The 72,089-nt window shown below is 37.3% G+C and overlaps 1 protein-coding gene across 1 annotated transcript; it reads left to right on the top strand.

The window, feature by feature from the left end:
• The first annotated feature begins 15,578 nt into the window (after nucleotides 1-15,578).
• On the top strand, nucleotides 15,579-54,321 carry LOC579762 (protein-tyrosine sulfotransferase 1). The gene is made up of 3 exons (XM_011681034.2): nucleotides 15,579-15,786; nucleotides 39,506-41,470; nucleotides 51,918-54,321. Exons 2-3 carry the CDS (start codon nucleotides 40,617-40,619, stop codon nucleotides 52,363-52,365), a joined length of 1,302 nt encoding a protein of 433 aa, XP_011679336.1. The 5' UTR covers nucleotides 15,579-15,786; nucleotides 39,506-40,616; the 3' UTR covers nucleotides 52,366-54,321.
• The last annotated feature ends 17,768 nt before the right edge of the window (nucleotides 54,322-72,089 follow it).

Here is a 72,089-nt window from a genome sequence, read left to right on the forward strand (position 1 = left end):
GGAAACCACCTACTAATTCATATATTTGGTAAATTTGTTCCTCTCATGGTCTGTGAGAGATATAGGGTAGTCCCATATACATCTTTCTGTGTATAGTGCTTGTAACTTTACGAAGAATGGGCCAAATTTCTTATCATTTTGATGATTCCAGAACCTTGCAGATGCTAGATGCTAGATGATCAACCTTTTCTGATCGATTCCCCAACTTTTCTTTCACAATGCAATCGTATGACCATAACTGGTCTTTACCTTTAATACAGGCCACCTGGTTTCAGTAGGCAATGGGTTAAGAGGCTATCAGTCTACACCTTTGGACTTTTGCCTATTTAAGGAATTTGTTTTTCTCCAACATGTGCTTATTTTTGTGTGATTGCAGACATGGTTTTTACTCTCTTTTTTTGGGGGGGGGGGGGGGGAGGGGGTAGTTTTATTGCCTGTGTGTGTTTGTCTAGAAAACTCTTATTTCTCTACTTATGTTAGTACATTTTCTGATTTCTGATGATCAATTTCGTTTAATCTGACTGCCTAGAAAGCAAGTGTAGGCTTTAAATAGCAACCAAGGGGATGTTGAGTCCCATTTGAGACACTTTGTAGTGAGGACTGATGCCTTACATAAGAGCATGGGTCCTTTGAAATGGTTTTGAACCCAGAACCTTCCAGTTAAAAGACCACTTTGCTTTCACACCTCATTATTATGATACATTATTTATTTTACTATGTATTTATTCTACACACCACTTCCACTGTCCTGCCTTCCGTGATGCGATCCCTTTAAACCTGCAATATCAAAACCCCAGACTGGATTTGATAGAGAAGAAGAAAAATGTCCAGCTTCGGGGAAAGAACATCATGATAATAGTTTGACCTTTGGATGCCGGAGAGCGAGAGAGAGTTCACAGGGATCACAATTTGCACTTTGGAATTGAAACAGAGGGAAAGTGGAATACAATGCGTCACCGATGCGAGCTCACTCAGGGAGCTCCGAAAAAATAGTGACATTTGGTGGAAATTTGATTTTGGTTATTTTCTTATGCGCCCCGGGATTGTGCTAGCCTGTGACGTCTGTGAAAGCATGAATGTGCAATAAAGGCTCGCTCTATCAGGCCCTCGGGTGAGGTTAAGTGTAGGGGTGCATAATGAGGTAGAAAGGGGCGTGGGTGGGCAGGGATATGGGGAGGAGTATTAATTTTTCAATTTTTGTTAGGTTTTGTATTGATCAATTCGGAATGGCTGGAGATTCAAGATTTTTTATCATTTAGTTTGGATAGTTGTCAATGTTTGACCAACATTTTAAATTAAAAAGAATGTTAACATGCCTAAATGAAAGTGACATTTAAAGAATTAATTTGTCTGTGTACTTTATAGGTGCAGTGGGTATAGATTGGCATTTGTTTTTCTTGTGGGTGTGTAGTAAGGGGTAATGTTTTGAAGGTTTATTTATACACTCTTCCTTCCTGCATGCAACAAGTAATTTATAGACTTTTTTGTAGAATTTAATTTAGGGTTTAAATTATTGTTCAGGCATTTTGGGGTGAGGGAAGATTTTAATATCACTAACAAACATCAGAAGATTGTGTTGAAATCAGTCATGCAAAAATTAACCTCTACCCAGATTAAATATTTAATTTTACAAGTGATAGTTGAATTTTAAAGGTCAAAGGCCCCTCCCCCCCCCCATGATATCCACAATCTCAATGCCTTATTCAGTTGCAATCTGTAGATACCATCAATATTGATTATGCCCCAACCTTCACCTTACAGACTTTCAGTTTTCATTAGGCCCATTTACACAGCCCAACACCGTTTTGAAAAATAATTGATTTTGGGGACTGCCATTCACACTACTAAAAAAAAACCTATTAAAAGATTTTGGTGAATGCTCATTCCGAGTTTTGGGTAAGTTGTGCATATGTGCTACTTGTCGCTGCTCTGCATGCAATCGCACAGAAGCGTACCAAGATTTTGAGAGCAGTGATTTACACTGCAAAAATCTGTAAAATTTCGGCAAGCGTTTAAAAAAACCACATTCCAGAGGTGCAACTATACTGATGAAACACAGGAACATGAGAAAATCTTTCGTTTTTGCTTGCAGTGTAAATGCAGTACTGTCAGAGATGTTGAACCAAAAATAGATTGCAATGTTATTACATGGAAGGGGGTCAAAGAAAAACTGGTATCAATGCAGCTCTACGAACATAATACTGTAGTAATATAAATTTATTTGATCATATCTGTGTGAGCTACGGCAATGTTGAACTCAAAGGTAGCTAGAGAAATGTAGTGTTTGATGTACATTATTTTTGGTTTTTTGCTGTATTCTGTATCATAGACTGGAGCACAAAGGTTGAAAGAAGAATTTAACAAGTTTTTACATATTTGGCAGAAAACGTATTTTAATTGCTTATCAACTTGTAGTGAGGTGAAAAATGTTTTGTGTTTTGTTATACTTCTAATCATAAATATAAGAATTATATTCATGCAGAGTTGATACGTGAAAATAACTCTGAGGTCATACATATCACAACTGCAAAAATAAATGAATGAACAAAAAAATGAATAAACTAGAAAATGAACCATGTAATCTAGCTTCCCATCACCTTTATAAACTAATGTATCAACTTGTATTTTGAATGTAAATGTTAAGCACATGTAATGTTTTTATCCACAGATATAATCAGTAAACGTGTTTCTTTACAATCACGTCCTTAAGCATCATCCACTTGTTTAAAGCAATCTTTTGCTTGCACTATATATCTCTTTCTTCTACTATATATCTTTTTCTACAAGTATTAGGCCTGATCATGAGTTGAATTAGTCATTATCGTTCAGCTGTTGTGAAGAGTCTTACTTGCTTCTCAACAAATATCATAATCTCCCATCTTCTCCTTCTTGTCTCCATTCTTCCAAAATGTACTTGGATAACTAATTGAGCTCCTGTAATCTTTGAAAAGAACTATTGCGTTAAGTTTAAATCAAGATTGAATCAAGCACTTCAAGGATACAATCAGTACTTACAGGAAAATGACATTTTGAGAGACTGTCATTCGAGGTTAATTTGTTTTGAAAAGCTGATTATGGAGTAAAATTGATTATATTTTTGAGTAGCTAATAAAGGCTTATTAAGGTCACATATGATGTGAAAAACTACAATATTTCTTTTAAAATCCTGGTACATTTTAATGAATGACAAATGGATTGAGAAAAAAAGGGTCAGTGTTTTTCTTCTTCTTCATTTTTTCAGCTTAGTGCCTCATATGGGAACAAGCTAGGCTTGTATTTCTTATCATGTAGTTGTGAATCCAGGATTTGAAAAAAGCATGGGAGGGGAAGGTTGCCCCCTTTTGGTGCCTTAAACATGCATGCTTTTAAAGGGAGTTGGTCTTATCCCCTTCCAAGCCATGGGCTGCAAGTCCCTTCTATATTTGTTGAAGTATTATATATAAGAAGGTCTAATTTGCTTTTTCCAGAAACACAAACAGTTAATCTCTGTTATGAAGTTTAATATTCATGGAAATATTTCATGTCCATCTTCTCAATCTAACCAAGCATTTTAAGTCCAAATTCCATTCTATTTATTTTATATAAGATAAGAATCCAGAAGTATCGTGGTGGTCCAGGATGCATTAATATATTATATGCACACTAACGTTGGAGTCATCCCCATATAGAAAGAGCCATGCCTTCTGTGTGCCCATCCCCCCTCTGGATTTGCCTGTGACACTTACTTCTTGTATCATGGTTCAATTCCGTTCAAAGTAGATATTTCCCTTTCTTGTGAAAACAGTGCTTTGCCCCTGAAAACGGGGCCCTTGAGGAAAAGGAAGACAAGGAGTGCGGAAAGTTGAAAATCTTGCCGATTCTTATTAGATTATTAATGGCAATGAACATGAACCTCGAAACAGACTTAAGAGAACATGACTTCAGAAGCTATGTTTACATGGCTAGTTCAACATGACTTCAGAAGCTGTGTTCAATGGTACTGTCAACATAACTTCAGAAGCTATGTTCACGTGGCACTGTCAACATGACTTCAGAAGCTATGTTCACATGGCACTGTCAACATGACTTTAGAAGATATGTTTACACGGCACTGCCCTAGTTTTAAACATTAAGCCAGGGAAACATTGCAGTTTCTAACAATGCCCCGTTAACAATGACACATTAACAGTGACACAGGTTCACATGACACATAAATAACAACTGCTTGAGGAGTTGGGAAAGTAGTCTCTTGCCTCTACAAGCTGGCAAAACCTGGAAGTTGATTAATTGTGTTCTCACGTCTCATAACTTTGAGTGAGGAGCCCACAGCTGTTAGTTGTTGTGCTTTAATACCATGAGATTGCTTGTGGTTTCAAGCTTCAAGTTTTCATAACTTTGAGTGCATCAGCACTGTCCTGAACTAAAACATAACCTCAACTTTTTAAACCATGAGCTTAATTTAACTTAAAGTTTAGGGCCTGTCGTGTAAACCTAGCTAGGGATTTTTATATAGTAAGTGATAGGAGCATTAAGACACACTCTGTCATCAGATGTTCATTGCAGTAGTGTTTAGACAGCCAGATTAAGTAGGGATGCAAGCGTGATTAGAGGTCCTGACTGGTTAGAATCATTCTAATAACAACATGTAAGAAACTTGTTTTCTCTTTACCTGTATTCTTTTATAATCAGTGTTGGGATTGATCTATACGATAATCTGTCAGAAAATACACTATTGCCCATAGAGTTGGAATAATTGTTTCTTACGTCATTTTATAAATAATTATGACATTTATGATTATGATTAGATAAAGTCAATATCTTCTCAGAAATATATTCATCGATATTTATTGACCAATCTTTAGTGATCAATAAGGTTCTGAGAAGATATAAACTTTATATATCAAGAATAAATCTTATTGCCACAATCTTTTCATGTAAAGGGGTAAGAAAATATTATTCCAATTGCATGGGACTATGGGCAATGGTGTACTTTATTTACATGTAATAACACACAACACTCTATATAAAGGAAAATAGAATATGAACTGATTTATTCATTTTTTTTTAAACATATGGAAATACAATTAATGAACAGATGAATATTGATTATCATGTATTTATATCATTCTGTGGAGTGAATAAGAAAACGTTGAAGTTGTCAAATTTATAATCATACACATGGAAATTATCTCAGTATATTTAATTAGAACATTGAATCAAAATTGATTGGTAATAATTTGAAACAAGCCATTTTAATGCAATTGCCTCCAACGAACTGTCATTGCACCTATAAAAGGAATGGCTACAGCAACACCACATGATCGGTATAATGCTCTCACACTGAATTTCAATTACCTTGCGAACCATGTGATCAGCAACGCATCTACCAATTTGATGTTAAAGTGCATTGACATTTCGGAGCATGTCCCTGCTTTTCTTGGGATTTGCTTTTTTCTCTCTCGGTGTTGAAAGATGATTTACTCAGGTAGGATCTACGAAATCCTGTGGAAGATCATTTTTTGTTTGAAGATAACTGAAGTGCTTGCGGGGAAATTGCATTTGGGGAGGAAAGTGAGGTGGTATGAGCAAGTATAATGAATGGAGTTCTTGGGAATCCAGGTTGTTAACCCATTACCAACTAGAGATTTTGTTTAAAAAATGGCTGACTACTCACTGGAAGATGTTGCAATATTGCTCTCATTTAGACATTGTTCTGAACAATAGAAAACATGCGCCATTCACTATGCAGCATCCTACTGTAGACATCGTAAGGATTACGCATGTTTAACATTATCACGGTAGACCCTAGAACGGATGCTATAGCGCGTTGAAAACAGATGAAAACGGACAGTGGTTTCAGGCAGTTTAGTAAGTAAAAGGAGGGGCTGTTTCGGGAAGTTTAGTTGCTTAATGGATAAAAAGAACCAGTAGTAATGAGCTCACATACAAAGATATGTCCAAGAATGTATGGCTCATTGGAAAAGAAAGAAAGGAATATATATCTAGATTCAATGTATATTATTTCTAGGATTTGGGAAACCTATACTTCACATTTCTTTGTGCAACCATGATGTTTTGCACATGTATGCATCATTAGAAGATTTAAGAAAGATCACAAAGTGAATGACAAACTCATATACTTGTGGCATTAGAGTACTTGGAGTATCTTTTAAACTGTCATTATTGTGAGCAGAATGCAATTAAGGAGAGTTGCTGGTATTTTGTAACAAAATGTATTAGTTCAGTCAACTGCTCTCTTACTTTGGGAGATAAAGAACAGAATTTCTGTCATAAACTCATCTCAATGAAGATTATTCCTTACATAATGTGTTAAGAACCATAATGGCATTAACATATATATATATACTTTCACACAGAGTTCACGCCCTTTTGGCTTTCATCAGATGACATATTGCATACCAGAACAAAAATGTTTTTCACAGTGCTCAAAAATATTATGATTCACCAAATTTTTTCCAGCACACAATTTTCCCACCCCTGCTTTGCATGAAGGAAACTACATGTAGGTGCCATTTCATAATCATATTCACACAAAATTATGATTTAAATTATGATTCAATGTAGAGTATATGCTGCCTGACTGCCTCAAAGTGCTCAAGCATATCTCTAGACGTTACCACTTGAAATCTAGGTCATAAGATTTCCCCCCAAATCAAAATCTTCACTTTGTTCGGAAGCAGATACTGATGGTTGTTATGTGTCATGAATACTTGAAAGGAAGGCAAGTTTTCATATTTTATACTCTACTTCATCTCAAATTTAATAAGAGAAAGATGTGGGGAATTCAAATTTGGGGTTGGGGACGTATATTTGCCTACAAATTTGTTGCAAGTTTATGTAAGGGTATAACATGATTTTTAGGGTCACTTTTGAAGAAGAATTTTTTTTTGTTGGATTACCTAGTGATAATCAGTGAAGTTGTTTTAGTGATGGGAGACATTGCATACTGCAATCATTTAATTTGATTTTATTTGATTTTATTTGTTTTGGTTCGATTTTATTAAATTTGATGGGTTTTATTGAGAGGCATGTTTGAGATTGATAATCATTATAAATGTATATCATATCAAAGGATTGCAAAAAAATATAGATACATTTATTTCAAATTTGGTAAGAATTTCATGCAGTTTTTAATTTCTCAATAAAAATCAATTGAAAAATACAGTTGGATATGGGAAGAAATGGGTGCTAGCCAGAATTACCTGGAATGACATTCTTTGTACATGTATGTTTCATCATGGTGTGAATTGGCTCGTCTGCTTCAGGTACTACAGCGGAAGATATCAGAGATGAAATCAAAAGGGCTTATATCCTGCTCGTGCTACAATAACTGGAATAACACTTAGCTCCCTAGAATGGAAACTTGCTATGTATTACGATATCCGCTCTCACGCTTCAACCACAATTCTTTGCCGAATGGTGTCATACTTTCACATATGATTCTTAACCATTTGAAGCCATGTCATTTTATCAGGGATGCCAGTTTTCAGGCAAAAGCATGAATTCAGGCTCTAGCGAGTTAGTTTCAGACTATAATTTAGGCTTTTTTGTGTACAAAATAGCTCATTCTAGGTGATTTTCAGGCCCTCTGATCAATTCTTACTGGCATCCCTGTTTTATTTGTCTTGCATTTCCAATGGATCTTCCATTTGACTAGAGTACCGTCAGGGAGTTGTTCTGGGACCGGTTTAATTCCATGCATAGTAAAGGCTCAGTGACACGAGGTAAACATCAGCTTTTTATTTATAGGTGTAAATGAATGGCCACCGCCAGAGGGATGAGAAACAGTGTCTGAATGCAACAACGGTTCTCTGAGTACTCACTTAAAGATGAAGTTGAGTTCTGGTCGTGCGATTGCATTGTGAAAGAAACGGTGTGTAATCAACCAGTAAAGGTTGATCATCTAGCATATAAGAATTTGTGTGTATTGCAAAGTTCTGGAATCATCAAAATGATAATAAATTTGGCCAAGTCTTGGTAAAGTTACAAACACTGTACACAGAAATATGTATATGGGACTACACGAACACGTGGCGTAAAAATCCTACCCCGATTTTTACGATGTTACATGACATATTTAGAATATGAAGGCATTTGAAGAGCCATGCTTTTCAAGGAACATGTCTTATCTGATGTTCTTCCACACTTGCATAATAAGAATGATAACGCTCACAAATTATTTTTCACCTCTTCCCAGAACTCAACCTTCTCTTTAACTGTGTGAACAGAAATGTGAATTGAAATGTGAAGGATAGTACCCTTATTTCAATTATGTTTGCTGTGATGCTCTACCACAGCATGTGGAAAGAGTCTTTAACGATACGTGTAACATTTTAAAGTTCAAGGTATAGATCAGTTCTGGTCATGTGAAGGCATTGTAAAATAAACGTTTTGGAATCGATCAGAAAAGGTTGATCATCTAGCATATAAGTATTGGTGTGTACTGCAAGGTTCTGGAATCATCAAAATGATAAGAAATTTGGCCCAGTCTTGGTAAAGTTACAAGGACTGTACACAGAAAGATGTATATGGGACTACCCTGTATCTATCTGTCTAGGCCGGATAGATATGATAATTTACCAAATACATCAATTAGTAGGCGGTTTCCGGAATTTTTTTGTTTCATCACATATTAGTAAAAAAAAATATCCTTTCACAATATCGGTAATAAGAGCTTACATTTCATTTTTTGAGAGGGGGCGTTTCCAAAACTGGTCTATACCTTTAAAGTACAGTGGCAACTGATTATTTACTGCTATACAACATACCTACTTACCTATCATCTACGTCTATAAAAGTACCTATAAACACTATCTACCTACACAAGTATAAAACTTCCTCCACATACCTATGTTATATAAGATTGTATAAGACTAGGAGGTGGTTCATCCTGCTTGAGAGAATCACTCCTGATTATCATGATGAGCGAGATATAACCAGTTCTTCCAAAGAAGGTCAAGTTGGGATAAAAATAGACGATAAAAGGGTTACAAAGTGGGCTTTTAAATCCTTTGTCATTGTGTCACTTTGGAAGATTATCGTAGTGTAATGTCTCCTGAAAGGGATTGCTCTTCATGCATATGCCCTCATATTCAAAATGATGTGCTTAGATTTACATTTATTTGAAAAGATCTGCTTTCAGTTTTGATTTAAAGATATTTACAGATGGTGATTTCCTGACTTCTAATGGTAAGTTATTCCATAGTTTTGGGGCTGTACAAGGAAATTTTTGTTTTGATAGATGGGATCTGCAGCAACAAAGTATCTTGGAAACTGCGCAAGTTGCGATTGTGTTGATTAAGTTTAAGATTTAACAGTTCTTTGATATAAGTGGGAGCTTGACCGAGAAGTGCTTTATATACAATCAGCAAGATTTTGAATGTTATTCTCTGGCATACTCGTAACCAATGTAGAATTCTTATAATTGGGGGGATCCATGTGAATTTGGAACAACCACATCAGTTCTGACTTCTGAATGATACATAAAGCTGTGTGTCATCTGCATAGCAGTGGCCTGGTACCTCAGGAAATTTGTTTTAACATTTGAAATGAGATTAGCAGTGTACAGAGTAAAAAGGAAAGAACCCAGCGAAGAACCTTGTGGAACTCCATTCCCAATTGCTTTAAGATGTATCATGATGTAATTTCATGAACCTTCAACTCAACTTTATCTCTAACTTGTTATTGAATGAATTCATATGTACACATACATGTAAAGTAACACAAACAGGTGGCAGTAATTGAAAGTTTAATATAGAATTTAACTATAAGGATTAATGAAATGGCAGTCATTTGATTTATTTGATAAATTTAAATCAAGTGTTGCTCCTGCAGCCAAGTCAGAGGTGTATAAATAATCCTTTTTTACCCTCGCACGATCAAAGCTTGGAACAGCTTGCAACCTTCGATAGATTCTCAACCGGATGCAACTAAATTTAAAGCAGCTCTTCTCAAAAGTCCCTTTTCTCCCTTAAGTCAAATCCTAAGTTAAAATTCTGCAAGGAGTATTTTGGCGGATGACCAACATGTACCAAGTACCAAATAACTGAAAATCAGAAGCTTCAATCGTTAAAGCTAGTATACTCTTTGTCGTCTGGCCATATGACATTAATGTTTTAGTTTGTTTGCCTTCATGTCACTATTTCTTTAAAAATCAAACACAACCGGGCAATCAAGTAGCAATTTGTTTACACTTGTGAAGGAATGGCTGTTGTTACGTATTAGTAACGGTAGCATGAAACGTCCTCACGTTCTCACTGCCCTGATTTTATCGCACATATATCGTTCTGATGAGCACAGTTCATACATTGAGGTAATTCCATACATGTGTGGTAACATCGATACAAAGCGTTTATCAAACATTTGCATGACGGGGGTACATGTATATCATCTGTTCGGAGCCAGAGGGGCATTAACTCTGTGTTAAACTACCGTATATGAGCTCTGGCTCCAAGCAGAAGATATATTCAGCTCTGACTGATTCATAATATAACCAGTTTAGGGTGAGATGATACACTTGCTTTCATATTTCATATAAAATTTTTCACAAGGAAGGTTCAAACAGCAAAATAATGTATTTTTAAACAGATTCCCTCTGCGTCGTGTATTAAAATGATGATAAATGATTGAAATATTTTCAAATGTGTAAAATTTCAGCCAAAGGGGTAATTGAAAATCATGAGGAAGACAATTTGTTCCTATTTTCACGAAGTGACGGTAGTGAGGAAAATCTGCATGCAAATTGTATGCGATTTTCATTCATTACCGTCACTTCGTGAAAATAGGGATGAACTGTTCCTCCAAAATTAAGATTCATTTAAGTTTAAATCAATACTTGTACTAATAACACAATCCCAAATACTTTCGTTTAAAAAAACAGGCAATTTCGATGATCTTGTACAACACCTTTTGAAATGTGTGAACATTGCAATGACATTCTTCTTCTAGCGGACATACAATAGTACATTGAAATTCCCTTGAGTTGATTTTTCTAAAGTAGCTGCAATCATTTTTTTATAAATTTTGAGCAAATATGGAAATGCCCATTCATTCTCAACTTTGCCACGACTCCACCAACCAACCATTGCATTGTATATTTGAAAGCAGTGGAAACAAGCCACTAGTACGAGACTGTTTTTGGCATTGACCTTTTCAGCATGTCTAAGGATTACGGTTTACGATATATACACACATATTTTCATGGAAATAATCAGCAAAAATCAACAGCTGTTAAAGACCCTGTGGAGCTTGAGTGAGGCCTCTTAAAGCATTGTCAGATGAGGCAGACATCTTTGAGTTTGGTCGATGAATAGCAAAGTTAGATTCTCAGGAGTTAATTGTGGTTTAGTGGTTTATGCACTGGACTCTCAGTCTCAGGGTTGAGGGTTCTAATCCCAGCCTAGCAGTAACAATTTCTGATAAATCCTCGATCCACATTTACTACTCTCCAACCAGGTGTAATTATTAGTATTAGTAGTATCAATAAGAGAATTAGTATCAGTAGAGCTCAGCAGTAGCAGTATAATTATCTCAAACTACAGTAATAGCTATCTTCAATTTCAAGACAGAGGAGAGGAGAGTCGGCTGAGCGAAAGATGGGTCTAGATAGATTTGCACATGTAAGAATTAAAAAGTGTACCAAAAAGACTATTTCACAAATTTTATCACTAATTAATAAACATCTTTAATGAGCATTGCACTTAGATCACTTGTTTGTGCTATCCATGACACATTCTGAATTCCAGTTTACTGATTCCTGCAGAAGCCTATTAAATGCTTTTTTTCTTTCTTCATCTTTTCATATATATTTTTGTTAATTAGCCAGCACTTTGTCAATTTTAGGAGAGATACCTTGTAAATACTTAGTATTAGCAAGAAATCAAGGTGAATACAGAATATTGCCACTTCACCTTTTTATCAATAATTTACAACCATAATATCAACCTGCTCTCTGTCATTAGCAATTGATGAGAAGTGGAAATGCATCTGACATTGATTACACACTAATGGCTATTTAGTCATCTCAATTTCTTATGAGTTGCCATTAAACAAATTGGAGAGAAAATGGAATAGTGACATGGGACAGATTTTGCTCAGCAAAAGAATTGAAGACAAAAAAAGCTTTAAATCTGCAAATGAGAAAGTAATTTCGAATATGTGAAACATTGTGGAAAGTCTTTTTTTCTTCTTCAAATGATAACTAAAATATTGTGGAAAACTCAATAAGATATTTCAATTATTGATTACCGGTATCTGCTTTTTAGGGGATGTAAGAGATGCCAGCTTTTGAAAACAAGAATAGGCTTATTTTAAATTATGTCATCTGGGTTTCAGCTTGAGATCGTAATAAAGCACCTTATCCTTTTTTTAGTCATTGCCATATTGGACTTCCCTGCAATATGCATCCATAGACTTGATTGATGTCACAAATTCCAGACTTGTAAATTAGGAGTAACGAGCCTAATAAAACCTTGTCAGAATGACCCTACCTGGCACATTCGCACTTCCGAACATCCCCTCTCCCCTCTCTCCCGGCTGAGATCTATCTTCTTGAAAAATTAACCCATCCTCTCAAATTGTAATTTGTCTGAAGGGCATTACCTTGAAAGGCCTGTCCTCATCAGCCGGAGTTGGCCAAATAGCCCGCCATTTCTGATCCGGGCAATTAGCCAGATCACGAAATAGCGTGCTATTCGGCAGGTGAAGACGCAAATAGCAGGCCATTTCAGCCATTTCAGGCTATTTGCTCTGGAAATCTTTCCAAGATATCTTGGGCTAGTTTGCAAAATAGCCCGCTATTTGTTGTTCGTCTTCATTAGCCTGAAGACTCAGGAAGATTTTTTGATCTCGGCATGCATGACGATATCCTACTGTTTCTGGTTTCCAACGATATTTTTGAAATGCACGAATGTTTCACGTGCGATCAGCTGTTAGCTAAAAATATGTGTGTATAAGTGTTCATCTTGTACTATGCTCGAAAACTGAGCTAATTTCTTGAGCTCGAGTTTTTAGCTGATGAAGACACGAAAAGACACGAAAAGACACAATTTGTAACTTCAGGCTAATTTCCTGGATCACAGATTAGCGGTCATTTACACTGCAAGCAAACGTGTGTTCCTTTTTTGTCATTCTTACTTTTCTTTACTGTGTACTCTGCACATGTCTCTTCTCCATCCTGATAGCTTGTTGGAGGGGGGAGCAGTAATGTGTTTTGCTGCAATATGCTGGATGTGTTTTGGACGGATGCAAGATATTTGATGGAAAGGACAGACGATGATCGGAGTGTTTGTGATGGCGTTTCCTGTCGTACTGGTCAGGCTCTCAATTTTGTCGAGCGCATCTCACTTCTCAATTTATTTGATCTGTCAATATCTGCAAACTTGATAGCTGTTGGTTAATACACTTCTGAAGATGTGTATTTGCTTGATGGAAGATAATTATTTTGTATGAAGTACTAAGTTATTTATTAGTGCATGCTCAGTTCATATTTACACTTTAAACTTTTATTGTGGTTAATTTGTGTGAATAACCCCTAGTTTCTTAATGCCAATAAGGTCTTATACAAATAAATCATGTTTGCGAATGCATTAGTGAATGTGCACCACAATCATGTTAATTCACAGTTGGATGATGAACGAGTGCATAGTCCCTGATGTACTCTCAAACATGAATTTTTTGTTTTTATTTAAAACGAATCTACATTATGATCATAAAGTCAAGAAATAAGTAACAAACCTGATCAAATCATAAAGATTCACACAGTTATGGAGGCAGCCCTTTCCTTTAATTGCATGACTCCACATAAACACAGTCAAATGGTAAGATGCAGGTCTCAGTGGGCGCATTAATGTATTTGCCATTCGAAAATGCTTGCATTTCATCGCATCTTAATTATGTATGCGCCAATTTGTTTTTGGGACATGGCCATCATCTTTTTCCCTTTTGAAGCATTTTCTAGAAATTGCATGTGTGAACCCAAGTTTATAGAACTTGTTGAGAATGGTCGTGAAAATATGATGGTTTTAACAAGTTAACATCTACCGTAGACAGGTTAATAATAATAAAAATAGCTCACATTTATAATGCGCCTAATACTAGTATATTATTACCCCGGTCATCGGATTTAGGCTTACCTGCAACACAATGTATGCACATTTTCCACTCCCTGGGGAGCATTCCAGCAGTCGTCATTTTACAAGGTTGTCAGCATCGCTGTATTACTCTATCTGATGGATATTATTCACCAACTGTTTTTCAGTACTTACAAAAATGGAAGATTCAGATGGGGATATGAATTTGAAAAGGTTAATGAAAACGATCGCTGACGTATACTCAAGGCAATTATATAATTGCCATTTTCACTCTTTGCTCTTGAACATCTGAATGTTAATTTGATAGAAATCCAAATGCATTTTCAAATCGCTGTTTAACGCACAGGCTAGACTTTTTAAACATATATATTAGCTTCATGGACCCCTGTAAAGGAATAACATTCGTGCTGATCAGGGTTTTTTCATCTCACAAATCAAGAATAAATGAATAATAAAAGAAAAACAAAAAAAATATATGTGTTCTAATCAAATATGGTTCTTGATGCATTGACAATGACAAGAGTACAGGGCAAGAGTCTGAGCACTCAATCAATACTTAGTCCTAAATTGTTCTTGTTTATTTAAGTTGAAAATGTTGAATGATACCAAAAGTGCTTTGCTCTGCTCAATGTGACTGGTAGCTCTTTGGCCTTTGTTGGTGGGAGCGATGCTCTGGGATCTTGATAGTTGGAGCGAGATAAGCTGGTCCAGATTGGGGATTTGAAGACATTTTTTATCCTCTTATTAGATAGTATTAAATGGGTTAAACTCATTACATTGGTCCCATGACAGGGGGATTATATTTATAACCTAATTTTTGTCTTTTTTCTCCACCCCCCCCCCCCCCTCCCCTCCGCTGCGTCTCTGTCAGTATGATGCTCGCTTTGTCTCATTTTTTCTCATTCCCTCTCCTGTCTCCCTGTCTGCCTCTTTCTTTTTGAAAGTTTCTATATCTAAGAAGGATATGTCCATTTCACCCTCTCTCTCATCTCTCTCTCTCTCTCTCTCTCTCTCTCTCTAATCTGTCTCTCTCTCCATCTCTCTCCCTTCCCCCTCTCTCTCTCTTATATCTTTTCTATTTGACCATATTACTGTAGGTATTATACAATGCTGAGAACTGTGAGAAATACATTCTTCTTTTGATATTTGAATTTGAATTATTATTTTTAAAATGATCAGTTTATCTCTTTCCTATCTCACAATTCATGTTGTTTTCTCTCTCTGTCTGTTAGTTTATTTACAATATAAAAGAAAAACAATCATAACTCACTGACATCAGAATTTTTACAGTACAAGTTTTTCCACAACTATCTAAACCCTTTTGAAAAATCATACAAAAAAAAAACTTTGTTTTTGTTGAAATGGAACAAAATTAAGTATTCTTGAACTTCTTATTTTTTTTAATCAAATCGATAGAATTTCATTTTCAGTCTTAAATTATTGTAATTATAACACTTGTATCAAAATCTATGCATATATTTTCTAGATTTTACATCCAAGCTGGCTGTTGCAAAGCTTTTTGAAAGAGCCTTTCTGTTGATAAAATTGTGTTTGCTTTCAATGCAAAATTCTCTTTCATGACTGGAAAATTTTATTTTGAAATATTTGTTTCTCTTCCCATTTACAGGTGGACGCACTGTACACAAGGGATTGTTGGTACTACACAGACTCACTCAAATTGGCAACAATTGAAAAGGTAAATTGATGTGGAAGTAGAAGAGGAATTTTTGAGATTTGAAAACATAAATTTTCCTTTATTCAGTGAGATTTTTTCTGGCTATATTTAATATTTCCTTAATCATATTCTGTAAAAAAAAAAAAGTACCGGTACTGCTTTCATTCCATAAGTAAACCAGCAACACCTAGTGAGTTTGAATAAAAATTCAGAAAGTTAGATGTAACAAGAGTTTTTTTTAAAAATTCAATAATATTTTATGCATGTCACTTGAACCCCCCCCCCCCCTCAAGTTAGTATGAAACTTACGCTTTTCATATAAATTAAAAATAGAACTTTTACCGCAAATCATGCCATCCATAGCCCGGTGACGTATCCACTACACCATGACGCCTTAAGTGCACGATTACAACACGCACACACAAAGTCCTGGATCTGCCATCCCGATAGAAACGTTTGAGTGATATTCACAGGTTGCTCATAAAGTGGAGTAGATACGCTACTTCTCTGGGTTGATTAATTGTCTTTCTCAGAGGAGATTGTTTTTGTAATAGTCCATTCTCATGAGCTTCAGATGTTCGCATCATTCTCAAATAACAGGCCTGTTCTCACATGATGGAAAATCATTAAAAAAAGAAGCATTTAAAGAAAAAAAAGCTTATTGCATAATGATTTCATTTGATTATTCTGGAAGCAGGTTATTTACGGGAATTTATATCCTGGCCTGGATGTGAATTATATTTCACCTTTCATTCATGTAATACATTCTTTACATGTCACTGAAGAGAAGAAGAAAACGAATTTGAACAGCAGCTTAAACCTCAGTCACATCACCAGTCTGACTCAACACTGACTCCAAACCGACCAAATCTTGATCATTTGGGGTATAAATGTAATCGTTTATCAAGTCTGTTGTCAGTCTGATGTCAGTCTCGTCCATCTGACTTGGTTCTTAGTACCTTGATATTGGTTACTGGTAAATAAAAATCTTTAAAACGGTGAACTTTTTTGAGGGAAAGGGGTAGAGCATGCACCAAAATTCTAACTTAGATTTAAAAATTATATGATTGTAAAAAAAAAATATCTTGGGAGTGCATCTGATGAAAGAAGAAACTTCTAATAAGCTCTCAAATGGACTAGAGAGATCGCGCTTCCAGGGGTGAACAGATATGCTTGCAATCCTTGCATTCAGGCAGGCACAAGATCTAAAACCTTTTAGTAGGATGTCAGAGCAGTAATGGATCTTAACAAACATTGGATTGAAAGAACAATAAGCGCCCAGCAATATCCTCGGTAGGCTGAACAAATTACAATAATATATACAAAAAGATGAGAAAGTATGTCGCTCCAGTTTTGCCAGGCGTAAAAATAGCCCCATCTTGTAGAGTTCACATTTCATAGCCATTATCTTTCTGGCATGTGTCGCGTTTGATTAAGGCCTTGGCCAAGAATCGTATGAGAAACAGTTCCACGATCGAGTGTCTGTGATGAAGAGAATAAATTTTGGAGCCTGTGTGGTAATGGTATCTGGCATCGGAGAGGGCACTATGTCAAGGGCCTACCTTTTAGTATGGTACACTGCAGGCGTTGATCCGACATTTGCTTTGGTGACATTTCTCCGGTGACATTTGTTTTAGGCTTTATGCTCTCAAAGATATAGGGTAAGGGTTGTGATTAAGTTACATGAGGCCTGTCCTCATCAGCTCAATTTTGCCAAATAACCTGTTGTTGTAACTATCCCAATCACAAATTAACCAGTTAACTTGCATCTTCATCAGCCTGGAGTTGCAATTAGCGGGATATTTGGTCGAGTAAATTTCCTGAGAAATCTTGGTCTTGTTTCCAAAATGTTTCGCTTTTTGGGAAATAGCAGGCTAATTTGCGCCCGTCCTAACTAGTGATGAGTGTATCGGTCTGTGGAAGACGCAATTTAGAGCTTCAGGATAATATCCCAAATCTGAAAATAGTGGGTTATTTGGCAAACTCGCGCTGATGAATACAGGCCTATGGTTTGTTGAGTGTTAGGGTTAGATTAAGTAGTGTTGGGTCCAAGGTAAAAGTTAAAAACCCACCAGTGAAAGAACTTGATGGCTGAACAAGTCTTATTTCTTAGCTGGCTTAAAAAATATGCATATAGCATGATAAATTTGGACAGGACCTATGCAACGTAGCTCTGTTCCATTTCTCAAACATCTTCAAAACGAAATGAGAAAAGAGATTCAAACAATTACATTTCTACAGGGTTGCTTGTAACTATTCTTACTGCTTTACTGGTTTCAAAAGTGTACATACATGTAGCTTAGTGACAGTTTTGACCTATATATCAAACTATCTCTTTTCTAAGTCTCAAAAATGTTACAAAAGGACTTCGGAAGAAGAAAAAAAAAACGATCTGACAAATTTTACATCGGCCACACTTTCAGGATTGCCTGCAAGATAATGTGACTGGCCTGGGACTCATTGGCTCAAGCAGTCAGCCCTAAAATGAATTCTGTTTGCTCAGATGTGTCATTAGGCGCCTTTTGCCAGATATATATGGTCATTGTTCGTCTTTCTGTCCGACAATGTTGACTCTCCAGTCTCCCCCGATGGGAAAGGAAACATCTGTAGGACATGAAGGTATAATGTAGTTTGGAATGCAAAGTCCTTAACCCTCAAACTATCGGATTCTTTCAGCCATACAGCTTAATGCAGGAAACATGATTTCAAAGACTTCAAAGATTTCAAAGTTTCAAAATCAACCAAATGCAATTTCATTAATCTCATCCATCATCTATCCAAATGTGTGAAGATCACAATGACATAATTAAGTAATCGGAATATAATAATAATAGTCAGCTTTTATTTAGCGCTTAATACATCTCTGACGTCTCTAAGCGCTTTACAGATATACGATTTCTGTTGGATATACAATAGGTTATTAGAATTTCTCCTAAGCTGATTTGTTGAAAGCCTTTGCAATTGTGTCAGGTACCATTTTTTCATGCTCACTGGTTTGCTAAAAATAATGTTTCTTTTATACCCCTGTGTATAGATTAAGTGCATCTTTAAGAAATTGTTTTTCCATAATGAATAAGGAGATATAATAGCATGTCATTACCAGGTCCCTCGGAGAGGATCTAAAGCCGTTGGTCCTCTGGTTGCGTATTAACAAGCATTGATGCTTTCTTAGCAGTCAGGTAAAATAAAACATATTTGTGAAATATTATAAAAAGGGGCCAGAAGACTTTGAATAGATTATTTTAAAATCATAAAACAAAGACACCGATTTTTAATTAATGGAAGTTCTGGGTATGAACAAAAACAAATTATGGGAAATCGTTAAAATTCTCATATTGTTTCATGTTTATCTATAAAGATACACATGTTGTTCATTCTATTCTGTCCATGATTTCCAAAGAAAATAACAACACTTGTAGGCCATCACTCATTTCTTTGTATATATCTGCCTGACTTCACTTCTACCCTGCATTCAATGTACATTATTATAAAGAAATAGATACTTCATAAATTTTCAAGGCTTCCATCCACTACTTTCTTTAGAATGATTTTCTTCTCTAGTTACACAATTGATGAGTCCTTCGGGATTTGCACAGTGTCGTACAGAATTTGGAACAAAAAGTCTCCCTCTATTTTGGATGTTTATAGAATCTTTTTCGTGTCAAAACAGTTCCTCGTTTCAAAAACACTTGATGCTGCCTGCCGCCGCCGGAGGAAAACGTAACGGCTTAAGTTTACTTTGAACAGATGAAAGAATAGCAAGTGTTGACTTTAGACGCCGCCGTGCAGCTTTTTTCCACATGCTCCAAATTTAATTTTGAAGGCATCTTTAAGCATCGGCCTCTTCAGGTTGGAGATTGATTGATGATGCATCTGCGAGAGTGACCCCTCCCCCCCCCCCCCCCCCCCCCCCGCCGAAATGATGGAAATTAAAACGTTATGCCTCCTTAATTTTATTTTCTCCTGTTCCATACCTGACGAAGTTGTTTGCATAGTGTATCTTTCAGCTCAAGCTCCCCTCCAATTTGCACGCTGGCTCGCTAAAAATACGACCCTCGCCTCGTTACGATGTCGTTCATCATCAGGGATTGCGACAGTTATGTCTTACGAGGCGGCAACCCATCTGCAGGCACAGTGTCTACATGTGTAGTGTCTATTGCAGATGTCAGCACAAACATTGCAATGTCGACAAGAAAACTATGGATTTTGTTGATTTTGTGGCAGGAACTTTGTAAGGAGGGGATATAGATTTTGCTTCCTTTTCACACAAATCAAATTTAGGTGCAGTCTTTTGTTGCAAGATCGATGTTACGCACAATTTTTCTTCAAGTTTTGCCACCATTTTTCTTTTTCAGAAAATGTTTTTTAGTGGTTAGCTCATGCGCTTGTTTCATTTTTTTGTTAGAACGTATCCCTCTTTAATCTCTTTATTTTAACCACTAATGTGCAAATGTTCTTCCATCTGAAAGATTAATTTTTAGCATTTCTACAATTTTTTTTTTTTACTTTTGGTTTCTTGGTTTTTATTTTGTTCGCTTTCAAATTAGTTTCCTCTATTTTTTTTTCTGAAAAAAATGCAATGTATATGCTTTTGTAATTTGCTTCTGTTTCTCTCAGTATCTCTTTCTTCTCAGTCGTTTTCTTTACTGGCTTCTTCGCTTTCTTGGGGGCTGCCTTGGCTGTCTTTCTTCTTCTCAACCTTTTTTCCCTCTTTTTTCCCTTTTTTCCCCTTTTTCCGGTGAATGTATTCCTTTTCTACCTATGGTGACAATTAATGTGCGAATGTTCTTCTACTTGGTAGTTTGGCTACTTGTGTTTCATCACTGATATCTTCTTGCTCTCGAAGGGGTTTTCCCCTTTTCTTTCTGAAGGAAGTTAGCATATCCTTTTCATATTTTCCCTTTCTCTCTCTTCATCTCCATCATATCTTCTCTCAGAAACATTATGTTTCCATTTTTTTTCTTGTATGTCTTCATCTATGTCGACAGTAAATTCTTGTAATTTTTGCTTTATTAAAAAACCTATCAACACAAATTTGGGTCATAATATACAAAATGAAATAAATATGCAATATGAAAATAACCAATATTGATCTTGCATTTAGTTACAGCAAGCAATCAACACAGATGTTGGTTACCCTCTGAGAATGCTACATATGGTCAATGTTTTTCAAAAAGTTGCATCTTTATTTTCTTTTTACTTGACATATACCCATTGGAAAAAAAATAGTAATCAAATTTGGGAAGACAAATTATCTTCAAAACAGGGACCCTAAGGAAGAGAAGATCCAGAGTTGTGAATATGTCTGTCCACATAATTTCTCTGTAACCTTTCAAAGTTTGTAATGTATAGAGAGGGGGTTTTCACACCACCTCAAAATGTTATGAAATGTAACTATGATGGATATACCTCTCTCTAAAAATAGGGGATGGGGGGGGGGGGGGGCGGGGGTAAAGAATATTATTGATAATGCATCCTATTGCTTTGGTGTAGGATTGTGTTAACTTAAAAAGGGCTTACTATTCATAAAAGCTCTAAAGTGAAAGCAAGAACTTTTTTGCAACAATATGTTTGCTTTTGTATTTTTAATTAACTAGAGTTATTTTTTCTCCCCACATTTTCATAGTTTTCCAGAGCTATACCACTCACTGCCCCCATGTACTCCCCACTTGTGTTAAGTGACATCAATAAGTATGAATTAAAGTTAGATATTGAATATGTTTCTACAAATTAATCTTTCATGAAAAAAACCTATATTTTGAAAATTGTGTTAGGTACCCTTTTTTGACTGATTCAAAGATGATCAGGTGATATCATTAAAACTTTATTTATTTATTTGATTTCAATAAGATCTCAAGGTTCATGAAAATTGCCATTGCTAATCATGTTGTGTCATGTTAGAAAATAATTTGACATAACTCTGCTGATCTCCTACAAGATTTTGTAATCAATCTGTCTCGCAAGAGTCGACCACAAAATGTTTGGACTTCTGAGATCTTTTGAATGACTCTGTGATAGTATAAAATCTCCCGGAATGGTATAAGATGTTTCGAGTTGGGTTCCTATCACTGGGGTAAGCGTACTCCCCATTTGCCTAAAGGGTGATCACTCCTCAACCGCATGTTTGATCTAAAGCAAGGAAGAGGAAGGTTGGTCTTTCGATAACGAGCGTGTGAATGACAGCGCGTGCCGCGGTAGGTTACAGAATGTAGTCGGTTTTAATTCAATTACCGTTTGCATTTGTTGCAAAGGTGCAGTTTCTTGTGGAATAGCTTTGAGGCTTCTGGATGAATCTTTGACTTTGTACTTGCTCGCATAGTTTGACATTACAGACAAAACAGAGTTTTATTTTGCAAGAAAAGTTACACAAGAGCAGTGAGCTATTAACCTCAAAAAAACCTATCCAACCCATTCAGAACAGGGATTTATTTTTTAAGGCTAACTTGATCACGTATTGTTTTTTTAAATAGGCAAAAATTATGTTTCTTTTAATGCTACATAGTTGTAATATATTATAAATATTTTTTTTAAAGTTGAAAAATACGAACTTTAATTAAAAAACTGATTTTGAACCGCTCAACATGGTACCAATTTAAGGATTTTTATGTTATTTTTTATTTGTGTATCACTGTATTATTGAATCAGTTGTATTTCAATTGTTTACTCTAAAATTGTAAATTTAATTTGTTTCAGCCTTATGGCTACTATTTAGGACCGTATAACAATATCAAATCATATTCTAAAGCTTATAATCCTACAGTGTGGGCTTGCAACAAAATGGTTGAAAATGTGCGTGAATTTTAGCCACTTCTTTTCATGTGTTTGGTGCATTCTTAGGGCTCTGAATTTAAAATTACTAAGTTAAACCAAACCACAAATTGTTAAATGTTTGTCTTGTATGGAGCAAAAAGCTGTGGGGAAAAATACATTGGAGCAGTGAATAATTTAGCTCAGGCAAGTTTCAAAAGAGATGTGATACAAAACAGTAAAGTTTATACAAATAGCTGGTACAGTGAAGTTTCTCTGTATTTCAATATAGATAATTATCCAAAAGAGCCACACTTGTGCAATCCATTATCTACGATAGTAAAAACATGGCATTAAATTACATGAATCGTTTGTGCATTTTTGCATAGTTAAACATACAGAAAAGGGTGCCTCACAGACATGGGGCATCTTGTTGTACAATCACATAACACCTTTAGTATTGCTTATTGTATCTTTGCATACGGCAGAGTATGAGAAAATCAAAATGTTGAAATGGTCTTTTACTCTGTTAATTTTTCAGAAAAAACAATAAAAACAGAAAGAAAGAAAAAAAAAAAAAAAAATTTGAGCTAAGTCAAAAAAAAAAAAAAAAAAAAAAAAAAAAAAAAAAAAGTTGAAATTGTTTTCTGGTTTTATCGCTATGAGCTTGTCCTTTCCCACACTTGTTATTTGTAAGAACCAATATTTTAAAGAATCCCTTTCGTTACTTATCCTTCATTAATATATCAAGCCTTTCTAGGAATTACCAATAAAATGTAGTGAAGGGTTATACACTAATGAAAGTTTTTACAATTGACTGAGGCAGCTTGTATCAAAATTTGCAAATATTTGATCAAGGAATTATATAAGACACGATTGACTAAACAAGTCATTTAATACCAATTTATATTCATTCATGCAATTTTTCTCATCAGAAGAGACTTTCGATAGCATCCTAACTTATATTTGTTAATGTTTCGGGGTTAAGAGGTGACTAGGGAGCTAAATTGATGTCATCACTTCTTGCTACCAGAGCAATTTCTTTAAGTGGGGAAAGCGTTTACGAGGGAAAATGGCCCAAAGCGGTATTTAAGTAATTTGTTATCCCATAAACTATAGGGAGTTGAATTGTGGTGAGTTATAGCTTTACTTAGTGGATATTTTGGGATAATGGTTTTGTTCCATCTTTAAGGTTTGTTTTATTTCTTGTTGTCCCCCTCTCTATCCCCCTTCTCTGTCTGCCTGCCTGTCTCTCTCTCTCTCTCTCTCTCTTTCTCTCTCTCTCTGTCTCTCCCCCTTTCTGTCTGTCTGTCTCTTTATTTCTCTCTGTTTCTCTCTCAATATGTCTTTATCTTTGCCATCCATAGACATGTTCTCTTTCTCTTTCACTTCACTCTCTGTCCCACTCCTCCCTCTCACCATTTTCTGTCTTTTTCTTTGTCTTTCTCATCAATGATCTCTCACTTTCACTTCACTCTCTGTCCTACTCTCTCTCTCTCTCTCTTATTTATTTATTTGGTTCTCTCTCTCTCTGTGTCTCTGTGTCTCTCTCTCTCTCTGTCTCTCTCTCTTTCTCTCTCTCACTCTCTCTCTCTCTCTCTCCCTATCTCTCTCTTGCCCTCTTTTCCTCCCTCGACTCTTTCTTGTAACAACTTAATACTGCGGAGATCAATCGAAATGAAATTACAAATGATTTATTGAAAGGAGAAAGTGTCAACATTCTGGATAATTCAATTCATATGTTCAATCATTCAGTTTTTTCTTCTTTTTAAGGCCTCACACAGAAAGAAAATACTCAATTCAACATCAACAACAAAAAGGGAAATTGTAGCAATTTGCATTGAAGATACTACATTTGTCATTTTCTGTCTCATTCCATAATTGTAAATTGCTTTTTCATCATGCCTGCGTGATGTTAAATGTGGTATTTTCATTTTTGGATATCTTTCTTTTCTTTTCTTTTCTTTTCTTTTCTTTTCTTTTCTTTCTTTCTTCATTTTTAGTTGTTTATTTTTTTTAAAACTTGTATTTCATTTTATTTGGCGTTCAAAGTATCATCATTAAAAAAAAATCATGCTTGTATTGTATAAGTACCTCAACCCTTTCCACCTGTGAATTTGGTGTATGTTAGTTTTACACATATACATACATACACTTACATATTTTCAATTATTAAGGCATAGAATTTATACAAGCGCTTAATTACATCTTATGACAAATGTTTAAATGGGACACAGCAAAAATGTAAAAAGAAACAAAAGAGGGGAATGCTAAGAGAGAGAGAGAGGGGGGGGGGTGACAGATCTATAGAAGCAACGAAAGTGGATGTATGTGTAAAATATAAACAGAAAAGCAAACTGTCAGAGGGGTAAAAATAGAAAGAAACAGATGTAATGAGAGGTGCCTCACTGTCTCTAACGACTCGTCTCCTCATTGATAGTTGATAGGCATATTTGTGTTTTCCAGTTAATATTGATTCTCTCAACAAAGGTCCTAATGTGCAATCATCAAGAAAGTTTGATAAAGTCGCATTAAGATTTGATGTCTTGACCTTCCACATGTTGCTCTATTATTCCAAGTGATAGGCATATTCTTGTTTTCGGAGGGTTATTAAGATCAATAGTTGTGATAAATGTCCTAGTTCACTTTCATCATGTATGATAAAGGTCAATTTGTAAGAGCGATCATCAATCGGTCATTGAGAAAAAGGAAAACAAATTGACGTCATCATGGAATTGCAAATAGAGTGAGAGAATGAGACAGAGACAGGGGTGGGGGCACAAAGAGGGCGTGTGTGTTTGTGTAAGGTGGTTGTATGTGTGTGTGAGAGTGAGAGAGAGATAGAGAGGTGAGAATTTAGGAGAAAAGAGAAGGGAGAGTTTATTTTATTTCATATGTTTTATTGTAATTAAAATGCACATTCTCTGTGCTACATGGATATTTAAAATGAGAGTTTGAGAAAATGAGGGAATGGAGATTGATTTGTTCATGACATTCAATTTACCCTCCTCCCCAACTAATGGTTGTTGCTTGTTGTATAACATAGTGAGGGATATAAATAGAGGGGGGTGATTAAGTGAGAGAGTGAGAGAGAGAGAGAGAGAGAGAGAGAGAGAGAGAGAGAAAGAGAGAGAGAGGGAGAGAAAGAGAGACAGAGTGTGTGTATGTGTGTGTGTGTGAGAGAGAGATAGAGAGAAGAGGGTGTGGGACGAGAGTGTAAGAGACAAAGGAAGAGTGGGGGAGCGAGTGAGAGAGTAAGAGAGAGAGAGAGAGAGAGAGAGAGAATAGAAGAATAAGGAGAGAGAGAGAGAGAGAGAGAGAGAGAGAGAAAGAAAATAGAAGAATAAGGAGAGAGAAGAGATGTATATTTTAGACAGAGAGGGATGCAAAGCATGTCTAAGATCGAGAGGAGAGGAGAGAAAGAAAGGAGAGAGAGAGAGAGAGAGTGAGAGAGAGAAAGAGAGAGAGAGAGAGAGAGAGAGAGAGAGAGAGGGGTGAAGTTGCATTATAAAAGGGAGATAAATGAAGGGGAAAAGGGAGGATAACCAAAGAGAAAAGAGGGAAATCAAAAGAAAGGAAGAAAATGGAGGAAGAGAAAGTCAAAGACAGCAATGTAATTGATCACATGATCATTTGATTGAAATTTGAGAGGAGTAAACCAATTTACATGTCTGATGTATTTCCCCCGCTGTTTAATGTTCATCTATTTCCTTCTCGAAAATCGAGAGTGAATTATAGCATCATTCGATACATGGAGAAACTCGAGTGTTTTATCATTGCACCTCTAATACATTCAGGCCCCTCCCGTAGACCAACTGTTTTTCAGGCTGAAACTAGTGGGGATTTTTTTGCTTCTGTTGGCAAGGAGTAAATTTGTTTTAAGAATATACAAAGGCTACTAGCAGAAGTTGAAAATGGAGCTACAAAGCTTGGAGTCTCAAAACACCTTCATGAAAAGGGGTTGTCCGATTTTGAAATGCATTATTCTCAAGATAAATAAAAGGAAATCTTGAGTGAGACCATCCTATAGAAGTGTCAGACTATTTGATAGTTAGATGCTACTTGTAAGTGTCGGCTTGCATGGTGATGTAGATATACATACTTTTCAGGACTCCTCAACCCTCTCTCTCTCTCTCTCTCTCTCTCTCTTTCTCACATGGTGCACCCGCAAACCTACTGTATATTTGATAGTTGTCACGAAGAAAGTAGACTTGCTCAAATTCTGCTTGCACATGTTCTGTTTGTACAGTATATATCATTACATATGAGTCTTGATGCCTTTCAAGGTTCATTCACACATGGTGTGGGAAACCACAATGATTTTTGTTCCATCGTTTGTTTGTTCTTTTATGTGTAAATGTCATGCCATTCTCATGCTGTCTTGATAAACGGCTGCCTTTCAGATTTTGTGCCACTTACATGCGGAGTTCCGCAAGGCTCTGTGGGCGGGCCCACGCTGTTTTCATTATATTTAACGGGTTTGAAGAATATTTTTCATCACCATTCTCTCTGTTATCATGTTTATGCTGATGATATTCAAATATATACTTCTTTCAAACCCAATCAGAGCAATGCAGCCAGCGCTATCCATAACATTGAGACTTGAGTATAAGATGTTCATAATTGGTTAAACTCACATTCACTTAAATTAAATCTCGCCAAATGCGAATTTATAATGTATGGTTCCAAGACTCAGAGAAGATTTACATCACTTCAATTACTCTTGCTGGACATGAAATTACCCTATATGTCGCAACCTTGGTGTGTTTCTCGACTCAAACATGACAATGTCTACACAAATTCAATATGTCTCAAAATCAGTACGTTATCAGTTATGCAATTTGGGTTTTATTCGTAAATATCTTAACCGTAGTGCCAATGAGAAAATTACTCATGCTTTAATTTCTTCTCGCTTGGATTTTGGTAATGGCCTTTTGTTTAGTTCGCCTCACAACCTACTCGCAAAATTACAAAGATTACAGAATGCTGCTGCAACAAGTCCAACAAGTACAGTCACATTACACCAGTCCTCAAATCACTCCATTGGTTGCCCGTAGAAAAACGTGTTATTTTCAAGATTATTTTGCTATTATTTCACTGTATACATGGCTCTGCTCCGCAGTATACCATCGGCTTGATTAAGCATCACTTTCCTTCTAGACAGCTACGTTCTCAAAACTCTGGCTTACTTGTTACTCCTAGGGTTAAAACAAAGTGGGGAGCGAACCTTCGCTCATGCTGGGCCTTCATTATGGTATACTCTCCCTCAATGGATTAAGAATAGCAGTTCTGCTGAAGTGTTAAAAAACAATCTTAAAGGCCCACTGCACTACTTGTAGCTACTTGCGCCCTCTATATAACAAACAATGCATAATCGGTGACCATCGGTCCCCCATGATCCTCTTTTTCTTATGTTAACTGAGAGCTGAGTTGATGAGATAACCACCTGTCCAGTGACCTTGCAGGTCGGTATAATCCCTCCTGTAAACTATGGCAGATAAGCTTTAAGAAATATCTGTTTAATTTAGCTTATAATTGATTACCATAACCTTTCATGTCTGTACCTTTCCTATCCCACTTTGTATAAATGTATCATGTATGTATTTCATCTCTTGCACAAGCTGCGCCTTGAGCATTTGACTGTCAAGTGGATTTGGCGCCTTATAAATCATATTATTATTATGAAAGTGGGGATTTAAAGAAATGAAAAAGGAGCTGCATGCAACCAAATTGCCACGCATACTCATTTATCTGCTTGTATAATATAAGATATGCTAGGGTGAAGCACATTAAGTTTGTGTCATCATTTTGTTTAAAAAAAGTGGCGTTTAAAAAAAAAAAATTTAATTGGTTTGGTTTATTGTAAAAACACATCTAACAAGCAGCTCGGAAGCTGAAAATGTTCAATTTACAAACAAATTTTGAATATAGAAAGATAAAAACATATACACAACTAAAATACATGTTTTAAGTCAACTTTTGCAGAAATCTTGTAGCATTGGTAAGATGAAATCGAAATTGCAAAACAAAGTTATTTGTTTATTAAATGTAGTAATACACTTTTATATTGAAAGACCAAGAGGATAAAATGGGGAGAATGGAGAAGAAGAAAAAAAAGGAAATTGTTTGAGCGAAAGAGTTCAGAAAGACTTTAACAATAGCTATAAAAACATTTCTATTACAAAAATTGAAATTATGCATAAGATTATGTATTGGAAGAGAGGAAATTAAACCATGCATCATGTGGACAAGCCCTAATGCTCCCAGCAGCAGTAAGGATATGTTTTCTCCCCAAATCTTCCCCTTCTTATCTACCGGTACCTGTTTTTGTTGCTGCTCCAAATCGCCTCTATTTTGCTTACACTTGCGTCATGTGGAGTGCCAAACGAGGCATTATCCTTCTGAAATGTGGGTTTTTAGGATAGGGTTTCTGGAATGAGTGCCGACGTCGAGTGTTTTGCCACTGCTTGTTGAAAGGAGAGTGGGTGTGACAGAATGGTGATCCCTCCCACTCATTTTGGCTCCATAGTCACTACACACCTGCCGGATCTTTATGTTTTCAAAACTCTAGTTCTGCTCGTTCTTCCAAAACTTAATACAGAGTGAGGGGAGAGAGCCTTTGCTTGTGCCAGCCATCACTCTGTTGCTGCTTGAAGAAAGGGGGTGGGTGTGACAGAATGGTGATCCCTCCCACTCGTTTTGGCTCCATAGTCACTACACACCTGCCGGATTCTTAGTTTTGCTTGTTCTTCCAAAACTTAATACTGAGTGAGGGGAGAGAGCCTTTGCTCATGCTGGGCCATCACTCTGGAATTGTTTACCCTGAGGGATCAGAGATATTCCTTCTGTAGATTCTTTCAAAAGCAACCTTAAAACTTATCTTTTCCGGTTTGCTTTTAGTTGATCTGATTTTTCTTCTTTTTGAGTTATATTGTATTTTTGTATAAGTATGTTTATTTTTCTCATTTTCCACACTAGTGCGCCTTGAGCATTTAATTTTTAAAAGGATTTGGCACCTTATAAATCCTATATATTATTATCAGTATTGTTATCATAAATCTACAACCTTTTCAAATATAAATGGCCATTTTCTTCAATTTTTGTAATACTTTGTTGAATTAAATGTCAAACTTTCCCATTAGTGATGTGCCTGAAACAAAAGGGGTGGGGGGTGTCAAAAAAGGATATAGGCATGCAGAACATGAGCACAAAAACTTGTAAGGGATCAACTCAACCCTATTGTATATTTATAGAAATCATCTTCAGATTATATTATTCATCATTTTATTATGTTTGCACATTTCAATAGGTAATACACAAGCCTATGATTTTTTTAAAGTGTTTGCGATTGTGTTATACCAGTAAGTGCTTTCTTAAAAGCTTTCAAAACTTTGATGCACTCTTATTCAAAGCTGACTCATTATAGATGTGTAAGAGAAAACCATTTGGTTATCATTAGCAAAAACGGGTGACTTATTCATTTCTGTGTCCTTTTATGTTGGTATTTATATGTGTTCCAATTAAGAAATTGAATCAAGGATTTTCGCACAAGGCATCATAATTTGAAAACTAGTTCATGCATTGTGAAGAAAGATATCGTTGAATAAGAATTGGAGCAAAGAACTTATTAACTCGTTCCCTTCAAAATTCTGATATTCCCATAGACTTTGTACACAGAGCACCTGGTTCCCGTAGGCTAAGGGTTAACAGAGGAAGTGTAATCTAAATGACGGTTCCAAAAGAGTCCAATATATTTGCTTTTATCAAATGTGGGGATATAGAAATAGAAAATGTTTCATATAATTGTTTTTTTTAAAAGAGAAAAAAGTTCCCAGGAAGAGATGGCATTATTAAGGTTTTGGGAATGTGAATTTTAATGGAGAAAATTGACTGCCCATAGAGACGAGTAAAAGCTCTTAGCTGTTTGAGAGGATTTCATGGTATGAATGATTAAGCATGTCCAAGGAAGCAATGAAATTAGTTAAGTGATTTTTGTTTGTTCGTTCCTTATGCTTTCTTTCTTTCGTTCCTTCTTTCTGCTTTTTTCAAGTTTCAGCATGTCCAAGGCAGCAATGAAATTACTTAAGTGATTTTTGTATATTCGTTCTTTCTGTCTTTCTTCCTTTTGCTCCTTCCTTATGCTTTTTTTTGTTTGTTCTTTCTGTCTTTCTTTCTTTCATTCCTTCTTTCTGCTTTTTGAAGTTTCAGCATGTCCAAGGCAGCAATGAAATTACTCAAGTGATTTTTGTTGGATAGTTCTTTCTGTCTTTATTTCTTTCATTCCTTCTGCCTTTATTTCTTTCGTTCTTTCTTTCTGCGTTTGAAGTTTCAGCATAAAGTGCTGATCAGATGTGTAGTTACAATGAAATAAGATGGGATATCTGATCTTAGCATTTCATGATGATTTTTTTGTGTGCTAATTTGCACTTAACTATATTTCATCAATCCTGTGGTTGGTTTTATGTAGTGTAATATTTACTTCTAGCAATGTGAACTGATTTAAATTGTCAAGAAAAAAAAACGTATTGCCTAAAAAAATTGCAATGAGATACTGGTGTAAACTTATGGTGGATTTCGTTATCACACAGCAGATGGGTTGTTTGGATTAGTAAAATATGAATGAATTAACAATGTCAGGGAAGATTACACGCAATAACACGCAATAACTAACATTTCTGCATATTTATGAGAATTCATGTTACAGATTAAAACTAAGATATTGACAGTATGCATTGAGGAATGGATGTGTGTGTGAATTATACAGCCATGTGTTATCTACTGTAGATTTGAAAACACTTTTTTTTTTTAAAGTTTGGACATTAGAATTTTTGTTGTTGGAAAGCACAAGTGAGTGGTAGGCTATTACTAAAAGGATGTCTTAAATGTCTTAATTCTACATTCTTAATTTACCCATTCCTTAACTTTGTCTAAATTATGTTCTTAATCTGATAAAATAACCCAAATGAATTTATAACCCCTGTTAGGAGTGGTGGTTTACTTGTGTTTTTCAAGTAAATTTTTTAAGTTTACCCAGCTATTTAAACCTTAGTCACACCAATGAGACTGACATCTAACCTACAATAGACCAAGGAACACATTGCACTACTGCTAATGGCCAAGACGTTGTCAATTTGCAGTCAATTTGCCGATGTGACTGGGGTATTAGCTTATGTGAACAAACCCAGTTTATGCTAATCCCAGATTATTTCAATTATAATAATGTACAAGATTTATAAGGCACCGTAACCATTGAAATAAAATGCTCAAGAGGCACTTTGATACCCCAAAAAAGAAGAAAAATTAGATTATCCTTTTCATGTTTCTTACTCTTCATTTCACTAGCAGGAATGGCGAACATTTAGTAGATTTTAAAATGGTTTGCCAGTGTGCTTGGGTTATTCACCAGTGTGAACATCCCCCCCCCCCCCCTTTTATGCTAATCCTGGATTATACTTCCCAAGGACCTACCCCCTCTAATCCATCAGAAGGGTCTTACTCCCTAATCCCCTCAGAGGATGACTTTTTACTCATTGAGGCTCTGGCTCCTCTTCGGAAAATGCAGGAAAGTGCGAAAGGAATAATGTGATGGGATCTTACAAAGTCGCTAGAGACGCTAGAGACTTGCATCTCGTAATCGGGCTCATAAAATTCTCCTCCATTCGTATTTTATTCCTGAATATTTAGTCCTGAAAGTTCTCGCAACCCATAAAGGATGGAATTGCCTTGTGAGCTTCCTATCTTTTCATGTTTTTTGTATAGTGGCATGAATTTTTCATTGCTGAAATAATTATTCATATAATTATCACTTAATTCTTGTTTTATTCATGAAGTTTTTACAAACCTTAAAGGTTTTTGAAATCTAGTAATATTCAGTAAGTTACATATCAATTGTAGATTTTTTTTCTCCAGTTAATGTTTATAGTAATTGCATAATTTTGATGCATTTTATTGCTTAGATTGACATTCGATTTAAAGATGCTTTTTTTATATTTCTTTTATGGATATTGAAAATCAAGTGTAAAATGTTTCAGGGAAAGTAAGAGGTCATGGGTATCGACCTGTAACCTTTGACAAGGAGTGAACAAGAAGCAAACTCTTCATCTTCCTTAGATGCAAAAAACATTCTCCATTCTTCATTTAGAGCTATAGAAGGACATAAACTCATATACTTCAACACAGAGCTATCGCCCATCTGACTCTCAACATGAATTTAGTGTAAAATGTTTCAGGGGAAGTAAGAGGTCATGGGTATCGACCCATAACCTTTGACCAGGAGTGAAAGAAAGGCGAACTCTGCACCAGCCTCCAATGCATATAATATTCTCCTGTTTAGAGCTAGAAGGACATTAACTCATATACTTCAACTCCGAGTTATCGCCCATTTGACTCTCAACGGATGAACTTACCTGCCCTCACAAAAATATCGCTCAACAAGTCGACACTCTTCTCCTGAAAAGCACTGTCAAAAAACCATACCCCATTGCTCTTGAATTATTCATACCGTGGTCGAGCGACTGTCGACTCCTACGTAACTTTGTCATCGGTTTCAGCGGTAATCCAATTGATATTCAACAAGCGTGTATCCTTCTTTCCGAGTTGAGAGGCATGCCTAATCCTTTACTGTGACAGACGTGAATCTGAGAAAGCTCTAGTTTAAACCTCCATTTCCTGCCATAGTGGAAAATGAATTCTTACAGAATCAAACAAATTTTAAACCAAATATTCATTGGTAATCCTTAATAATGGGATCTGTCTGATGCTTTTGTTGGAAAATGTGTATTATCAGAATGACAAGGGAGGGAAAACGATGAAAACAAGATATGGGGGTTATTTCACAAATATCCTAAGTCGAACTAAACTCTAAGTTGGACTTAAACATTATGGAGAGCCATTATGTAGCCTTAAAATAAAATATATTCAAAAGCGAAAAATGAAGTATTTTAGACTTTTCATAAATTCCTCATCAAAATCATTAAATTTCCTTGATAATAGAAAATATGAATGATTTAAATCAACATTTTATGCCTTATAACATAATATTTCAAAATAATTGTCAAAGATGCTAACGGCTTTCCATAATTGTTAAGTCCAACTGAGAGATAAGTTAAACTTAGGATCTTTGTGAAACACTCCCCTGGCTAACACAGTTGTACATATTCTTACAAATCAACCAGAGGCAGTTGCTGTAACCTTGTTCCTATTTTACAGTGTCATACGCTTCCCATTTCTGTATTATATGACCTGAAGCACAGTGAATATCTGTAGGAGCTTTGTAGCCATTCATTTAACCAATGTCCTGACAAGATCTTGAGTTGAGCTTTCGAAGAGGGATACACTGAGATGAAACCACTACTGAGGCAATCGTTTAACGCTGCCTATTCGTGTAATGAAATTGTGTCTTGGGAATTAGGAGATGGGCGGGGTTGTCTTAATATATGAGATTTGTAAGGCTCCGAACCCACTTGAAAGAAAATGCTTGAGGCGCACTTGTGAAAGAAAAAAAAGAGGTCACATAAAAGCATCTGCATGATAAACATACAACAACAAAAAAGATACATGAAATAGTCCACTATGGACTTATTTTGCATCCTTTGTCAGATGCTGGATAGTGTCCTTGTAGGAATCTATTTCATTTTAGTTTCCATTGTTAGATAAACTCTATAATTCGCAGTGAGTTGCAAGCAGACAATCACATCGGCTTACTGAGTTTGATTGGGTATTTGCGCCAGCTTATAATGTCGAATTACACAAACTTACATTTAAACGTGCCCCTATATTCATGAAAGGTCGAGTAATTTAATGCAAATAAATAATTTTTTTACAAAGGTGGTCCTTGAGATAAAGCTAATCTTGCTACATGAACAGTTGTGATACATGCCCGTACAATCAGAAAATGATGAAGTGTCAATCATTAGCTTATTTACAAACTCTTATGGCTATTTATCTCGTAGTAAGGACGTGAGTTTTCATAGATTTACTGTAGGTTTTTCAAAAAAGTGTCCGGTAAAGTGGACCCAACACTTTGGCCATGAGGGAGAGGTGTGTTTCACTTACAGAACATCTGAACCTGTAGATTAGGGCTTGATTATTTATGGAAATTTTTTGTAACCTGACAACCCAACCCAACCCAACGAGAACACTGATGGAATGGAGTAAGCCATCTTCATCTGGCCGGTATGTTCATATCTTCTATAGATAGCGATGATTTTTTTTTTTTTTTTTTTTGGGGGGGGGGGGGGGGGGAGTTGTACCCAATTTAGATTGACACATTCTGTGTAGTAGTGCCATGTTCCCTCAATATATTTGTCTTTTGAGAGCCAGAAGGTTGTTGAGACGTGATGGCTCAGTGGTCTCGCTCAGTGGTCTCATAACCAAGAGGTATCAGGTTCAAAATCAATTTGATGCGCGACTGCCCTTTAGTAAGGCATCCTCATTATCAAGTCCCGAGTATACACATGCTTTTTTATAGCAGTCAGGTAAAACAAAACAAATAAACAAACTTCAATTCATATAATATTACATGATAGCAACACCCTTCTGTCTCTCAACAGACAAGTTAAAGTGTTGTAATATGCGTTCAGAGAAAGAAAATGATAAACAAAAGAAATATCTAGATTTAATGCCTTTCTTGTCAACAAATGATATAACAATAAGGTGTTCTAATAAAGGCCACTCAAGGGAAAGAGAAAAAGTGGCCTCTTTAGGCAAGTGGCCTTATAGAGATGTGGTCACCAAGATATGTTTGACTTTATATCATATAAATTACCAGTGGTGTAAGCATTTTACAAATCCTTTTCATGAACATTTTGAAATGCATTTACTGTATTAAGAATTGTGCATTTTTTAATTTACTGTCTGATCTTTGAAGATTTGTCCAGGATATTGCAAAAAAAAATAGATAGCAGCCTTGTTAACTGTGACCCCGATTTTCTAGATATTATATTCACTTGTAGGGATTCCTCGGGATTTAGCCAGAAGGTCTTTAGATGTAACCAATATGGTATTTTTTATCAAACGGGCTTTTAGAGATTCTTAGCCAGAATCCCTTGTATCTGATGAAAAACATAATGTGTACTTTGTTTGTGAAGGGAAAGGAGGTTTTGCACTTCAATCTCTCCCTCCTTTTTCTTTCTTTCTTTCTTTGTTTTGTCATATATTCTAGCAGACTCATCCTCTTAGTTTTCTTAACTGCACACTAAACAAATGTTGTACCCCATTTTCAAGTTTTTGAAGATTGCTGGTTTAGAATAAATTTGTTGTCGATTGACAATAGCTTACAGCCAAAAATGCATTTTTTTTGTATTTCATCATTTCTTCTTCACTTGTTGATTTTTCATCAACTGCCGCAGGAATATTTTTGTTATACTAATTTTGTCATACTTTTTTTTTGGGGGGGGGGGGATTAGGGATACAAGTACAGACATGTGAACACTACTCAAATGGCTCAAAAACATAGTAAACTTGCATGCTTTCATGAATGAAATCGTACTAGCAATAGGATTTATGAGCTTGTTAATATACATGAATGTTCCTGAATGTCTCTAAAGCCAAGTAGATGTACATGCTTTCATAAATCCAGTCATACTAGGTATCGGTTAGCCTCAGGGTCTGGCTGTGCTGTTTATGCTCCTCCCGTAATGTCAACACCGTCATTCAACGGCTTGTCAATTAGGCAGAGTACGTCACTCCAATTCTGAAGCTTTGTAAGAGAGAGCCATTCCTATACCGACTGCATGCAGGAAAAACGTTAAGGCCATTCCCATGTCCAAAGCGATGGCTTGGCTTCGATATCGTTGCTTTGGGAGTAGTCTTCTTGGAAAATAACATTAGAAAGAGTAGCTATTCGTGAGGAAAATTTTCCTTCTACATTGTCCGCTGAACGCAAGAAAGCCTTTGCTGCCCTCAACCATACATACATGTAGCTATTACAGCCTTTTTGCGGATAACCACCGACATGTCTTACAAGACTTTTACAGGTCCGGCAAGACTTAATTGCGCATCCCCTGTAAAATTTGATTAGCAAACTGGCTCTAAAGCGTAGGACTTGATCACATGACATTCCTTAGGGGATGCGCTTTTAGTTGGATGCGAAAGACTGGACATGAGAAGTGATCTCCTATCTCTCGGATTGCGTGCCGATTTCTCTTTTCCAGGTGAATTAATTTCATGTCTTCAGCATTTACAGAGACCTGTGTTTTTTATGCAGCAGCGCATGTGACCCAAATTTTTTAATGAGATCGCAGACTTTAAACCAACATCAAACGTGAACGGCCATCCTTTTTTGGCAGGATCGAAAGCAGGCTCACTATAAATTTGGCACAAGCATCTGATAATTAAGAAGTTTTTGTCATTAAACGAGGAATCAATATGTGCGCAACATCTCTGTAAACAGTGGGTATTGCAAAATTTGTGCCGAATTATGTGACTCTTGGGATTAAAAATATTGAAGAAATCTAAAATTGCAAATTAAGTATGTTGCCAAGGCATGTATCATGGCTCATGAAAATGTTTATAGGAAATGTGAGAACTTTGGTGGTTGAATTATTGAAGACGTTTAGAAGCAAATTAAGTTTGTTGTAGACACAAGTTTCATGGCTCGAGCTGTAGAGTAGCACTATGACACGTAATGTTGATAGATTACTAAGTTGAAGAAAGGACAATAGTAGTAGAGGGATCTGCAAATGGATTTCCAGGTCCATTATAGGTACTATTTATCCTCTATTTATCATGTGGGTGCACTGTGTGTTTGATGGGGATAGTTATATTATGAAGATAATGTTCAGTTTTATGTCATAAACACCCACTTTTTTTTACAATTCCTTTGCTATAATGTAACTAAACATTTTTTACTTGTTATGCATCATCATCCCCTCTCTCTTCTCTCTCTCTCTCTCTCTCTCTCTCTCTCTCTCTTTCTCTCACTCTCTCTTTTCCATCTTCCATCCTCTCCTTCTCTGTCTCTATCTTCCATCACTTGCTTTCTCTGTCTGGCCTATTTCTCTCTCTCTCTCTCTCTCTCTCTCTCTTTCTCTCTCTTTCTATATCTCTATCTCTCTATCTCTATTTCTCTCTCTCTCTCTCTCTCTCTCTCTCTCTCTATCTCTTTATCTCTCTCTATATCTCTCTCTATTTTATATAAATCTGTCTTTCCATAGCTAGCTTTCCATGCTATCTCTCTCCTTCTCTGTCTCTCCTCCCACCCCCTTTCTCTCTTTCTCTGTCTCTATCCCCCTTCTTTCTCTCCATCACTTTAAATTTCCCTTGTTGATGTATTTCTTTATCCTCCACTCCCCATATTTTCAAGATATTCAAATCCTAAATTAAAACTGTCACAATAACATATCTGGACTGACCTTTTGAACGAAACCATCAGAAAATATGTTGTTTCCAACCTTCAAAAATAATGTATAATTGAGGAGTTTATTGAAATTCAGGATCTGTTGTTGAGTCCCAGAGAAATTTTCTAAATATGCTTCCTTGTAACAATGTTATGCATGATATAAATTGGTATTCATGTTTGATGTGAAGTTTGAGCAAATAGGACAGAAAGCAAATATGCGTAGTAGAATGCTTAATGATGTCAGATGACAAACAGATGTGATGTGAATAATGTAAAAAAACTGCAATAAGTGATTCAATGAGGAAATGGAGGCACAATGTCCATAATAATAAACAATAAAGAAACAAAAAATAAAAGATTTAGCAGTGAGGGGGAAGCATCTACCCCGTCTAGATTTTGTTTATATATCAAATTAATTTATAATTAATACAGTGTTTGACTCCCCACCCCCACTCCTTTTAATACAGCCCTTAAGTTCACAAACAACCATTGATGATCTCAGTTTCAATTGATCATTTCATTTTATAATCTGTTTGGAGCCAGAAGGTTGTAAAGGTTGTGTGTAAAAGATATGAAATAACGCCCCTCTGGCTCCAAACAGACTTACAATATATTTAAAAAAGACAAAACTTGCAGCGTATAATATCTCTATTTCTAATTCAGGAAGGCAAAGATCACCATTTTTTCTCCATAATTCAAGCACAACATTCACAATGTTGGGTGGAATTTCCCACCTAAGGCATAGTAAGCGTTAATGTTCGACCATAATAACATGATCTATGTGTTTGTTCCCTCCTTCAGCCCTTGTATGTTATCCTATACTGGTGCGCTCAATTTCATCCCGCGTAATGTTTATCTCTCTTGAGATTTTGTTTACAAGAAGACTATTTTTGTCCAATTCTTGCTCTTCCGTTTTCTATTTATTTTTGTTCTCATATTCAATTGTATCTCCTTAGCCCACTTGGTATTACGATTGTGTATTTATAAACCTCACCTAATCCATGACTATGCTCTCACTGTGTCTCAGTATTTGATACTTGTGTAATATAACAAGCTTTCAAATCCCTCGTCAAATCTGTTTTTGACTGGCACAGTGTCATATCTGTCTCAGTGTTTAACTTCTCGATTTCTATTTCTTTCTCTGTCTGTCTCTCTTTCCTCTGTTTTCTGTCTCTGCCCTACCCTATCTCTGTCTGTCTCTCTCTCTCCCTCTCTTGTCCCACTCTCTTTCCCATTGTTTCTCTCTTCTCTTCTCTCTCTTCCTCTTCATCTATATCTATCTTTTCTATCCCTTTATTCTTTTAACCCCCCCCCCCTTTCTGTCGCATACACTCCCATAATTTCTGACTTCTATCTTTTCTATCAAATTGAACCTCGTTTGTCTCATTTTTTGTAATCTTCTTATCACACAGAATATGCCTAACATCTCTACAGCTTATGCCTCTAACCACAAATTCTATTTCATTATTTGTTTTATTGATTTAGCTGTTTTGTTCTTGGTTTCATTTTTTCTAATGTCATAGTGTCTTTCTTTCCCTTTTTCCCTTTTTCTTCTTTAAGTTATTCTCACATGCTGTGATGTGCAGCCTTTTTCTAGTATCCCTGAAATTTCACATAACACCATGTATCTTTTCTTTTGTTCATCATCCACAGGTATCCTTAGTGCTCCAACTCTCCTCCTTATCACCAACACACACACACACAAGTCATCTCTGTTCTGATTGGACAGCCAGTATCATACAAGCCTCCTGATTGGTCAAAAAACAACTCTGAGCCTGGAGCACATGCATATCAGAGCAACAGCCAGCCAACGATCTCTCCGCCAATAAATCCTACCCTGCCTGCAATCAAATCTGCCTCTCAGCTCAGACTTGCTTGACACTTCTAGGGGGAAAAGAAAGAAAATCGTACAGCTGTCCGTTTAGCCCCAATGCAAGGAGTCTGAAATGCGATCCTACCCTTGAGAAGGATTTGGCAAATGTCGCGTGGCTGCCACGCTGGTGTATGAGTCGCCCCCGACGATGACATGAAGCAGTGAAAAGTTTCATTCAACTAGTAAAGGTCACAGCTCTCCGATCAACAACTGCGCAGATGAGGCTGAGATAAGACGGACGGCACGTTTTTGATCCGGAACGAGTGTTACGCACGGAAGAAATTGCTCATATCGATGATGAGGGTTGAGTAACGTGAGTTGACTGCTCTGGTTTGATTGAATATTGCTTCAGCAGCAGCGACGAGAAGTGGATGTGCTGCAGAACCGCCGGAGGAAGTCTTCTGCATTGCTACGGGCCGTGCAGCTAATCTCGTTAAGAGAGATATTAATGAATTGGATTGGCAGAAGCATGGGAAATTATTGAAAATTCCTTGTGATGGTGGAAAATTGTATTACCCTGTTTTTCTCTTTTTAACCTGGAGCTCTGTAAATGATATGCAGATTTGATTTGATGAAGGATTGCTTCAACCTGGAGCAAGAATTTAAAATTTTGTGATATTTTTTTTCCTGGAAATTTTTATTCAAAAGAGGATCAGTTAGGAAGATATCGAGGGAAAGAAATGTGCTTTTTGAGGAATATTACAAAGAGGATTACCATGCTCTACTGAAGAGGATTCATCAAGTTTGTCAGCACAGCAATCGCGTCATCAATGCAACCATCCAAATGCGGGGTGATGATTAGCAGTTTATTAATGGCTTTCTATTTTGATTCATTGCTATCGAGAAATAATTAGATAAAGTGGAAGGATAAATAGAGAGGTTGCCAATTTGATGTATAGCCCTCATCTTGTAAGGATTCTCCGTGTCACAATGGCGCGATCCACAAAAGTACACACAGTGGTAACTGTCTTTGTCACAGCCACAATCACATACATGTTGATGCATTCAAACTGTGGGGACACGACGGAGAATGTGCGAATGGTGCCCGTCGAACCTCACATCCTTTACGACGACGCAAACAACGAATATACATACCACCGGGAAATGCCTCTCATATTCATAGGCGGTATGCCGCGGAGCGGAACGACTCTCATGCGTGCAATGTTGGACGCCCACGACGACGTGCGATGCGGGGAGGAAACCCGCGTTATACCGCGGATACTGAGCATGCGAGCTCAGTGGATACGCTCTTCCAAAGAACACGCGAGGCTGCTCGAAGCAGGACTCACTGACGATGTCGTCGACGACGCCATCTCGGCGTTCATGCTCGAGATCATCGCGAAGCACGGGGCTCCGGCCCCGCGGTTATGCAATAAAGACCCCTTTGTCCTCAAATCTATGTTATACCTTCATAAAGTGTTTCCAAATGGGAAATATCTTCTCATGATTCGCGACGGGCGAGCGACGGTGCATTCCATCATCTCGCGGAAAGTGACGATAACGGGATTCGACATTACAAACTATAGGGACTGCCTGAAGAAATGGAATCAGGCCGTTGAGAGTATGTACGACCAGTGCCTGAGAGTAGGAAAGCAGTACTGTCTGCCAGTCTTTTATGAGCAGCTCGTCCTCCACCCTAAGGAATGGATGGAGAAGATCCTCACATTCCTGGATCTGCCCTGGGACGAAGCAGTCATGCATCACGAGGAACACATAGGAAAACCAGGTGGCATCTCGTTGTCAAGGTAACAGGATGCTTTCATTATTTAAGGGTATGAAGGGAGGGGGGTGGGTGGTTTTTGTGTTTCAAGGGGCACATTTGAAAATTGACTGGGCATGTAGTTAACCTGGTGGCATCTCACTGTCAAGGTAACATGGTATTTTCATCATTCAAGTGTATGGAGGGAGGATTAAGGGGGAATTGTTTTTGTGTTTCAAGGGGCACATTTGAAAATTGAGTGGGCATGTAGTTATCAAGGTAACATTAAGGGTGGGATGGGCTTGGTGCTTCCGTGTGTTTTATTGAAGAGCACATTTAGGAAATCTGGTGGTATCACGTTGTCAAAGTAACAGGATGCTTTCACTTTTTAAGAGAATTGAGGGAGGATGGAAGGGATATACAGTGTAAGTTTGTTTTTAGGAGCATATTATGGAATCTAGCACTCGTTTCATTGTCAAGGTAACATATATTTAAAAAGGAATAGAAGGTGTAGGGATGGGTTTTTGTGTTTAAGAGGGCACATTTTAGAAATTAAGTGGGCATGTAGTTGTTACAATAACATAATCATGTCACTCATCATTCTAATCGTAGAGAGGGAGGAATTGGGGAGGATGGGATGTTGTTTCTGTGTTTTGAGGAACACATCAGGAAAACTAAGTGGCTTCTTGTTGTTACGGCACAGGATGCTTTCAATCAATATTAAAGGGATGAGCGGGAAGGGATGAGATGGTTTGTGTTTTTTAAAGCACACTGGGACACCTGATGGCATTTCCTTGTTAAGGTTTCCTTGTTAAGATTAGGGAAAGAGAAGAAAGAGAGGGAAAATGAAAGTGCTTTAAGTGGTGTGTTTCTAAGAAGCATATTTTAAAATGTGATGGCATCTTGTTAGGGTAAAGTAATTCTTTCATCCGTTATTAAAGGGAAGAAGTGGGAAATTTAAGGGTTGGGGTTGTTGTTCGGTGATTCAAGGAGTGCATTGGAAAACTTAATGACATGATGAAACTTAATATCATGGTATTAAACAGGATGCTTATTCTCATTGTCCAAGAGAGGTGGATTGTAAGGGGTTGGTTGGTATTTCTGTGATTCAAGGAATGGATTCAGGAACCTGATAGCACCTCTGATGTCGTCATGGAAACAGGATGCTTCAAAACAATTAAATACAGGATATTCTGTGGTAGAATTAAATGTGCAGAATTTAAAGTTAGGATTGCAGGCCTTACCAATGATTGTTTAAAGGTAAAGACCAGTTATGGTCATGCGATTGCATTGTGAAAGAAACGTTGTGGAATCGATCAAAAAAGGTTGATCATCTAGCCTCTAGCATCTGCAAGGTTCTGGAATCATCAAAATGATAAGAAATTTGGCCCATTCTTCGTAAAGTTACAAGCACTATACACAGAAATATGTATATGGGACTACCCTATATCTCTCACAGACCATGAGAGAAACAAATTTACCAAATATATGAATTAGTAGGCGGTTTCCCGGCAAATTTTTTATCATCATGTATTAGTCAAAACATATTCTTTCACATGATTGGTAATGAGAGCTTCCATTTCATTTTTTTAAATTGGGGCGTTACCAATACTGGTCTTTACCTTTAATACTCCTATCTCTGTCCTAATCACCCCCAAACTAGGAAATCAGAAAGATAAACCCACTGGTGATTGAAGTATACATACTTTTAAAAAATTGCTAATAATTCCACAAACATATTTTCTATGTTTCTTGAATTTTTTTATAGCAGACGTTTATAGTTTGGGTGAGGGTTAAAATATTTTATAAAAGGACTGAAAAAATTCTAGTGATTCTATAAAATACAATATCTTCTAAAAAGTCTGACATATAGCCTAATAAATTTGCACAATATATATATATACAAAGCTCTTGGTAGAATTTAATAAGTATTTTGTACTTCGTGTTCAACCCCTTGTTAGTTAAATGTTCTTTTTTTCTGGTGTATTTCATAAGAAAAAGGGAGTTGTCCATTGAAGTATACATGTACTGATATAAAGCAGCTTATATACCACTCAGCGTTGTGTCATAAGTGGAGTTAGGTGGATGCCATTTGAAGCAGAACTTCAATTTCTGGTGTAGTTCATAAGGAGAAGGGATCGTCCATTCAAGTATACTGATATAAATCAGCTTATAATACATATCACTTGGCATTGTGTTGTAAGTGGGGTTTAAGGTGGATGCCATTTGAAGCAGAAATTCAATTTGTAGCTCACGAGTATGTCTTGTTTGATCCGCAAGACATTGAGCAGACGAACCCATATCGCAATTCAATTATACCAATCGGATTACACCGATGATAGCACAATCGTCAGATATGACATGGTATAAGAGTTCTGTGAGAGCAATGCATCAATGATTAGTTTATCCATGGACCTGGTTTAACTGTCGTGTTTGTAAACTCAGAAGGATTATTGAATTGATGCTTGTTCTCTCTGCCAAGGGAATTAAGAAAGGTCAGGAAAATATCAGGTTTTGCAAAAGTGTTCTGTAGTTTACATGTTCTTAAATAATAGTTTGAGAGTTTTTCTTAGAGATATATCATCTTAGAATGTGGAGGAAATGAGATGGAGAAATGAAGTGCTTGGCGTAGGATTGAATCACTTGGAGTCGCACTTGTAGAAATGAATGGGTCACTAAACCTGTCATTTCGTGGATCAGCATTGGTGTTGAGTTTAAAGATCATGTTCAGTGTTAGTAGCAGTCAATAAGATTTTTTTTTAAAGGTTTTCTTAATTTTCTGGTTCTCTGAACCACTTGTGGGGGGGGGGGAGAAAACTGCTGAAAATGAGCTTTGCCTAGGAAAGACAATGCTTTTAGAAATCACCCTTAAAGAAATGATTTTTTTTTTCCTTGTTTTTTAAAGGAGTTACGAATCACTCCAGCATTTCTCATGTTGGGCCAACTTTGCTCAATGGCTTGTCAAGGATGAAATTGTTTTGGAACTTACAATTTACAGGAAAGCTTCTATTTATGTTGATGAATAGTAAAGTAATGATAAAATAGGAAATTTCCTAAGTAGAGAATAATTATTTTTCCAACATAACTTATCCTTGCTGAAAAATTTTTTGATAGAAATTTTTACAGTATAACTCTCAACTTCTTACTTAAAGGTAATGCAAAGTTTTGAAAATTGGATGGATAGTAATTCTTTAAAATGTTGATATATTCAGATGCCCCTGTGTATGTATTATAAGCACTAGAAAATGTAGCCTCTAAAACACTTCTGTTTTTGAGATATTGAATAATCAAAAATTTACTGGTGCTCCTGGTAAATTTCAAATATTGTAAATAGCTCCTAAGGCCATTCTTGGTAGCTGCGACCATGAAAATCTCAGAATATGCAGTTCTGACATATAATTTCCAAACGGGAATAGCAAAATCGGCCGATTGTAGTAAAGAAACATTGTTTTAAGTCTAAAGTAATATCAGTCTTGAGAGGGCGCTATACAACATAAAGAGTTTATTATTTACAATTTCATCACTTTAGACTCAATTTCAACCGCAACAGCGATCATTGAACATTGTAAAATCGCATATATGCTTCCAATATGTTCATTTGAACCAAATTCATGATCCCATACTAAAACTTTGTATTACCTTTAATTAATCCAAAAAAGTGAACTATATTAAGTCACCATCTCAATCATCCCCTTTGCAGTTAAAGAAAAATAACTTTCAGGATTAGGATTAACAGATATTGACAGATCACTATGAATATATAAGGACAAAATGAGCACATATCATTCTTTTTTAAAACATTTAAAAGCAATGCTGAGAGTCATAAGTGCATGAACTCTTGTCTTTTAATGCAAAATATAAAGCCTTTATGGCTTTTACAGATGTTGTGAAATTAGTGTAGAAGAAAATACATATTAAGATTTACATAAACTATTTGTAAAATCATCTCAATCTTATTTGCTTCGTAACTTTATAAAGGATTTTGTGATAAAAATGTGATTGCCATATTTGTAAGGCTGATGGATATGCTAACTCTTAAAAGAGTTTAGGAATCCTAAAGCTTATATGCAAGCACTTCATTTATATTCATGGAAAATATAAAAGGGATTAGAACACATCAATCAAACAGCTTTTCCAAAGGAGTGATTGCAGACACTTTGATGCTACAAATGCATTATTTTAAAAGGAAAAGGGAGTCGCATCTTACAATTTAAGACTTGGGAGATCTTGTCGGAGAGTAGAATCTATTCTGAATTAAGAGAAAAAGATTGGGAAATGGAGAGATTAAGATGAAAAGATGTCCTGTTTATTTAAAACTGTTGGCGTGTTTAAAGGGTGTTTTCCTTCTTCTGTTTTTAATCCATGTAGTGCTATAGATTTCACAAACATACATAATTTTCATGAAAGAAGTTTTCAATCATTGTGCCACTCTCCGAGATCATGTTTGACACAAAGATTGATCATGCCTTCTGTTCAGAGCCAGAAGGGCATTAACTCTGTGGTGTTAAAGGGTAAAAGTTAACGCCCTTCTGGCTCCAAACAGACGGTTTTAATTGATGGTCTGACATTTTACACCAGTGACCACCAGTAAAAAAAAAAAAAATTAATTTAATTTTTTTTTTAAATACTTTGGTTGCAATTTGATTAAGTATAGGTTAAGGATTAATAAGATGAGGTTTAAGATTACAGTTAGGTTAAGTGTTTGTTCCAGGGGTTGAAGTTGATACTAATGACCTCAAATATCCACAGAACTTTTAAATATGGAGAAGTTGCACATTATGCATCTTGAATATCCGCTGCCAAAGTGATGGAAGTGCTTCAGGAGCACATTTCCTTTTACCCTCTTGAAAATAATACTTTCACACGTGTTTCACAGAATGTACCCTTGGTGCATTTATGAATAATGATTGTATAAATTTCATGAACTTTTATCCAGCAGTCATCCCCATGGATTTTATGGTTTTTGTTCAAATGACCTTTATCTACCCTTGCACAGGTAGTATCTGCAGCAAAAACTTTCTTTTCTTGAAAATTTCGCTGCCTCTATAGGCCTCTGAACTGATTTTTTGCTTCATGTCGTTTCATTGTCGAACATCACCTTCAAATTATGATATATGGAAGTAGATAACACTATTATTGTCTACGACTTCCATTTGCAACATGTCATTTCATTGTCCAGGCTGTCCGCATAAACGTGGATGCAGGCAACATTTTTATTGATTGCATAGAAAATATTAGGTGTGTACAGCATTCATTTCCATGGTGAAAATCTGAAACGGATCAGGGGGGGAATCGATGCAATCTTTCCCCCTCATATCGTGATGTATTCGTGTTTGCATCAAAGAGGGGTATGTTGTATTTTATCAGCACTCATCTGAATGTTTGCTATCCATTAGGGAGAGTGATGAGAGAAGATGACAAAGAGAGATGGAGAGGGGACGAGAGGAAGAAAAGGAGGGGGAGGGATAGCGAAAGAGAGTGGGTGGGGGAAGGAGAAAAGGGGAGTGAGAGGGAGATGGAAAGACAGACATAGAGAGGCAGAGAATGAAGAGAAATACAGGGAATAGACGGAAGAAACAAGGGAAGGGATTGGGGATGGGGAGAGGGAAAGGAAAAGGTTGGAATAACAGGAATCCATATGGGGTTGGGGGGGGGGAGACAGAGAGAGAGCCAGAAAAGGGAGATAAAATTGAAAATGAATAGATGTTTAGGACTGGGAAAAAAATTATTTATGGAATTAAGGAGAGACAGGATAAAAAAATTGGAAGGGAAAGAGAGATATTGATATAGATAGAGAAAGAAAGGAAACAAATCACATGAAAAAGAGAGAATAAATGAGAGGGATGGAGGGAGACAGAGAGAGAAAAAAAAAGATGAAAGGAGTTGAAAGAGTAAGGTATAACATATCTTCCGGGGGCTGACGATTGAAATGCTTAAATTGTTTGAACGATGTTGAATGATACCGCTAGAGATGGAATCCTACACCGGATATGTTACCACTGACAAACAAGTACTATCCTTTTCATTCATCAGGTCATCAATATTGGAGCCCAAGTATGCCACGCCTACCCTCTTTATAAAAGCATGGTATCTTCAATGTCAATAATGGGAATTCTCATAAAAATAAGAGGGAAAGAATTATTTTCAAAAATCAACAAAGAAATATTGATGTACATCAATCACCCTTATACATAATTAGTCTAGAGGCACAAGTCCCTAATTGGACACTTTACAGTAGTTTATCTCGATTACTAACGGCTAGAGCCTAACAAAATTGCACTTCAAAATGATCATGAAGTGCTTCAAAAAAGTAAAAATGTTTGAGTGACAGGTTTTTACCATACTCATTTTCCCCAATAGACTGTAGTGTCATTATAAACGGTTTTTGAAATTTCTTATTCCAATCATAAATTTCTTGATAATCCGACAGGTGATCGGCTTGTAAAAGTTATGGGATTCCTGTCTGACCTAAAGGTTTCTAATTATGATTGCAGCATGAGCTAAATCCAGGATTTTGTTTAGAATCTGAGGCAAAGGTACCCAGTCCCTTTAAAGAATATGTAAAAAGATACACAAATTTGAATCAGATTTGAACGGTTTTGCAGAAGTCAGCCCCTTCAGTAAAATATATAATCAGACATCTGACTTAAATACTACCAGGACAAAAAAAAACATGCATGCACTGCGAGTGTATATTCTCCCGGTTATTTTTGGACATGTTTGACGATGTTCTCGTGGGTGATGAGAATTGAGGTTGACTAATTTTGCAGATTGGGCCTGGTGTCGGCAGTCTTAGACAATGTTCCCTGTGGAAACATGAATGTTGAGTTGTTAAAATGCTCATGGCAGTTCAGGATTGTTTGCTAATAAATTAAATGGGTTGTTTTGATCTTTGAGAATTAGATATTAGAAGTGTCGCCTGAACATGAACTGGAAGGAATATGTATGCACGCCACACGATATAAACATTTGGGGCAGGATCATTTGCTAATTAAATGGGTTGTTTTGGTGTAAGAGTATTAGATATTAGAATTGTCGCCTGAACATTGACCAGAAAGAATACAAACATTTCGGGATCATTTGTTAATTAAATGAGTTGTTATGGTATTGGAGGATTAGATATTAGAATTGTCGCCTGAACATGGGCCAGAAAGAATATGAACATTTCGGGATTATCTGCTAAATACATGGGTTGTTTTGATCTTTGATCTTTGAGTATTAGATATATTAGAAGTGTCACCTGTATATTGACTAGAAAGAATATGCACATGATAACATGAACATTTCGGGATCATTGGCTATTAAATGGGTTGTTATGGTATTTGAGTATTAGATATTAAAAGTGTCACCTGAACATGGACTAGAAAGAATATGCGATGATAATATGAACATTTCAGGATCATTGGCTAATAAAATGGGTTGTTTTGGTCTTTGACTTCACTTTGAGTATCATATTTTAGCCTGAACATTGACAAGAAAGAATATGCGATGATAATATGAACATTTCAGGATCATTGGCTAATAAAATGGGTTGTTTTGGTCTTTGACTTCACTTTGAGTATCATATTTTAGCCTGAACATTGACAAGAAAGAATATGCGCATGATAATATGAACATTTCAGGATCAACAGCTAATAAAATGGCTTGTTTTGGTCTTTGAGTATTAGATATTAGAAGTGTCGCCTGAACATGGACTAGAACAAATATGCGCATGACAATATGAACATTTGAGGATGATTTGCTTTGGAAATGGGTTGTTTTGATTGTTGATAAGTGCATGTCGAGCGGAGGGAGTGTCGTCTCAGCATGGACTAGAAAAAAATATGTGCATGACTACATGAATGAATGGTCGGGTGGATGAGAGCATGTGAGAAGCAGAGACAAAGGAATTATAAAAACAGTATGGGGTTATGTATGCTTGCTGTTTTTTTAATGTGCTGTCTGTGGTTTTTGGCTCATGTATTTGGTAATATGTGGTAAATGTATGTGCCTGTCCTTATATTTTTTCTTTCTCTCTTGCTCATTTTTTTTTTCTCTCTCTCTCTCTCTCTCCTTTCTTTCTCTCCTCTCCTCTCGATCTTAGACATGCTTTGCATCCCTCTCTGTCTAAAATATACATCTCTTCTCTCTACTTATATATTCTTCTATTCTCTCCCTCTCTCTGTCTCTTACTCTCTCACTCGCTCCCCCACTCTCTCTTTGTCTCTTACACTCTCGTCCCACACCCTCTTCTCTCTATCTCTCTCTCAGACACACATACACACACACTCTCTGTCTCTCTGTCTCTCTCTCTCTCTCTCTCTCACATACATACACACACTCCCTCTCTCCTTTTCTCTCTCTCTCTCTCTCTCTCTCTCTCTCTCTCTCTCTCTCTCACTTAATAATCCCCCTCTATTTGCATCCCTTACTATGTTGATCAACAACCATTAGTTTGAGGAGGGTAGATTGAATGTCATGAACAAATCATCTCCATTCCCTCGTTCTCTCGAACCCTCATTCCCTCGAACCCTCATTTTAAATATCCATGTAGCACGGAGAATGTGCATTTTAATTACAATGATGAAGAGATGGGGCAGTATCCAGCTAGGAAAGAGGCAAATACATGCTTGTCAGGTCCTATAAAGGTTGAATGAAGGTCACGGATGATGTTAAACCATCATGATAGTGATTGCAATTTTCGCTCGCCTGAGAGGGTCACAGAACAAGGTGCCGCGTAATGATGGTCATCTGATTGGATTCTGTTTTATTTTCAGTTGAAGGTCACATCAGTGATTTTATGTCGTGATTTGTGTTTTGGGCTGTACAGCTCTTAGTTGCAGAAACCTTCGTAATGAGTAGTTGAAGTAGTAGTAGTGGTAGTCGTAGTACTGGTGGTATAGTAGTAGTAGTAGTAGTAGTAGTAGTAGTAGTAGTAGTAGTAGTAGTAGTATATTGTAAAGAAAGGGACTGGATTAAAAAGTAAAAGTTGAATAATATCTAATAGATTTCTATCATCTCCTGTAACAGCAGATTTTAATTCCCATTTAAAGCCACACTGTACTAGAAGCACTACCACAAAATCCCCGCTATCGCCATCTCAGGTCAGCTGTAGCAGTACAGTTCCGTAGATCGCTGCGCTGTTGGTTCTTGCAGTGAGTCCTCTGTCTGCAAAGTAGAAATTGGGTGTTGGGGTTATGCACTGTTGGCAAGTTGACCAAGAGATGGCGCTGTGCAATACACAGTATGCTAGGGCAGAAATATAATCAGTTTAGTATCACTTAAAAGATAAACTTGAGTTCTGGTAAAAAAAAAGAAAATGAATTCTCACAGAATCTAACGAAACTTACACTGAATGTTCAAGATGACAAATGTCATGTGCCAAACAATTTTGGAAGAAAATGTATACTGGCTGAGTAGTGAGCATAGAAAGATAAGGAAATCAAGGTAGTACTAGCCCCGACACCATTTGTGTTGTCCCATATACATCTTTCTGTGTACAGTGATTGTTACTTTACCAAGACTCGGCCAAATTTATGATGATTTGATGACTCCAGAACCTTGCATTACACACCAATACTTACATGCTATATGTGATCAACTTTTCTGATTCATTCCACACCTTTCTTTCACAATGCAATCGCATTACCAGAACTCACCTTTATCTTTAGCTCTCTGTGACAACATTGATGTACCTTCTGTTAACCACATGTCCCAACTCCCAACTCCCAAGTGTCCATGGCTATGTACATTCCCATACAATGTTAATTTCATGCAAACTTTAACTCATTATACCTTTAAAGCTTATCTGCCATAGTTTACAGGAGGGATTAGCCTCCCCTGCAAGGTCACAGGACAGGTGGTTATCTCATTAACTCAGCTCTCAGTTAACATAAGGAAAAGAGGATCATGGGGGACCAATGGTCACCGATTAGGCATTGTTTGTTGTATAGAGGGCGCAAGTAGCTACAAGTAGTGCAGTGGGCCTTTAAGCTTTCTGACTTGTCCAATTAATTCACAATAAATTGGAGGTGGTGGTGCATATTATGCAGGCATCACTAATTCCCTGGTGATAAATCATTGCAAGAATTGGGTGGGAAACCATGTGCTTAAAGCCTAGACTACAGGGCTTTTTCATGGTTTGATTCTTACATGAGAAAAGAAAAACCCCTCTACCATTCTGGAAATTAGGAAATGACGTACATGAAAATGTTATTCACTGTTAGTTTTTTCTGATATTTTGATATTGGTATACCGTTACCATTGGTGATTGAAATTCTGCATTGTTATTCTCAACATGTGATTTCTGTGATTGTTGCCACGTAAGAAGTATATGCAGATGAATATTGCCGTTTAGAGAACAAGAAGTAACATTTATTTTTGCTTTCTAGTATAAAGCCATCTATGCATAATCAGTCTGTTTCTTACACCATTCAAATCTTTGTCAAAAGATAGTTTTGATATTTACCCAAACATTAATTTCATTTTTGTAATCTTTGCCCTCATTTTTGCAGGAAAGAGAAATCTACAGACCAAGTCATTAAACCTGTCAACCTTGAAGCATTGAGCAAGTGGGTCGGACATATACCTGGAGATGTCATCTCTGACATGGCCAGCCTTGCCCCGATGTTGTCCCGGCTCGGCTACGACCCCTACGCCCGCCAGCCCAGGTACGGCGACCCCGACCGATTCGTCCTGGACAACGAGCAAAAGATCGCCGACAATGCAGCAGGATTCAACGAAAACCTCAAGAGAGTTTACCGCGAGAAAGACATCGATCAACAAATAGAAGGGCCCCGGGATCCACGGCAAGGTCAACCAGCGCAAGCGATGGACCATCGGGATCAGGGTGCGCAGGATCATTTTCCTAGGGCGCCCCCTGTTGACAGGAGAGACCCCAGGCAGTACGCGAGAGACAGGAGGAATAAAAGAAGAGAAGGCCCATATCCGGTACCCGCATGATAAAGGGCCTGTAGATTAGCTGTAGGATGTATATATTTATAAAATATTTTAATATTTGGGAATAAAACAGAAAGTGCCAATGGTTTGCTTATCGAGAGGATGATGATGTGTACTCCAGCCCTTTCCTTTTTTTTCATAGATCAGGTACTAGGTAGAAAATAGAATTTTAGAAGTTCTTTAGACCACATTGTAAAACAAGAAACAAAGGTTATCCTTGTGTAACGTTATGAAAATAATGACTGCGCATTTTAGACCCAATGATCTTGTTTTAAGTGTTCCATTTTCATGTGAAGATCCTACACTTATATGTATTTCTGCATAGGAAAATGTAGAATTAACGAAAAGACCCTAGTTCGTATGAAATATTCAGAGTCCTAGACTGCCCACAAGAAGATCCCAAGAGTTATGTATCAACATTGCTGCTGCGTGTAGTTTTTGTTTTTAACCATGAAATTGCTTGTGGTTAAAACAAGTTTCTACAAGTACATCCCGTCACTTTAATACCACAATATAACCACAAAGGTTTGTTTAAAACCACGAGCTAAGCTTACAATTTACGGACTGCTGTATTAGCCTAAATAGAGATACAAGTTAATCTGTGTCTAGCTGTCAGCAGTTGATGTGCTCTTTTACATTTGAGGAGATCTGGTGATAACAGCAAGTGATGGACACTACTTTTAGAGGATTAAGATTTGTAGAACAGATTGAGTTTTCCTTGCCACAGTGAACAAAACTAGTTTTTCAGGTTGATACTAATGTAAATTCACATATTATCTGTTGAGAAACAGAAGGGCGGTATCTTGTAACCTTTAAAGCTCACCACATACAGTATACGATCTGACTACGATTATACTTGGGAAGAATTTGCAATATCATTTGGTATGAACATTCAAACATGTAAACCCTTAATGATCGAGGATCCAAATAGTCATGTGATTAATATTAATCTAATATTCAAGGGATTTCATAAATCTTATTTTTTTTGGGGGAAAGCTAAATTAGCTAAGAATTGTAGTGACGTCATACTCCTAGTGCGATTGTCTACAATATGAAGCCGATTTGGCTTTTAATAGAGTTTGAATGCACAAACTTTCCAGTTGTTAGTATTTATCATTATTTAGAACATAAATCAGGAAGTTGATGAGCGTTTATATTCACATTTAAAATATGATTCCTCAAAAACCAGGTCACAGGAGAGTCGTACAGTGTGCGTTGGGCTTAACCCAAAGGTAATGCCCATCTGTCTCTCAACGCATGATGGCTGTCCCCAAAAGGCCGTAAGAGCTGTTTATTGTCAATGGTGATAACCTCCTTTTTGCAGGCAGCTGACGGTATCTATTCTCTTTCGTACATTTTATATAAAGTATCGTTTGTTGGGGTAAGATGAACCACTTCTTGTACAGTTCACCTTGCTTCCAGGGATAAATTGAATTTGCATTCCTATTCTTCAAGGCCGAGAGCAAAACACAATTAAGAATTTCTTTTGAAATTATTTTTTATTACATGTATGATATCTCTAGGCACTTTGTGATATATAAAGTGATGTGTTACATGTAAGTATTATTGAACAAAAGTAGACTAAGGATTTTGTAAGCCCATGGGAAAAGTAGATATGTTACTGTTTTCCCTGGAGAAGGCCATTCTTCGTGTAAGGAAATATCATTGTGTTTGTGAGAAGAAAGGGACTGCCCAAAGCAAAATATACCTAAACCTTGACTACGATGAGTTGTTCTCCCAACAAATTAATGATACACGTCTTTGATTCATTGTTTTCAAGACTCTTCTTTCAAGAGATTTGATCTGCCAACGTTCAGCCGTCATCTTCTTCACCTTTTGTGGTTCTGATGAATAATATGTTACTCTCTTAAAGCCATCTATAGCTCTAGGGCCATTTTTATTAAATTATAAAGAAACACATTTTGAAAGAAAAACAAGAAATTTGTCTATAGCCCAGTTAACTCAGTGAACTTTTTTCCCCTTTTTTTCTAAGGGTTATGAGACCAACATTCTGTATCGCAACCCTTCTTGTGCTATTGATGCCATAAATAAATCACATGAATCTCTTGAAACTCTTAGAAATGTATTTTGTGTATGGATCCAGAAGGGCTCGGATACATAAAAAACAGAGTTAAAACCTTGGGGCTCTGAACAGATGAAAAAGGTACAGACTAAAAATATTTAGTCTCGAGGGCCTTTCTAACACCTCGTCAGGAATTCACTCCATGTGTGATTTCAGTTTCCGGGATGTATTTCAGTTTCCTCAGCTTTTGGTCTCATGGAACTTGTGTCAACTGGGATATAACTAATAAATGATATCGTGCGGGTATCAGAAGGGTATTAACTTTATGTGAAATAGTATAATGATACGAGTTAAGGCCCTTCTGGCTCTCTGCAGGTGATGGGTTAAAGATTGTCTTAGGTGAAATGGAATTAGATAGTGATCTATTAACTCTTAGCAGATGATACGATTAGAGAAAAAAGGGCATTTACAGAAAATGATACAAATTAAAAATAAAGTTGAGTTCTGGTCATGCGATTGCATTGTGAAAGAAACATTGTGGAATCGATGAGAAAAGGTTGATCATCTAGCATATAAGTATTGGTGTGCAATTCAAGGTTCTGGAATCAGCAAAATTATAAGAAGTGTGGCCTAGTCTTGGTAAAGTTACAAGCACTGTACACAGAAAAATGTATATGGGACTACACAAACATGTGGTGAAAAAAATCTGTCTCGATTTTTATGATGTTACATGCCATATTTGGAATATTAAGGCATTGGGAGAGCCATGCTATTCAGGGAACATTTTTTTATATGATGTTCTTCCACACTTGCATAGTACAACGCTAATTCGCTCAGAAATTATCTTTCACCTCTTCCCAGAACTCAACCTTCTCTTTAACACCCTTCTGGCTCTCAGCAGACCATACAATGCATGATAATCATACATGTACACATTCATTGCTTGTATTTAATTCAAACAGTAAATATTAAATTACTAAGAGTTTTCAAATATTAACCGATAGCAGCTCTAAGCAGGGTGTCACCTTGTCAAGTTATAAATTTGATATCACCTTCGTTTTATTTTTGACACAAGTATTAAGAAGAGATAGTATTATTATTTCACTTTCAATTCAACAGGGTTATTCTGTCTTTTATGTGTTTTGTTTTGTTTTGTTTTTGTAGATATGCTTTTACTCTCACTTTTAAAGCTCTAGAATTTCTTTCAGATCAGTAAATACAAAAGTTGTCAAGTCTGTAATCTTTTTTTTAGTGTGTGCACAAACAACTTCAAGGCTGAAAAGAAAACACAGCGCAAACCAATGTAAAGTACAGGTTTGTCGTTTAATATATTTCAGGTATTTGTTTAAATGTTGGTTGTTATGTAAGTTCTGTAAGTTAGTACCTCCTTTCCTTTTATTCTATTTTCTGTCATTTCAAGAACTCGGATTACATCTATAGTGTATCCAATCACCTTGGCAACAAAATACTTTGTGTACAGCTAGAATATATCATATTGACCTTTAAAAAAACATTACCTGTCATTGTGTGGGCTAACATTTAGGGAGAAGAAATACACACATTCTCCCTGTTTGTCAGATAGGCCTCCATCTGATTGTACTGTTCTACATCCATTTGTATCCATTTAATTGCTTTACAAGAACATAATTGGCTGCAGATGACTTCATGATTGTGGCTTAATCAAATCCAAGCAGACGATTTGGAAATACGCTCTAATAATAGGAATGTTATTGCAGTGCTCACATATATATTATTCCATTTGAGCTACATGATGGAGATCTATTACAAATAGCATTCATCATCCCATGATGGATTTTTTACTTTAGTAGTATGCTAAAATCTGATGTGATAATCAGACATGACAGGTTGAAATTGAATTCAGACTATACAGTGTGACTCAAAAAAAGGAAACTCGGATTCATCCCTAAATATATCATTGTGGTCAGTGCATATAGATGATGTCAAATATTTTTTTCTCCCTTATATAGCCTATTGTATCATCTATTCAGAGACAGAAAGATGTTAACTCTGTGCTAAACTATATGAATTAATGCCCTTCTGGCTCCAAACCTGACAATATTTCCTTTGATATGAAACTGTAATCAATAAAATCTGATGTTGGTCAGCTGAACAGCATTATTTTTCCATGATTCTAATCAAATTTTCCTCTGGCTCAAGTTCTTCATGAGATGGATGGTCAGTCCAAGGTTTTGGTTGAATGATCTTCGTTCAAACTATTGAAAAGCACTCACAAACCATTAAATGAACTCCTGATTACAATTTGTCTCTAACTTCGACACAGGCAATTTTGATACCCCCCCCCCCTTCTTTTTAAATCAGTCATTCATGCTTGCATTTGGGTGAGAAAATTATTAAATTGAACATTATCACATACCATTATAATATAGTTTAGCCATTTCACTTTAAGATTTAGATAATGGGGCTTGAATAAGGTTTTTCTTTGTTTAGCACACTCTGTAGTGAAGTATGGAATCACATGGCATTATGAGGGTTAATGAGAACTTACGGTTTGATTTCCGGAATAGCATTGATGCACAATATAGTATATGAATAATAAATATTTCAGTTTTTAAGCCTATGGATTGGTGTGACATTTCAAATCTCATCTACCTCTTCCTCTTTGGGGAGGGGAGGGGGGGGGGGGTGAGAGAGTTTGGAGGGCAAATACTTGCTGAAATGCATAATTAATTCATAAAGGTCGTTGATGGTTGATTCCAGTGTGGACCCATTTTTCTTGAGGCTGAAGAAGGTCGAAGGTCGAAGGTCGAAAATTAATCATTCAAAAGCGTATCATCTTCTGATTTTGTGAGTTACTTATTTAAAGGGACACAGTATCATAGTAGTATTATTTGAAGTTGATACAGCTACAGTGTCGATCTGGAATGCTTTTGACGGCATGGTGATCTAGAAAAACAAAAATATTGTGAAATGGATCTTTAAAAACTGTTGTGAAACCTGTATATAAAGTCTGCTCAAAGGAGACAGGAAAAGGGGTCTTTATAAGCAGTTGATCTTTATGTACAGGTTCCTTTTACTTTTCAATGAGAAACAATTTTTTCAAGGGAAACAGAAAATGTGCTCTTTATAGAAAGGTGGTCTTTCTAGACAGATGTGTGCTAAAGCATATTTCACTGCATACTGTATACCTTTAGGAATAATAACATGCTGTAGTCCACTGGTTGATTCTCCTTTAAGCTGTCATTTTGATAATTATTTAACGTTAAATGGAAATTTATGATGATGAGTTGTAGATGTTGACATGTTATATTTTTAACAGATATGCACAATTTTGGCATATTTCATTTCTAATATCCAAGCTTTGGCAAGTTTAAAATGTTACTTCATAGGAATGCAGTTCATTTTGATGATAACTTTTTGTTCTTTCATGACATCTTTTTATTTTCACTAATTTATTTTTCTTTATTCATAACAGAGATATATATATTTCTATATTTAAGGGTATGTTAAAATCCTCTAGCATTTTTAATCCTCATTATACCTTGGTCTAAACTTTTAAGTCAAGATTTCATAGCATTAACAGGGCATTTGAAAGAAAAAAACATTTTAGATTCCTGTAAAGAAATTCTTGTCTTTGTATTTCATCACAGAAGTTCCATATTATTGTAGATCTCATTGGGTTTGATAACATGAAGATTTGGTCATATTTTTTAAATTTTTTATTAAACAAATAAGTGACCAAATTAAGTAAGACTGCAAAAAAACCTTGAATATACGAAGCTGTATTATCAAACTATTGATTTTGATAATGTTGTAGTTATTAGTAGGTCAAAGGTTATGTTGTTGCCATGTTAGAGAGTTGTGTACAGTAGATTTACTTTCTCGTGATGAAGTGACTGTAGAAGGCTTAGAAAATACTCTTGCCAAACGTAAATTTATCTGTCATTTAATGCCATTCTTAGATCTGCAACGACAGATAACTTTTGCTATGTAACATTTCCATATTTATCGATTCGCACATGCACGTAGATATTTGAAAAAAGTTGCATTTTCTGATAAAATTGTACATTTATGTCTACAATGAAAGAATTTCTTCAATATTTGTAATTAACTGTGAATTCAGAGAAAATGTCTATTTTTATGCACTGTGTATGTGTGTTATGAAATTCAATATCATCTTGCATTGACAAATTGCTGAAATCAAGATTGTGTTTACAACGAATGTTCAACGAATTTCAGATACCAAGATTCATGTTTGTTTGTACAGAAAAATAGGACCATTAGGTATATTTGAAAATGTTTTCCATATTTTTGTTCTCTTTTATTAATTTTGAGAGAAAGATTTTCTTTACTTTTATTTTATTTGTAATGAGATAAATGGTATTTTAGTGTGTTAATATGTCTGTATTTGTTTATGCTGAAGGCAACTACAAAACAACCCCTCTTTGTTAGAAGATTTTGTTGTGAACAGTATTTTGTTGTTTTAAAGATATTATTTTGAAGTATTATTTTTGCCATTTTTATGGAAACCTTCCTGCTGACTCTCTCTCGTGCCATGCTACTTACAATAAACTTTATCTGAGACAATCTCTAAACATGGTCTGACTGTGTACTTCTTATGAATGAATTTATATTATGTGTGTGGATATACTGTCATAATTATTTCATAATTATGATATTATTAGCCGTAATTATTTAGATAGTAATTATTATTCATATTTTTGTCTTCTTTAAAGGAATTATTTTAACGATGTTTACCCTACGTGTTATCAGTGTCTGTGATATGGTGTAATATTAAAGCCCCGACAAAATTGCACTACAAAATGATCATGAACATGAAGGGCTTCGAAAAAGAAAAATCTTTGAGTGACCGTTTTTTATTATACTCAATTTCCCTAATAGACTGTAGTCCTATTAAAAAAACATTGGGAAAAACGTGTTTTTTTTTTCTTTTTTTTTCTAAATTCAATCATAAATATCTTGATAATCAAACATGCGATTGGCTTGTAAAAGTCATGGGATTCATTTCTGATCTAAAGGTTTATAGTTATGATTGGAGCATGAGCTAAATCCAGGATTTTGTTTAGAATCAGTGGCAAAGTTACCTAATACCTCTAAACGTAGGTTTAGTCCCAGAACCACGAGGGCCTGCTTTACAAGGGAGCCCTGCAACATGTATTGATTTTAATTATAAATTGGTTCCATGATGAATAATAGAAACATTATATTACTGTTGTTGAAATAAAACAAAGAAAAGCACTATAATTTATGAGGTGCATTTTTTCTGTGAAGGGCATTAACTCATATACTTTGAATAATAGATAGTTAACACCCTTCTGGCTCTCAACAGATGATATGTAAATTGTAAACCTAATTGGTGTATCATGACACCATGCGAACCCTTACCTTAAAGGAGGGTGGAGAAGAAAAACATTACAATCAATGAAATTCAACAAATTTAGAATATTATGCCAGTTTAACACTTCATAAACAAGATTCAATTCAATCAATGATTTGAAAACACAACTGACACTAAAAAAACAATCATTAAAACAAGCCTCCACGAGCGACTCGAAGCGAGAATGGGCTAGGGAAGACACGATGCCATCATAACTATGCAGCGATGGAGGTGCTACACAAATAGCCTTTGTTGACCCTTTTCTAAGAATACTTCCACCTGTGTCACTGGCGTACTGGTGGGGGGGGGGGGGGCTTGGGGGGCGCCAGCCCCCCCCCCCAAAATAAAATTAAACCATGACTTATTTTCAATATTAAACCATGACTTATTTTCAATTCCATACAAGTGATTTATAAATGTTCGTGATAATAACATGATTTTCAACAAAATGTGCGTTTTTCCATTTCTGTTGCATATGACACATTCGCAAATAGCCAGGAAGAGCAATGTTTTTATAGTCACTAATGGGCATTAGTGGCCACTAACAGTAACACTAGTAGAAACCGTTCCAGAAGCTATACTGCGACAAGCACTGCCTTGAGATAACAGGCTACCCACCACTCGGACTGTGCATGCAGATTTGCGAACGATCGTTCCATATACGCAGGCGCGTACGCAGGGGGGGGGGGGGTGTTGAACCCTCCCTTTGGTATATATATATTTGTTTTAAATTTAAAAAAAAATCAAAAAAATCGAGACCCCCCCCCCCCCAAAAAAAAGTGTCCTCTTACCCCCCCCCCCCCCCCCCCCCCCCCCCGCCCCCTCCCCCCGCTTTTTCAGCGGCTGGCTGAGTCGTTGCGATTTTTTTTGGGACCAAAAAAAATAAAATTGACACGGTACAACGAATCGCCATCTTTCTCTTATAATTTAATGAAACGTGAAAGCTTCCGCGCTTCGCGCTGGAGGGGGAAAACTGCATACAGACAATAAGAACACGGTACAACGAATCGCCTTCTTTCTCTAATAATTTAATGAAACGTGAAAGCTTCCTCGCTTCGCGCGGGAGGGGGGAAACTGAATACAGACAATTAGGACACGGAACAACGAATCGCCTTCTTTCTCTAATAATTTAATGAAACGTGAAAGCTTCCGCGATATGAGCGAAAATGAATTTAAACAAGGATTAAGAGTAATAATTAAATGAAACGTCAAAGCTTCCGCGCTACGCGCGAATTTGAGCGAAAATGATTTTAGACAAGGATTAATAGTTAATAATTAAATGAAACGTCAAAGGGGGACGGGGGGGCTGAATTTAGACAAGGACACGATACAATGAATCGTCTTTTTTCTCAAATAATTGAATGAAACGTGAAAGCTCCCGCGCTTCGCGCGGGATGGGCGAAAATAAATTCAGACAAGGACACGGTGCAACGAATCGCCATCTTTCTCTAATAATTTAATGAAACGTGATAGCTTCCGCGCTTCGCGCGGGATGGGCGAAAATGAATTCAGACAAAGATTAAAAATAACCTCAAAGCTTCCGCGCTTCGCGCGGATGGGGGGGGGGGGGAACTGAATTCAGACAAGGGCAAGTACAACGAATCGTCATCTTTCTCTAATTATTTAATGAAACTTGAAAGTTTTCGCGGGATGAGCGAAATTGAATTCAGACAAGGATTAAGAGTAATAATTCGTTGAAACGTCAAAGCTTCCACGCTTCGCGCGAATTTGAGCGAAAATGATTTTAGACAAGGATTAATAGTTAATAATTAAATGAAACGTCAAAGGGGGACGGGGGGCTGAATTTAGACAAGGACACGATACAATGAATCGTCTTTTTCAAATAATTGAATGAAACGTGAAAGCTCCCGCGCTTCGCGCGGGATGGGCGAAAATAAATTCAGACAAGGACACGGTGCAACGAATCGCCATCTTTCTCTAATAATTTAATGAAACGTGATAGCTTCCGCGCTTCGCGCGGGATGGGCGAAAATGAATTCAGACAAGGATTAAAAATAACCTCAAAGCTTCCGCGCTTCGCGCGGATGGGGGGGGGAACTGAATTCAGACAAGGGCAAGTACAACGAATCGTCATCTTTCTCTAATTATTTAATGAAACTTGAAAGCTTCCGCGATATGAGCGAAAATGAATTTAAACAAGGATTAAGAGTAATAATTAAATGAAACGTCAAAGCTTCCGCGCTACGCACGAATTTGAGCGAAAATGATTTTAGACAAGGATTAATAGTTAATAATTAAATGAAACGTCAAAGGGGGACGGGGGGGCTGAATTTAGACAAGGACACGATACAATGAATCGTCTTTTTTCTCAAATAATTGAATGAAACGTGAAAGCTCTCGCGCTTCGCGCGGGATGGGCGAAAATAAATTCAGACAAGGACACGGTGCAACGAATCGCCATCTTTCTCTAATAATTTAATGAAACGTGATAGCTTCCGCGCTTCGCGCAGGATGGGCGAAAATGAATTCAGACAAGGATTAAAAATAACCTCAAAGCTTCCGCGCTTCGCGCGGATGGGGGGGGGGGAACTGAATTCAGACAAGGGCAAGTACAACGAATCGTCATCTTTCTCTAATTATTTAATGAAACTTGAAAGTTTTCGCGGGATGAGCGAAATTGAATTCAGACAAGGATTAAGAGTAATAATTCGTTGAAACGTCAAAGCTTCCACGCTTCGCGCGAATTTGAGCGAAAATGATTTTAGACAAGGATTAATAGTTAATAATTAAATGAAACGTCAAAGGGGGACGGGGGGGCTGTATTTAGACAAGGACACGATACAATGAATCGTCTTTTTCTCAAATAATTGAATGAAACGTGAAAGCTCCCGCGCTTCGCGCGGGATGGGCGAAAATAAATTCAGACAAGGACACGGTGCAACGAATCGCCATCTTTCTCTAATAATTTAATGAAACGTGATAGCTTCCGCGCTTCGCGCGGGATGGGCGAAAATGAATTCAGACAAGGATTAAAAATAACCTCAAAGCTTCCGCGCTTCGCGCGGATGGGGGGGGGGGGAACTGAATTCAGACAAGGGCAAGTACAACGAATCGTCATCTTTCTCTAATTATTTAATGAAACTTGAAAGCTTCCGCGATATGAGCGAAAATGAATTTAAACAAGGATTAAGAGTAATAATTAAATGAAACGTCAAAGCTTCCGCGCTACGCACGAATTTGAGCGAAAATGATTTTAGACAAGGATTAATAGTTAATAATTAAATGAAACGTCAAAGGGGGACGGGGGGGCTGAATTTAGACAAGGACACGATACAATGAATCGTCTTTTTTCTCAAATAATTGAATGAAACGTGAAAGCTCTCGCGCTTCGCGCGGGATGGGCGAAAATAAATTCAGACAAGGACACGGTGCAACGAATCGCCATCTTTCTCTAATAATTTAATGAAACGTGATAGCTTCCGCGCTTCGCGCGGGATGGGCGAAAATGAATTCAGACAAGGATTAAAAATAACCTCAAAGCTTCCGCGCTTCGCGCGGATGGGGGGGGGGAACTGAATTCAGACAAGGGCAAGTACAACGAATCGTCATCTTTCTCTAATTATTTAATGAAACTTGAAAGTTTTCGCGGGATGAGCGAAATTGAATTCAGACAAGGATTAAGAGTAATAATTCGTTGAAACGTCAAAGCTTCCACGCTTCGCGCGAATTTGAGCGAAAATGATTTTAGACAAGGATTAATAGTTAATAATTAAATGAAACGTCAAAGGGGGACGGGGGGGCTGTATTTAGACAAGGACACGATACAATGAATCGTCTTTTTTCTCAAATAATTGAATGAAACGTGAAAGCTCCCGCGCTTCGCGCGGGATGGGCGAAAATAAATTCAGACAAGGACACGGTGCAACGAATCGCCATCTTTCTCTAATAATTTAATGAAACGTGATAGCTTCCGCGCTTCGCGCGGGATGGGCGAAAATGAATTCAGACAAGGATTAAAAATAACCTCAAAGCTTCCGCGCTTCGCGCGGATGGGGGGGGGGGGGGGGAACTGAATTCAGACAAGGGCAAGTACAACGAATCGTCATCTTTCTCTAATTATTTAATGAAACTTGAAAGCTTCCGCGATATGAGCGAAAATGAATTTAAACAAGGATTAAGAGTAATAATTAAATGAAACGTCAAAGCTTCCGCGCTAGGCGCGAATTTGAGCGAAAATGATTTAGACAAGGATTAATAGTTAATAATTAAATGAAACGTCAAAGGGGGACGGGGGGGCTGAATTTAGACAAGGACACGATACAATGAATCGTCTTTTTTCTCAAATAATTGAATGAAACGTGAAAGCTCCCGCGCTTCGCGCGGGATGGGCGAAAATAAATTCAGACAAGGACACGGTGCAACGAATCGCCATCTTTCTCTAATAATTTAATGAAACGTGATAGCTTCCGCGCTTTGCGCGGGATGGGCGAAAATGAATTCAGACAAGGATTAAAAATAACCTCAAAGCTTCCGCGCTTCGCGCGGATGGGGGGGGGGGGGGGAACTGAATTCAGACAAGGGCAAGTACAACGAATCGTCATCTTTCTCTAATTATTTAATGAAACTTGAAAGTTTTCGCGGGATGAGCGAAATTGAATTCAGACAAGGATTAAGAGTAATAATTCGTTGAAACGTCAAAGCTTCCACGCTTCGCGCGAATTTGAGCGAAAATGATTTTAGACAAGGATTAATAGTTAATAATTAAATGAAACGTCAAAGGGGGACGGGGGGGCTGAATTTAGACAAGGACACGATACAATGAATCGTCTTTTTTCTCAAATAATTGAATGAAACGTGAAAGCTCCCGCGCTTCGCGCGGGATGGGCGAAAATAAATTCAGACAAGGACACGGTGCAACGAATCGCCATCTTTCTCTAATAATTTAATGAAACGTGATAGCTTCCGCGCTTCGCGCGGGATGGGCGAAAATGAATTCAGACAAGGATTAAAAATAACCTCAAAGCTTCCGCGCTTCGCGCGGATGGGGGGGGGGGAACTGAATTCAGACAAGGGCAAGTACAACGAATCGTCATCTTTCTCTAATTATTTAATGAAACTTGAAAGCTTCCGCGATATGAGCGAAAATGAATTTAAACAAGGATTAAGAGTAATAATTAAATGAAACGTCAAAGCTTCCGCGCTACGCGCGAATTTGAGCGAAAATGATTTTAGACAAGGATTAATAGTTAATAATTAAATGAAACGTCAAAGGGGGACGGGGGGGCTGAATTTAGACAAGGACACGATACAATGAATCGTCTTTTTTCTCAAATAATTGAATGAAACGTGAAAGCTCCCGCGCTTCGCGCGGGATGGGCGAAAATAAATTCAGACAAGGACACGGTGCAACGAATCGCCATCTTTCTCTAATAATTTAATGAAACGTGATAGCTTCCGCGCTTCGCGCGGGATGGGCGAAAATGAATTCAGACAAGGATTAAAAATAACCTCAAAGCTTCCGCGCTTCGCGCGGATGGGGGGGGGGGAACTGAATTCAGACAAGGGCAAGTACAACGAATCGTCATCTTTCTCTAATTATTTAATGAAACTTGAAAGTTTTCGCGGGATGAGCGAAATTGAATTCAGACAAGGATTAAGAGTAATAATTCGTTGAAACGTCAAAGCTTCCACGCTTCGCGCGAATTTGAGCGAAAATGATTTTAGACAAGGATTAATAGTTAATAATTAAATGAAACGTCAAAGGGGGACGGGGGGGCTGAATTTAGACAAGGACACGATACAATGAATCGTCTTTTTTCTCAAATAATTGAATGAAACGTGAAAGCTCCCGCGCTTCGCGCGGGATGGGCGAAAATAAATTCAGACAAGGACACGGTGCAACGAATCGCCATCTTTCTCTAATAATTTAATGAAACGTGATAGCTTCCGCGCTTCGCGCGGGATGGGCGAAAATGAATTCAGACAAGGATTAAAAATAACCTCAAAGCTTCCGCGCTTCGCGCGGATGGGGGGGGGGGAACTGAATTCAGACAAGGGCAAGTACAACGAATCGTCATCTTTCTCTAATTATTTAATGAAACTTGAAAGCTTCCGCGATATGAGCGAAAATGAATTTAAACAAGGATTAAGAGTAATAATTAAATGAAACGTCAAAGCTTCCGCGCTAGGCGCGAATTTGAGCGAAAATGATTTTAGACAAGGATTAATAGTTAATAATTAAATGAAACGTCAAAGGGGGACGGGGGGGCTGAATTTAGACAAGGACACGATACAATGAATCGTCTTTTTTCTCAAATAATTGAATGAAACGTGAAAGCTCCCGCGCTTCGCGCGGGATGGGCGAAAATAAATTCAGACAAGGACACGGTGCAACGAATCGCCATCTTTCTCTAATAATTTAATGAAACGTGATAGCTTCCGCGCTTCGCGCGGGATGGGCGAAAATGAATTCAGACAAGGATTAAAAATAACCTCAAAGCTTCCGCGCTTCGCGCGGATGGGGGGGGGGGGAACTGAATTCAGACAAGGGCAAGTACAACGAATCGTCATCTTTCTCTAATTATTTAATGAAACTTGAAAGTTTTCGCGGGATGAGCGAAATGAATTCAGACAAGGATTAAGAGTAATAATTCGTTGAAACGTCAAAGCTTCCACGCTTCGCGCGAATTTGAGCGAAAATGATTTTAGACAAGGATTAATAGTTAATAATTAAATGAAACGTCAAAGGGGGACGGGGGGGCTGAATTTAGACAAGGACACGATACAATGAATCGTCTTTTTTCTCAAATAATTGAATGAAACGTGAAAGCTCCCGCGCTTCGCGCGGGATGGGCGAAAATAAATTCAGACAAGGACACGGTGCAACGAATCGCCATCTTTCTCTAATAATTTAATGAAACGTGATAGCTTCCGCGCTTCGCGCGGGATGGGCGAAAATGAATTCAGACAAGGATTAAAAATAACCTCAAAGCTTCCGCGCTTCGCGCGGATGGGGGGGGGGGGGGAACTGAATTCAGACAAGGGCAAGTACAACGAATCGTCATCTTTCTCTAATTATTTAATGAAACTTGAAAGTTTTCGCGGGATGAGCGAAATTGAATTCAGACAAGGATTAAGAGTAATAATTCGTTGAAACGTCAAAGCTTCCACGCTTCGCGCGAATTTGAGCGAAAATGATTTTAGACAAGGATTAATAGTTAATAATTAAATGAAACGTCAAAGGGGGACGGGGGGGCTGTATTTAGACAAGGACACGATACAATGAATCGTCTTTTTTCTCAAATAATTGAATGAAACGTGAAAGCTCCCGCGCTTCGCGCGGGATGGGCGAAAATAAATTCAGACAAGGACACGGTGCAACGAATCGCCATCTTTCTCTAATAATTTAATGAAACGTGATAGCTTCCGCGCTTCGCGCGGGATGGGCGAAAATGAATTCAGACAAGGATTAAAAATAACCTCAAAGCTTCCGCGCTTCGCGCGGATGGGGGGGGGGGGAACTGAATTCAGACAAGGGCAAGTACAACGAATCGTCATCTTTCTCTAATTATTTAATGAAACTTGAAAGCTTCCGCGATATGAGCGAAAATGAATTTAAACAAGGATTAAGAGTAATAATTAAATGAAACGTCAAAGCTTCCGCGCTAGGCGCGAATTTGAGCGAAAATGATTTTAGACAAGGATTAATAGTTAATAATTAAATGAAACGTCAAAGGGGGACGGGGGGGCTGAATTTAGACAAGGACACGATACAATGAATCGTCTTTTTCTCAAATAATTGAATGAAACGTGAAAGCTCCCGCGCTTCGCGCGGGATGGGCGAAAATAAATTCAGACAAGGACACGGTGCAACGAATCGCCATCTTTCTCTAATAATTTAATGAAACGTGATAGCTTCCGCGCTTCGCGCGGGATGGGCGAAAATGAATTCAGACAAGGATTAAAAATAACCTCAAAGCTTCCGCGCTTCGCGCGGATGGGGGGGGGGGGGGAACTGAATTCAGACAAGGGCAAGTACAACGAATCGTCATCTTTCTCTAATTATTTAATGAAACTTGAAAGTTTTCGCGGGATGAGCGAAATTGAATTCAGACAAGGATTAAGAGTAATAATTCGTTGAAACGTCAAAGCTTCCACGCTTCGCGCGAATTTGAGCGAAAATGATTTTAGACAAGGATTAATAGTTAATAATTAAATGAAACGTCAAAGGGGGACGGGGGGGCTGAATTTAGACAAGGACACGATACAATGAATCGTCTTTTTTCTCAAATAATTGAATGAAACGTGAAAGCTCCCGCGCTTCGCGCGGGATGGGCGAAAATAAATTCAGACAAGGACACGGTGCAACGAATCGCCATCTTTCTCTAATAATTTAATGAAACGTGATAGCTTCCGCGCTTCGCGCGGGATGGGCGAAAATGAATTCAGACAAGGATTAAAAATAACCTCAAAGCTTCCGCGCTTCGCGCGGATGGGGGGGGGGGGAACTGAATTCAGACAAGGGCAAGTACAACGAATCGTCATCTTTCTCTAATTATTTAATGAAACTTGAAAGCTTCCGCGATATGAGCGAAAATGAATTTAAACAAGGATTAAGAGTAATAATTAAATGAAACGTCAAAGCTTCCGCGCTAGGCGCGAATTTGAGCGAAAATGATTTTAGACAAGGATTAATAGTTAATAATTAAATGAAACGTCAAAGGGGGACGGGGGGGCTGAATTTAGACAAGGACACGATACAATGAATCGTCTTTTTTCTCAAATAATTGAATGAAACGTGAAAGCTCCCGCGCTTCGCGCGGGATGGGCGAAAATAAATTCAGACAAGGACACGGTGCAACGAATCGCCATCTTTCTCTAATAATTTAATGAAACGTGATAGCTTCCGCGCTTCGCGCGGGATGGGCGAAAATGAATTCAGACAAGGATTAAAAATAACCTCAAAGCTTCCGCGCTTCGCGCGGATGGGGGGGGGGGGGGAACTGAATTCAGACAAGGGCAAGTACAACGAATCGTCATCTTTCTCTAATTATTTAATGAAACTTGAAAGTTTTCGCGGGATGAGCGAAATGAATTCAGACAAGGATTAAGAGTAATAATTCGTTGAAACGTCAAAGCTTCCACGCTTCGCGCGAATTTGAGCGAAAATGATTTTAGACAAGGATTAATAGTTAATAATTAAATGAAACGTCAAAGGGGGACGGGGGGGCTGAATTTAGACAAGGACACGATACAATGAATCGTCTTTTTCTCAAATAATTGAATGAAACGTGAAAGCTCCCGCGCTTCGCGCGGGATGGGCGAAAATAAATTCAGACAAGGACACGGTGCAACGAATCGCCATCTTTCTCTAATAATTTAATGAAACGTGATAGCTTCCGCGCTTCGCGCGGGATGGGCGAAAATGAATTCAGACAAGGATTAAAAATAACCTCAAAGCTTCCGCGCTTCGCGCGGATGGGGGGGGGGGGGAACTGAATTCAGACAAGGGCAAGTACAACGAATCGTCATCTTTCTCTAATTATTTAATGAAACTTGAAAGCTTCCGCGATATGAGCGAAAATGAATTTAAACAAGGATTAAGAGTAATAATTAAATGAAACGTCAAAGCTTCCGCGCTAGGCGCGAATTTGAGCGAAAATGATTTTAGACAAGGATTAATAGTTAATAATTAAATGAAACGTCAAAGGGGGACGGGGGGGCTGAATTTAGACAAGGACACGATACAATGAATCGTCTTTTTTCTCAAATAATTGAATGAAACGTGAAAGCTCCCGCGCTTCGCGCGGGATGGGCGAAAATAAATTCAGACAAGGACACGGTGCAACGAATCGCCATCTTTCTCTAATAATTTAATGAAACGTGATAGCTTCCGCGCTTCGCGCGGGATGGGCGAAAATGAATTCAGACAAGGATTAAAAATAACCTCAAAGCTTCCGCGCTTCGCGCGGATGGGGGGGGGGGGAACTGAATTCAGACAAGGGCAAGTACAACGAATCGTCATCTTTCTCTAATTATTTAATGAAACTTGAAAGTTTTCGCGATATGAGCGAAAATGAATTTAAACAAGGATTAAGAGTAATAATTAAATGAAACGTCAAAGCTTCCGCGCTTCGCGCGAATTTGAGCGAAAATGATTTTAGACAAGGATTAATAGTTAATAATTAAATGAAACGTCAAAGGGGGACGGGGGGGCTGAATTTAGACAAGGACACGATACAATGAATCGTCTTTTTTCTCAAATAATTGAATGAAACGTGAAAGCTCCCGCGCTTCGCGCGGGATGGGCGAAAATAAATTCAGACAAGGACACGGTGCAACGAATCGCCATCTTTCTCTAATAATTTAATGAAACGTGATAGCTTCCGCGCTTCGCGCGGGATGGGCGAAAATGAATTCAGACAAGGATTAAAAATAACCTCAAAGCTTCCGCGCTTCGCGCGGATGGGGGGGGGGAACTGAATTCAGACAAGGGCAAGTACAACGAATCGTCATCTTTCTCTAATTATTTAATGAAACTTGAAAGTTTTCGCGGGATGAGCGAAATTGAATTCAGACAAGGATTAAGAGTAATAATTCGTTGAAACGTCAAAGCTTCCACGCTTCGCGCGAATTTGAGCGAAAATGATTTTAGACAAGGATTAATAGTTAATAATTAAATGAAACGTCAAAGGGGGACGGGGGGGCTGTATTTAGACAAGGACACGATACAATGAATCGTCTTTTTTCTCAAATAATTGAATGAAACGTGAAAGCTCCCGCGCTTCGCGCGGGATGGGCGAAAATAAATTCAGACAAGGACACGGTGCAACGAATCGCCATCTTTCTCTAATAATTTAATGAAACGTGATAGCTTCCGCGCTTCGCGCGGGATGGGCGAAAATGAATTCAGACAAGGATTAAAAATAACCTCAAAGCTTCCGCGCTTCGCGCGGATGGGGGGGGGGGGAACTGAATTCAGACAAGGGCAAGTACAACGAATCGTCATCTTTCTCTAATTATTTAATGAAACTTGAAAGCTTCCGCGATATGAGCGAAAATGAATTTAAACAAGGATTAAGAGTAATAATTAAATGAAACGTCAAAGCTTCCGCGCTAGGCGCGAATTTGAGCGAAAATGATTTTAGACAAGGATTAATAGTTAATAATTAAATGAAACGTCAAAGGGGGACGGGGGGGCTGAATTTAGACAAGGACACGATACAATGAATCGTCTTTTTTCTCAAATAATTGAATGAAACGTGAAAGCTCCCGCGCTTCGCGCGGGATGGGCGAAAATAAATTCAGACAAGGACACGGTGCAACGAATCGCCATCTTTCTCTAATAATTTAATGAAACGTGATAGCTTCCGCGCTTCGCGCGGGATGGGCGAAAATGAATTCAGACAAGGATTAAAAATAACCTCAAAGCTTCCGCGCTTCGCGCGGATGGGGGGGGGGGGGGAACTGAATTCAGACAAGGGCAAGTACAACGAATCGTCATCTTTCTCTAATTATTTAATGAAACTTGAAAGTTTTCGCGGGATGAGCGAAATTGAATTCAGACAAGGATTAAGAGTAATAATTCGTTGAAACGTCAAAGCTTCCACGCTTCGCGCGAATTTGAGCGAAAATGATTTTAGACAAGGATTAATAGTTAATAATTAAATGAAACGTCAAAGGGGGACGGGGGGGCTGAATTTAGACAAGGACACGATACAATGAATCGTCTTTTTTCTCAAATAATTGAATGAAACGTGAAAGCTCCCGCGCTTCGCGCGGGATGGGCGAAAATAAATTCAGACAAGGACACGGTGCAACGAATCGCCATCTTTCTCTAATAATTTAATGAAACGTGATAGCTTCCGCGCTTCGCGCGGGATGGGCGAAAATGAATTCAGACAAGGATTAAAAATAACCTCAAAGCTTCCGCGCTTCGCGCGGATGGGGGGGGGGGGGAACTGAATTCAGACAAGGGCAAGTACAACGAATCGTCATCTTTCTCTAATTATTTAATGAAACTTGAAAGTTTTCGCGGGATGAGCGAAATTGAATTCAGACAAGGATTAAGAGTAATAATTCGTTGAAACGTCAAAGCTTCCACGCTTCGCGCGAATTTGAGCGAAAATGATTTTAGACAAGGATTAATAGTTAATAATTAAATGAAACGTCAAAGGGGGACGGGGGGGCTGTATTTAGACAAGGACACGATACAATGAATCGTCTTTTTTCTCAAATAATTGAATGAAACGTGAAAGCTCCCGCGCTTCGCGCGGGATGGGCGAAAATAAATTCAGACAAGGACACGGTGCAACGAATCGCCATCTTTCTCTAATAATTTAATGAAACGTGATAGCTTCCGCGCTT

The sequence above is a fragment of the Strongylocentrotus purpuratus genome, unplaced genomic scaffold (genome assembly GCF_000002235.5).
Source record: "Strongylocentrotus purpuratus isolate Spur 01 unplaced genomic scaffold, Spur_5.0 spur5_contig_867, whole genome shotgun sequence".
Taxonomy (NCBI): Eukaryota; Metazoa; Echinodermata; class Echinoidea; order Camarodonta; family Strongylocentrotidae; genus Strongylocentrotus; species Strongylocentrotus purpuratus.

Bases quoted from the DNA above. Each gene is read 5' to 3' on its own strand.
- LOC579762 (XM_011681034.2), top strand. From the start codon at position 40,617: ATGTATAGCCCTCATCTTGTAAGGATTCTCCGTGTCACAATGGCGCGA. The intron at 41,471-51,917 runs GTAACAGGATGC...TCATTTTTGCAG, and splicing joins GGTGGCATCTCGTTGTCAAG to GAAAGAGAAATCTACAGACC.